At 39.5% G+C, this 72,089-nt stretch overlaps 2 protein-coding genes across 2 annotated transcripts in view; both read right to left on the bottom strand.

Moving 5' to 3' along the window:
• Positions 1–17,401: 17,401 nt before the first annotated feature.
• SHCBP1 (SHC binding and spindle associated 1) lies at positions 17,402–61,582 on the bottom strand. Its single transcript, XM_082366811.1, has 13 exons — positions 58,928–61,582; positions 55,365–55,532; positions 55,074–55,189; positions 53,444–53,652; positions 48,982–49,074; positions 45,107–45,340; positions 44,847–45,015; positions 44,414–44,534; positions 39,641–39,772; positions 38,846–38,964; positions 24,089–24,175; positions 23,580–23,721; positions 17,402–21,975 (listed from the first exon to the last, which is right to left on the bottom strand). Exons 1-13 carry the CDS (start codon positions 59,217–59,219, stop codon positions 21,650–21,652), a joined length of 2,208 nt encoding a protein of 735 aa, XP_082222937.1. The 5' UTR covers positions 59,220–61,582; the 3' UTR covers positions 17,402–21,649.
• Positions 61,583–71,805: 10,223 nt separating this feature from the next.
• LOC309617715 (uncharacterized protein) overlaps positions 71,806–72,089 on the bottom strand; it is a gene marked incomplete at its 5' end in the record, with an annotated part of 26,756 nt that continues 26,472 nt past the window's right edge. The window contains one exon of the mRNA XM_082370232.1: positions 71,806–72,089. This exon is cut by the window's right edge and continues 6,739 nt beyond it.

Raw genomic sequence — 72,089 nt, 5'->3', positions numbered from 1 at the left:
TAGCTTATCTTTAACATGATAATAACAATGTTTGAAAAACTGTCAGAAAAAAAGTCCAGGTTGTGTTTTATTACCTGAGCTTGCATCACCAGTCTACCTCTTGGCCAGAAAAGAACAGGAAACCAACAATGGCCATCCAAGGCAGCATCCAATGTGAGAGGGAGGGATACTTCCCCTTAGCAAAATCAGGGCATTTTACCATGTGATCTTAACACACACGTGGAGACAACCATGCTGATTCTGGGGAAGGGTACCGCCCAGGAGCTCACGCGTGACCACTCATTCAAGAAAGCAGTCTCAGCAGGTGGTGACACAGAGCACAGACTGTTTCCTTCCCATCTCCTTCTCAAATCCACGCAGAGACGATGGGGAGATCAGATGTCGAGAAAACACTTAGAGGATGGGTTTGGAGCCATTCTCAAGGTTCAGTGCAATGTTCAAGCAACTCATTAGTGATGGCCAAGTAAACAAGCAAACAGCCAACCTTGAACTCAAAAACACTCTTGGAGAATTTTAAAATACATCCCTTGGGAATGAGGGATTTCAAAAAATCTCTGGAGTCAGAACCCTGCCAGACCCGTGGCACCATAGCCACGGCCCACAGTAATAAAGAATGACCACCACCTCGAGATGGGCTGCCTAATGGGGCCCGGGAGACTGGCTTTCCAGTCAAGGAGACCAAGACAGGGAGACTTAGTGAGTTAATGTTTTCAAAAGCTTTCTGAGCACTTTGATGGGAGCAGATGTACCACTACAAAGCAGCCTTTCATCTTCCCAAATAGTCTCTCTCTTCCTACTCGCTCCACCCTGCTAGTCCTAACCAACCCCACCAAGACCACTGCCTCCAGGAGGAGACGACCTATGAGCCTCCCAAGGTCTCGGGTCCTTTCTTCCTTTGCCTAATGTACCTTGGCTAATTTTGCCCAAACGACATCCTCGGCAGCACATGCCGCCCTCCTCTCATGCTCTGTGCCATCTGAGGAAGCAGAGAAGCATTTTCCTTCTGCTGGAAAATGAATGCAAATAGATTCTAATCGACAGGAAGAGCTCAATTAGAGCCAAGTTCAGCACTCTTCAAAGGTGTTGTTATTTTCCCCCTGGCTTACCCCAAACAGCCCTTGTGAAGTGGGTCTCTGACCTTGGGAGGGGCTTGGCAACAAGAACTCTTCTAGGGAACTCCGTAGCTAGACCAGCAAACTCCCCACCCATCTTGGATGTCTTCTGCAAGCCAGAAAAGGGCTCCTTGTTACTAAAGATGGTTGAATTTAGAGCCACATTGATACCGACCAGGGTTCTTGGTCTTCCCAATCAATAGAAATTGCTTAGAGGCCAGATAAGAAATTCAGGCAAGGCTTTATTGAGGCCCCTGCTGCAGCAGCGGGGAGCCAAAACAAATAACAGGTTTCTTTGCTTGCTCCTCGACGGGATGCGAGCTGGTTCCTTATATGGGGTGAGGGTAGGAGCGTGTCCAGGGGTCAGGCCCAAGGGGTGGCTTAGGTGTTTTGCCCACCCCTTTGCTGGTGCGGTGTGCAGGGGGCATGCGCAGTACCCTGCTTTTGCTCCTGACACCCAGTTTTTGCTCCCGGCTCTTCAGAAGTGGCAGTTGGATTGGATTTTTTTGTTTTGGGTTTTTTTTTTTTGGTATTTTTGTATCTTGTCCAAAATTTGCCCCAACTGTGCATGCATGCAGTTACTTTTAGTCCTTTATACTTTCTTTGTATTTTTTTGCTCGAGGAGACATTTGTCCAGGTGCAAGAACTGCAGCTAAGGGTCCCAGATCCCAGCCTCTCCCAACATTTCCTCTCTTGCCAACCCACAGCAACACCATCAGGGCTAGAGTAGAAGAGGGCTCGGGCTCAGTGAAGACCTGTGTGTGGCTACTGGTCCCAAGGGCCCTCGGCCATAACATCCCCCCAGGGAATAATGACCACATGCAGAAAGTTAGCTGCTCTGTCAGGCTGTAAGGAAGGGACTCTTGCCCAAGTGACCTCAGGAAATGAGGGTTTAGAGTCTGATAGCTGGGGACGTGAGGCACGGCCAAATGCCAGGCACTATTTTCTGAGTTCAGATCTTGGGACCTCATCAGCTGTGTAATCTTGGGGAAATTTTCTTAACAATCCTGCAGGTAGGTACCATTGTTACCTCTGGTTTGTAAGGAAACAATCCTCACATTATCGCAAAGGCTTAGTGAGAAAAGAGAGGAAAATGCTTAGCACAGTACCAGGCACATAGTAAGTGTTCAGTAAATGCTGGCCAGTGATTTCATGCTTTCTGCTGCTGTTAGTGACACTGATGTGCTGGAACGTGTTGACAGGAATTCTGAAAAAGAGCTAGTGGAAACGCTGCATACATCCTTCTCTGGGAGTTTTACAAGCACTTTTCTGTGGGACCTCTCAGAGTCATTAACATCTGAAAGGCATGTTTAAATTTACTTACCTACTTTTGCTACAAAGAATACCTGTAAACAGCAAGATAGCGGAATATTATGAAGATCAAACTGAGAAATGCTGAACTAGCACATTCTCAGTTCCTCCTCCTCTCCCCCCATATAAAATACTACCTCCCACATTCCCCCAGGCACAAGGGACCTCACACAGCAGGTGGCAGGAGGGGTGAGCCCAGCTCACAATTTGGACACTGACCTCCTCTGTGGCTCACTTCTCCCTCCGTCTAGGTGGGATCATTCCAGGCTGGAGGCCATTGTTCATTTATCTTCTATTTTGATTTTCGACTTAGTCAATTTAGGGCTTCAGTTTTGTTTTTGTTTTTGTGTTTTAATATCTAACCACATTTCTCCTCTCTCGTTTTTTAATAAAAAACAAAAACTTGGAGATTGGACTGGGACAGTTGGGCTGTTCATTCCATCAATTTCATCCTTGCAACCTTTTTAAGAAATAAATTGGGTCAGTCTGTTCACTCTCCTAATATCTGCAGCCCCAATTGAGAGCTTTCCTTATTATTACAAAATCTAAATTAGGATGCAAGAGGGAGGGGATATGGGGGTGTATATATATATACATATAGATGATTCACTTTGTTATACAGCAGAAACTAACACAAAAATGTAAAGCAGTTATACTCCAGTAAAGATGTTTTTTAAAAAATCTAAATTAGGAAAGTGCTTCTCCCCAAGAAGGAATTTTTTAATATATGGGAGCAAGACAGAGTCACCCCAATACAAGGCCCTAACTGGCAGAGGTAAGCTCCAGGCCCCCTCTGGACTATCTCTTGTACTGTTTCTTGGGCAAAAAGAAGCCTTAGAGCTGCCAGCTGGACTCAGCAACTTCCAGTTCATTGTCCCATTTCTGTCCTTCTAAACCTCCATGCCAGGTGCAAAGCCCTGCTCCACCTCACCAGGGATTGCAGGGTTTTCCGATGGTTTCAAAAACAGACCCCTAGAAACTTTTCCTAAAGGTGAAAAGCAGCAAAGCAGCATTTTCAGCCCCCTATGCCTTGGTCTTCGGAGCTTTCACCCTTAGCAGAAAACTCAGACTTAGGCCCGCCCACATGTGACTTTCCTAAGAATAAGCTGGTGACATGACTTGGAACAGAGAATGGTGTGGTAAAGAGGAGTCCCAATTGCATAAATCGTAGCAATATTTTTGGGGGATCTGTCTCCTAAGGCAAAGGAAACAAAAGCAAAAATGAACAAATGGGACCTAATTAAACTTAAAAGCTTTTACACAGCAAAGGAAACCATTAACAAGACAAAAAGACAACCTACTGAGTGGTAGAAAATATCTGCAAATGATGTGACTGATAAGGGATTAATATCTAAAATACATAAACAGCTCAAAAACAAACAACCCGATTAAAAAATAGGCAGAATTACAAGCAGCTCATGCAGCTCAATAACAAAAAAACAAACAACCCAATCCAAAAATGGGCAGAAGACCTAAATAGACATTTCACCAAAGAAGATATACAGATTGCCAACAAACACATGAAAGAATGCTCAACATCATTAATCATTAGAGAAATGCAAATCAAAACTACAATGAGATATCATCTCACACCGGTCAGAATGGCCATCATCAAAAAATCTAGAAACAATAAATGCTGGAGAGGGTGTGGAGAAAAGGGAACACTCTGGCACTGTTGGTGGGAATGTAAATTGATACAGCCACTATGGAGAACAGTATGGAGGTTCCTTAAAAAACTAAAAATAGAACTACCATACGACCCAGCAATCCCACTACTGGGCATATACCCTGAGAAAACCATAATTCAAAAAGAGTCATGTACCACAATGTTCATTGCAGCTCTATTTACAATAGCCAGGACATGGAAGCAATCTAAGTGTCCATCACTGGATGAATGGATAAAGAAGATGTGGCACATATATACAATGGAATGTTACTCAGCCATAAAAAGAAACGAAATGGAGTTATTTGTAGTGAGGTAGATGGACCTAGAGTCTGTCATACAGAGTGAAGTAAGTCAGAAAGAGAAAAACAAATACAGTATGCTAACACATATATATGGAATCTAAGGGGGAAAAAAAAAAGGCCATGAAGAACCTAGTGGCAAGACGGGAATAAAGACACAGACCTACTAGAGAATGGACTTGAGGATATGGGGAGGGGGAAGGGTAAGATGTGGCATGGACATATATACACTACCAAACGTAAAATAGATAGCTAGTGGGAAGCAACCGCATAGCACAGGGAGATCAGCTCTGTGCTTTGTGACACCTAGAGGGGTGGGATAGGGAGGGTGGGAGGGAGGGAGACGCAAGAGGGAAGAGATATGGGAACATATGTATATGTAGAACTGATTCACTTTGTTATAAAGCAGAAACCAACACACCATTGTAAAGCAATTATACTCCAATAAAGATGTTAAAAAAAAAAAAATAGGCAGAAGACCTGAATAGACATTTTACCAAAGAAGACATACAGATGGCAATGGGCACATGAAAAGATGCTCAACATCACTAATCATCAGAGAAATGCAAATCAAAATCACAATGAGATGTCACCTCACACCTATCAGACTGACCATCATCAAAAAGACCACAAATAACAAATGTTGGCAAGGATGTGGAGAAAAGGGAACCCTCTTACACTGGTGGTAAGCCACTGTGGAAAATAGTATGGTGCAGCCACTGTGCAGCCACTGTGGAAAATAGTATGGAGCTTCCTCAAAAAACTAAAAATAGAACTACCATATGATCCAGCAATCTCACTCCAGGTTATATATCTGAGGAAAACGAAAACATTAATTCAAAAAGATATATGTACCCCAATGTCCATAGCAGCACTATTTACAATACCCAAGGTATTGGGACAATATGTCCCAATATGTAAGTGTCCATCAACAAATGAATGGATAAAGAAGATGTGGTATATATATATATGCAATGGAATACTACTCAGCCATAAAAAAGAATGAAACCTTGCCATTTGCAACAACATGGATGGACTTGGAGGATATTATGCTAAGTGAAATAAGTCAGACAGAGAAAGACAAATACTGTATGATATCACTTATATGTGGAATCTATAAAAGAAAACAAATTAGTGAATATAACAAAAAGAAACAGACTCACAGATATGGAGAACAAATTAGTGGTTACCACTGGGGAGAGGGAAGGGGGAGGGGCAATTTAGGGGTAAGTAATTAGGAGGTTCAAACTATTATGTTTAAATAAAGCTATAAGAATATATTGTACAACACAGAGAATATAGCCAATACTTTATAATAATTATAAATGGAGCATAACCTTTAGGAATTGTGAATCACTATGTTGTACACCTGAAACTTATATAATGTTGTAAATCAACTATACCATAATTTTTTAAAAAAGGAAAAAAATAGAAAAAAAAAAAAAAGAGGAGTCCCAATTGGCTTGTCCACTTGGCCCCTAGGTGGGGTATGGGGTCATTGCTCTAGCTCCTTCTCATACCCCAAGTTGCCTTCATACAGTCAGGTCTGGCACAATAAAGCCAATAAAAGGGTTAAAAGTTCAGTCTCTGTAGTCAGCTCGCTCTGGGCTTGACTTTCACTTGTGTGACCCATGGCAGGCAGCCTAACATCCCCGAGATTCACTGGCCCAGACTCACAGATGAAGAAACTAACAATTGTCCCACTAGCCAACATGGTAGTTCTTCCCTCAGCTCCTAGAACATAATTAATGCCAGCCAACATTTATTGAGGACTGAATACCATCATCATTAGTAACTAACTTACGGGCACTTAACTGCCCAAAAGAAAAGAGGGAGAAAGAAAAAGTTTAGAATCAATCAAGAGGTTAACTGTAACGTAGAAAAGGAGAGAGCCCTGGCACAGATGTTGCCTCATCTTATTCTAGTGAATGTGTAAAAGAAGCAGGACAGGAACCATTATTCCCGTTTCACAGGTGGGAGAAACTGGGAAATGTGAAAAGATTTGCCCAAGGTCACATGGCCAGGAAGCAGAAAATCCAGGTCTGAGATCCAGATCTTCTGCTCCCAAATCCTCCATTCCTCCCACCAGGCTAAATTGTTTCCGACTACAAACCATGAGTTCTATTCTTCATAACCTTCCCAGAGGGCCAACTTTGTAACTCAGCAGCTCGGAAGGTGAGTTCGCTAATTAAGAGTCACCTCGGGAAAAGCCAAAGGGACCCTGCACAGGTGCTCCTCATCCTGGCCCCCAAACGCCCTTGCTCTTCAGTGTGGGCAATGAGGCAAGATTTGCCCCAAATCCTCCTGACACCTTTTCTATCTGCCCTACTACATTTAAAACCACCATCCCTGCCCAGGGGATGGGAGCTCTGCAGCAAGCTCATGGGCCCATTTCGTAAGAAAACTGGTGACTTTGAGAATAAGTTAAATGGTAATGAAAACAGTCAAGCTTCAAAATAAAAAATCACCAACGTAGTAACTTAAGATATAACAGGACCTGCGTGACTTTTGAAATTAAAAGTGAAACATTTCTTATAAAGTGATTATTGACTTGATATCTTAGACTCTTCAGCTCAAATGCTATAGTTTATGCCCTCACTATGATATAGTCTCCAGCTTGGGGCCTTTTTGACTCACCCCGAGACCACAGTGAAGCTTCCTAATTAAAGCCCTACCTCTCCCCTCCAAGTCCTTGTGTCCATGATAAGTCTCAGAGTACTTTCAGCGTCAGTGTCCTGGGTTCATCATCTTTTGCCTGGTGTTCAAAGCCCTCAACAGCCCACCCCAAATTAACTGTTGGCTTTCTGTCTTACTACTTCCCTGCACAGCCTAGCACTGCAGCCAGAAAACTCTCCCAGGAAGGGCCCTTGCTTAAGTGGCAGAGGAAGGGTTTCCAAAACCCCTGTAACATTCTTCTCCTTCCCCCCAAAATATCTGTGATCAAGTAAGTTTGGGAAATTTTGCCTACTCTATCCCCTTCCCTTAGTTCCACCGTTTGGGAATTCACAGTGCACACTGGCATACTAATCCTGCAGTAAAGGGTTGCACAGAACCCGTTTAAACACCCTCCAAACTTACTTCACCACAAGCTCTTTTTGCAGACAACACCTGCAGAACTGCTATTTCTTGAAACACCCTTTGAGAAATATTTTCGTAGTGGTTAAGAGAAATCCCCTTACCATTTCTGGGTCGAATGCTTAAAGTGCCCAATACTCACACCAGGCAGGATTCCTGTGAGGATTATAATGCTTAACACACTGCAGGCACATAGGCAGTGCTCAATAAATTGTACTATTAAAAAAATTTTTTTCGGAGTTGGTTCAAGATGGCATAGTAGAAGGACGTTCATTCACTCCCTCTTGCGAGAGCACCACAATCACAACTAACTGCTGAACAATCATCAACAGGAAGGCACTGGAACTCACCAAAAAAGATACCCCACATCCAGAGACAAAGGAGAAGCCTCAACGAGACAGTAGGAGGGGTACAATCACAGTAAAATCAAATCCCATAACCACTGGGTGGGTGACTCACACACTGGAGAACAATTATACCACAGAAGTCCACCCACTGGAGTGAAGGTTCTGAGCCCCACCTCAGGCTTCCCAACCTGGGGATCCAGCAATGGGAGGAGGAATCCCCAGAGAATCAGACTTTGAAGGCTCAAGGGATTTCATTGCAGGACTTCAACAGGACTGGGAGAAACAGAGACTCCACTCTTGGAGGGCACACACAAAGTTGTATGTGCATCAGAACCCAGGGGGAAGGAGCAGTGACCCCAGAGGAGACTGAACCAGACCTACCTGCTAGTGTTGGAGGGTCTTCTGCAGAGGCGGGGGGCAGCTGTGGTTCACTGCGGGGACAAGGACACTGGCAGCAGAAGTTCTAGGAAGTATTCCTTGGCTTGAGCCCTCCTGGAGTCTGCCATTAGCCCCACCAAGGAGACTGTGGGCTCTGTGCTGGGTCACCTCAGGATAAATAACCAACAGGGAGGGAACTCAGCCCCACCCATCAGCAGACAAGCGGATTAAAGTTTTACTGAGCCCTGCTCACCACCAGTCCCTCCTATCAGGAAGCTTGCACAAGTCTCTTAGATAGCCTCATCCACCAGAGGGCAGACAGCAGAAGTAAGAACTACAGTCCTGCAGCCTGGGGAACAAGAACCACATTCACAGATAGACAAAATCAAAAGGCAGAGGACTATGTACCAGATGAAGGAACAAAATAAAACCCCAGAAAAACAACTAAATGAAGTGGAGATAGGCAACCTTACAGAGAAAGAATTCAGAATAATGAGAGTAAAGATGACCCAGGACCTCGGAAAAAGAATGGAGGCAAATATTGAGAAGATGCAAGAAATGTTTAACAAAGACCTAGAAGAATTAAAGAAAAAACACCTAGAAAAATTAAAGAACAAACAAACAGAGATGAACAATAAAATAATGCAAATGAAAAATACACTAGAAGGAATCAATAGCAGAATAACAGGCAGAACAACGGATAAGTGACCTGGAAGACAGAATGGTAGAATTCATGCTGCAGAAGAGAATAAAGAAAAAAGAATGAAAAGAAATGAAGGCAGCCTAAGAGACCTCTGGGACAACATTAAACACAGCAACATTCGCATTACAGGGGTCGTACAAGGAGAAGAGAGAGAGAAAGGAACCGAGAAAATATTTGAAGAGATTATAGTCGAAAACTTCCCTAACGTGGGAAAGGAAATAGCCACCCAAGTCCAGGAAGCACAGAGAGTCCCAGGCAGGATAAACCCAAGGAGAAACACGCCGAGACACATAGTAATCAAATTGACAAAAAGTAAAGACAAAGAAAAATTATTAAAAGCAACAAGGGAAAAATGACAAATAATATACAAGGGAACTCCCATAAGGTTAACAGCTGATTTCTCAGCAGAAACTCTACAAGCCAGAAGGGAGTGGCACAATATATTAAAGGGAAGAACCTACAACCAAGATTACTCTACCCAGCAGGGGTCTCATTCACATTTGATGGGGAAATCAAAAGCTTTAAAGACAAACAAAAGCTAACAGAATTCAGCACCACCAAACCAGCTCTACAAGAAATGCTAAAGGAACTCCTCTAAGTGGGAAACACAATAGAAGAAAAAGACCTACAAAAACAAACCCAAAACAATTTAGAAAATGGTAATAGGAACATACATATCGATAATTACCTTAAATGTGAATGGATTAAATGCTGCAACCAAAAAGACACAGGCTTGCTGAATGGATACAAAAACAAGACCCATATATATGCTGTCTACAAGAGACCCACTTCAGACCTAGGGACACATATAGACTGAAAGTGAGGGGATCGAAAAAGATATTCCACGCAAATGGAAATCAAAAGAAAGCTGGAGTAGCAATACTCATTTCAGATAAAATAGACTTTAAAATAAAGAATGTTACAAGAGACAAGGAAAGACATGACATAATGATCAAGGTATCAATCCAAGAAGAAGATGTAACAATTATAAAGATATATGCACCCAACATAGGAGCACCTCAATACATAAGACACCTGTTAACAGCTATAAAAGAGGAAATCGACAGTAACACAATAGTAGTGGGGGACTTTAACACCTCACTTACACCAATGGACAGATCAACCAGGCAGAAAATTAATAAGGAAACACAAGCTTTAAATGACACAACAGACCAGATAGATTTAATTGCTATATATAGGACATTGCATCTGAAAACAGCAGATTACACTTTCTTCTCAATTGCACATGGAACATTCTCCAGGAAAGATCACATCTTGGGTCATAAATCAAGCCTCAGTAAATTTAAGAAAATTGAAATCATATCAGGCATCTTTTCCAACCACAACACTATGAGATAAGAAATCAATTACAGGGAAAAAAGCCGTAAAAAACAGAAGCCCATGGAGGCTAAACAATACGTTACTAAATAACCAAGAGATCGCTGAAGAAATCAAAGAGGAAATCAAAAAATACCTAGAGACAAATGACAATGAAAACACGACGATCCAAAACCTATGGGATGCAGCAAAAGCAGTTCTAAGACGGAAGTTTATAGCTATACAATCCTACCTCAAGAAACAAGAAATATCTCAAATAAACAATTTAACCTTGCACCTAAAGGAGCTAGAGAAAGAAGAACAAACAAAACCCAAAGTTAGTAGAAGGAAAGAAATCATAAAGATCAGAGCAGAAATAAATGAAATAGAAACAAAGAAAACAATAGCAAAGATCAATAAAACTAAAAGCTGATTCTTTGAGAAGATGAGTCTTCTCATCTTAGCCAGACTCATCAAGAAAAAGAGGGAGAGGACTCAAATCAATAAAATTAGAAATGAAAAAGAAGTTACAACGGACACCGCAGAAATACAAAGCATCATAAGAGACTACTACAAGCAACTCTATGCCAATAAAATGGACAACATGGAAGAAATGGACAAATTCTTAGAAACTTCTAAGACTGAACCAGGAAGAAATAGAAGATATGAACAGACCAATCACAAATAATGAAATTGAAATTGTGGTTAAAAAACTCCCAACAAACAAAAGTCCAGAACCAGATGGCTTCACAGGTGAATTCTGTCAAACATTTAGAGAAGAATTAACACCTATCCTTCTCAAACTCTTCCAAAAAATTGCAGAGGAAGGAACACTCCCAAACTCATTCTACGAGGCCACCATCACCCTGATACCAAAACCAGACAAAGATACTACAAAAATAGAAAATTACAGGCCAATATCACTGAGGAATATAGATGCAAAAATACTCAACAAAATGCTAGCAAACAGAATCCAGTAACACATTAAAAGGATCATACACCACAATCAAGTGGGATTTATCCCAGGGATGCAAGGATTCTTCAATATACGTAAATCAATCAATGTGAAACACTGTATTAACAAACTGAAGAATGAAAACCATACGATCATCTCAATAGATACAGAAAAAGCTTTCAACAAAATTCAACACACATTTATGATAAAACCCCTCAGAAAGTGGGCATAGAGGGAACATACCTCAACATAATAGAGGCCACATATGACAAACCCACAGCAAACATCATTCTCAATGATGAAAAACTGAAAGCATTTTGTCTAAAATCAAGGATGTCCACTCTCACCACTATTATACAACATAGTTTTGGAAGTCCTAGCCAAGGCAATCAGAGAAGAAAAAGAAATAAAAGGAATAGAAATTGGAAAAGAAGAAGTAAAACTGTCACTATTTGCAGATGACGTGATACTATAGATAGATAATCCTAAAGATGCCACCAGAAAAGCACTAATGCTAATCAATGAATGTGGTAAAGTTGCAGGATACAAAGTTAATGCACAGAAATCACTTACATCCCTATACACTAACAACAAAAGATCAGAAAGAGAAATTAAGGAAACAATCCCATTCACCATTGCAACAAAAAGAATAAAATACCTAGGAATAAACGTACCTAAGGTGGTAAAAGACCTGTACTCAGAAAACTATAAGACACTGAGGAAATAAAACAAAGATGACACAAACAGATGGAGAGATATATCATATTCTTGGATTGGAAGAATCAATATTGTGAAAATGACTATACTACCCAAAGCAATCTACAGATTCAATGCAATCCCTATCAAATTACCAATGGCATTTTTTACAGAGCTAGAATAAATCTTAAAATTTTGTATGGAGACACAAAAGACCCTGGATAGCCAAAGCAATCTTGAGGGAAAAAAACGGAGCTGCAGGAATCAGACTCCCTGACTTCAGATTATACTACAGAGTTACAGTAATCAAGACAATATGGTACTGGTACAAAAACAGTAATATAGATCAATGGAACAGGATAGAAAGCCCAGAGATAAACCCACGCACCTATGGTCAACTAATCTATGACAAAGGAGGCAAGGATATACAATGGAGAAAGGACAGTCTCTTCAATAAGTGGTGCTGGGAAAACTAGACAACTACATGTAAAAGAATGAAATTAGAACACTTCCTAACACCATACACAAAAATAAACTCAAAATGGATTAAAGACCTAAATGGAGGAGAGGACACTATGAAACTCTTAGAGGAAAACATAAGAAGAACACTCTTTTTTTTTTTAAAATAAATTTATTTATTTTATTTATTTTTAGTTTGGGTTGTGTTCAGTCTTCGTTGCTGTGTGCGGACTTTCTCTAGTTGCGGAGACCGGGGGCTACTCTTCATTGTGGTGTGCAGTCTTCTCATTTCGGTGGCTTTTCTTGTTGCAGAGCATGGGTACTAGGTGCACAGGCTTCAGTAGTTGTTGCACGTGGGTTCAGTAGTTGTGGCTCGCGGGCTCTAGAGCGCAGGCTCAGTAGTTGTGGTGCACGGGCTTCATTGCTCCGCGGCATGTGGGATCTTCCCAGACCCAAACCCGTGTCCCCTGCATTGGCAGGCAGATTCTTAACCACTGTACCACCAGGGAATCCCCTAGGAAGAACACTCTTTGACATAAATCACAGCAAGATCTTTTTTGACCCACCTCCTAGAGTAATGGAAATAAAAACAAAAATAAACAAATGGGACCTAATGAAACTTAAAAGCTTTTACACAGCAAAGAAAACTATAAACAAGATGAAAAGACAACCCTCAGAATGGGAGAAGATATTTGCAAATGAATCAAAGGACAAAGGATTAATCTCCAAAATATATAAACAGCTCATGCAGCTCAATATTAAAAAAACAAACAACCCAATTGAAAAATGGGCAGGAGACCTAAACAGACATTTCTCCAAAGAAGACATACAGATGGCCAAGAGGCACATGAAAAGCTGCTCAACATCAATAATTATTAGAGAAATGCAAATCAAAACGACAATGAGATATCACCTCACACCAGTTAGAATGGGCATCATCAGAAAATCTACAGACAACAAATGCTAGAGAGGGTATGGAGAAAAGGGAACCCTCTTGCACTGTTGGTGGGAATGTCAATTGATACAGCCACTATGGAGAACAGTGTGGAGGTTCCTTAAAAAACTAAAAATAGGGGCTTCCCTGGTGGCACAGTGGTTGAGAGTCTGCCTGCCAATGCAGGGGACACGGGTTCGAGCCCTGGTCTGGCCCTGGTACACAATTGTATGGGTAGTTGGTGGCAGAAGTCAAGAAAAAGGAATTTTCACACGATTCTAGACATTTAGAGTTCTGGGCTTTCTTGCATACATGACCACCAGGCAGTAATGTAACAGATGTTTTCTTTTAAATTATCTATGCCAGAACTGATTTAGACCAGTTATTTCAGAATCTTGAGAGGGTGGGGGTGCCTATGCATAAGGTGTTTGGGTTTTTTTTTAATTAATTATTTATTTTTATTATTTTTGGCTGTGTTGGGTCTTCGTTGCTGTACATGGGCTTTCTGTATTTGCGGCAAGCGGGGGCTACTCTCCGATGCAGTGAGAGGTCTTCTCATTGCGGTGGCTTCTCTTGTTGTGGAGCACAGGCTCTAGGCGCGTGGGCTTCAGTGGTTGTGGCACGGGGGCTCAGTAGTTGTGGCTCACGGGCTCTAGAGCGCAGGCTCATTAGTTGTGGCACACAGGCTTAGATGCATTGTGGCATGTGGGATCTTCCTGGACCAGGGATCGAACCCGTGTCCCCTGCATTGGTAGGCAGATTCTTAACCACTGCGCCACCAGGGAAGTCCCCCGTAAGGTTTTTTGTTTTTTTTTTTAAGTGCACCAAGTGACTCTAATGTGCAGCTAAGTGCTGAGAATCATCCTCTAGTACTCTAGCCTTGTTATCTTACAGAACCGGCATGGAAAAAGAAACATAAAAGGGCTGAAATGATGACCCTACATGCTTGGTCTCTAGAAATGGCTGGGCAATACCGGAAGACTCAGACTCACATGCATTCACAACCAACACCATGAGTGCTGAACTTGAAATAATTCCACCTCCATGTCCTGTGGAAATTACCCTTAGACTCTCTAGAAGCAAAAGTGCTGGATAAACATGAGATATTCATACATTTCCATGATCTCTAAAATAGTATCTTCTGAGAGCCTCCTATACTCCTGCCATTTTCTACATCCTTAACATCTTCAAAAATTGGATGCGGAAAAGACCCAATCTCTTTCCTCAAGCACCTAGATGCCCTAACACATGTTACAGAAAAATACCTGTAGACCAACATTTCTGTCTTGGGAAAAATGACTTGGCTTTACTACTGTCAATATTTGCTTTAATATTCTCAGATCTTTCCATGTGACATTATGCAGTTGATTTCATAGTGTAAGCACTTATCTAACATTACTAGTACATATCAGCCTCCCCTCCAGAAAAGCGTTTAGGTGGTAGTGTTCTGCAGAGCACATTTGCTCTCTCCCCTCATCCCAGCATAATGCCATCAGCAAATTAGGTATTACATTCCACAGAGCCAGAACCCTCCCTTAACAACTGCTGAATAGTCAATTACAGCCTAGACAAATGCGTTTTTCACTGATTAAAAAGAGAATTATAGCCATTGATTCTGCTTTTCAAATTAAGGGACAACATCTACGTAATACGGAATTACAGAGACTTGGCTTAACAAAATGGTTATTTAAAAGAACAGAAAATTGGGTTTAGAGGAAAACTCTGTGATCAAGACAATGTGACTTTCCAAAACCAAGGAGTATGAAATCTGTTAGCCTTTCTAAACCCATAAAATGGAAAGCCTCCAGGGAACTGTAAACTCTAACCTAATCGATAACTATGTTGAAAAGCCAAAATGTTAATTTCCTCCAGCACTAGAGAGGATTTGTCTCACTAGCAAATTTTAGATATAAACATCAAGTCAAAAATAATTCTCCAATGTCTCTGAGCATTTTACCAATGACAACAGATTTGAAATGCATTTTAGAAGCAATGAAAGGGAATTAAATAGATTTCTAGTGCTATAAAGCTTAATGTTACTTTAGAAAGTGTTAAACTGTCTGCTCATCTTCCTTACAGCTCATTTGGTACCTTGTAAGCACTGAAGAAAAGCTAAGTGCAGGAGCATTTTATTAATGTACCAAAAGCCACATTAATGTTAATATGCCTAACACCTTCAGAAAGTTTTTTGAGCAATCTAAAATAAAACAGTATGTGAATTCCTAAAAGTCTTGATGGAAAATATCACCAGCTATCACCTAGGAGAGTTGCCTCTAGCTCAAGGACCAACTATAAATTAGGGATACTTGATTTTTCAAGAACATTCACAGGTAACTGCAATGCATTGTGCTTCACATGAAAATAATGTAAAGATGCTAATTAGTTTTTAATTGCTTGCTAAATTGGTCCAATGTTATTCAAAATGGCCTTTAAAGAGCTATACACCAAGATTATTTCAGTGAGAAAGTTGTCAGCCCACCTGGCCTGAAGGCAGTAAAAGCTGAACTCCAAAACCATGCATGCATGCATGGTAAGCTCACACAGGCTTCTTAATAAGACAGGATTTTATTTACCAATCAGCCTTGACCTCACCCACACAAATAAGTCTGAATGCAGAAAACTCCTAATTTTGGATGTGAGAAAACCAAATTAGGGTTGGCTCAGATTCTAGAATGTGAATGTGTTCAACCGAAAAAGTTAATGGCCTGTGACACCACCCCACCCACACTCCCCTTTATTTAAATGTGCCAAAAATGTTTTTATGGTCAAATACCAACCAGTCTAGTAAAGATTTCAACAGAAATAAGCTAGAGAAACTCAGAAATTTGACCTGGTTACCAACTGGTTCTAACATAGAGTCCTCCATTTCCTTTGGAAATGGTTCCAACCTGGAGGATTCAAGAAGAATTTCACTTCTAGTCAAGATTGAGTAACAAGTTTCAGATTTACCCTCCTGCCTTAAATAACTAGAAAACTGGACAAAACTTATGAGACAATGGTTTTCCAGACATCAGATAACAGATAACACAGGACTGTGATACCTGATAAGGGAAACAAAATTATAGCAGCTTACTTCTTGGAGGCAGTTTCCAGGCCTCCGTACAGGGAGGGGGAACAGAGCACAGTTGATTCACTAAGGTAAGGAAACAGAAATTAGAGTTTAGAGGCCAAGGCACCTAGAATTTGCAAGGCAGAGTACTAGAGAAGGGAGATGCACAGAAAGAGAGCTTCAGAAACCTGCAGTGGGTCTCCTTGAGTACTGGTTGAGTACCAACCTGCATATGTGTGAGAAGAAACTACACAAGGCTGGGGAAAGGGTCACCAGAAAAGAATGAGCAGGAAAAACTTCACTCCTACCAGCCAGAGTGAAAAGATCTCATAATACATGGGGCACCAGATAGATTTCTAGAAAGGGGAAGGGAGGTGTATTCAACTGATTCCAAGTAACTGCATTCCAGGAAAAAAAAAAAAAAAAAGCCAACACTTTAAAGGACTAAAACAAATTACAGCAATAACATAAAATTCATGATGACTAGCATCCAATCAGAAATAAGCAGCCAGCAAAGAAACAGGAAAATATGACCCACAACCAAGAGAAAAATCAATCAATAGAAACAGACACAGAAGCAACAGAGATGATAAAGCTATCAAATAAGGATACTACAATAGGTATTATAAATATGTCCTATATGATCAAGGAAGTAGAAGTAAATACAATCATGTTGATAAGAGAAGGGAAAGATGTTATAAAGAGTCCCCCCAAAAAACCATCTTGGGATTTAAAAAATGTAATATCTGAAATGAACAATTCATTGGGTGAGATTAACAGCAGTTTAAACTGTGTGGAAGAAAATTTTAGTAAACTTGAAGACATAGCAATAGAAACTATCCAAAGTGAAACACATAAAAAAACCCTGAAAAATGAATAATGCATCAGTGACCTTAGGGACAAAAAAACCCCAGAGTAACATGCATGTAATTAGAGTTAAGGAAAGAGAGATGAGAGAGAGTAGAACAGAAAAATCATCTGAAAAAATAAACTCACACAATGAAGAAGTACAATGAACTCCATGCAGAATAAACAAAGAAATCCACACAAATATACAGGATAATGAAATTGCTGATAACCAGAGATAAAATCTTAAAAACAGTCTGCTTGCCAGAAACTATGTAAGCAAAATGACAGTGGAACAACATCTTTAAATACTGAGATACACCGTCAATTTAGAATTCTCTAAGCAGCAAAAAGTCATCTTTCAAAATTGAAGACACAATAAAGGCATTTTCAGACTAACAAAATATAGAAGAATTCATTGTCAGCAGACCTATACCAAAAGAAATGATAAAGGAAGTTATTCAGGTGGAATATGATACCAAATAGAAATTTGGATCTATACAATGAAGAATGAAGAGTACCAGAAATGGTCCATACGTTAATAAATATAAAAGATCCATTTTAAAATCCTTCTGAAGGCTAATAGTTTAAGGCAAAAATGACACAAAATATTGAGGGGCTTATAACATATGTAAGAGTAACATGTTTGACAACAATAGCACAAAGGATAGAAGGGAAAATGGACCTTACATATAAAGTGATAAAATATTTGAAGGTAGTTTGTATCTATTGTAAACTCTAGAGCAGGGGTCAGCAAATTCAGGCCATAGGCCAAATCCATCTTGCTACTTATTTTTGTACAGCTCAGAAGCTAGAAATGTTTTTTACATTTTGGAACAGGGTGGGTAGAAGGAAATATGAGACCATGTATGTCATAGAAAGCATAAAATATTTACTCTCTTGATTCTTTACAGAAAAAGTTGCCAAGCCCTGACCTGGAGCAGGAGCCAATCTTGGCACAGTTGACATTTTTGCCCAAAATGTCATTCCATGATGTGAGGGTAGTCCTGTGCATTGTAAGATGTTTAGTGGCAACCCTGGTCTCTACCTAATAAATACCATTAGCACCTCACTCACAGTTGTGACAACCAAAAATGTCTCCAGACTTTGGCAAATGTCCTTTTGGGATGGGGGTAGGGGGCCAAACTTGCTTCTGGTTGAGAACTACTGCCTTGAAGCAAAACTATAAAATATATAATATATATTCTATATATATATGTATATATAATAAGCCAAGGGTAGAGGTAAAATGGATCCATTTAAAAAAAATTAAAACCCTCAATCCAAAAGAAGGTAGGAAAAGAGAAAACAAGATTTTCAGATAAGACATAAAAAGCACAAACCATAAAAAAAAAAATTGATAAATTGGACTTGATCAAAATTTACACTTCTGCTGCTTAAATGGTACTGTTAAGAAATTAAAACCCAAGCCACAGGAAGAAAGGAAATATTTGCAAAACATATATTTGATTAAAAACTCGCACCCAGAATTAAAAAAAAAATACACACAAACCTTACAACTCAATACAACAACCTGATTTGGGGGGACTAAAATAGGCTAAAGATTTGAATAGACACTTCACCAAAGATATAGAAATGGCAAATAAGCACATGAAAAGATGCTAAACATCATTAATCATACGGGAAATGCAAATTAAAAACACAGTGAGCTATCACTGCACATCCATTAGAATACTTAAAATTTAAAAGAATGACAATATCAAGTGTCAGCAAGGATATAGAGCAACTAGAATTCTCATACACTGCTGGTAGGAAAGCAAAATGGGATAGCCGCTTTGGAAAACAATTTGGAACTTTCTAATAAAGTAAAATGTGCACTTACTATACAGCTCAGCAATCCCACTCACAGGTATTTACCACCAGAGAAATAAAAACAATATGTTCAGACAAAAACCTTTACCCAAATATTCTTAGCAACTTTATTCATAATAATCAAATACTACAAACAACCCATGTGGCCCATCAACAGGTGAATGAATACACAACACTCAATATCCACACAATGGAAAACTACTCAGCAATAAAAACAAACAAACTACTGACACAGGAAACAACATAGATGTATTTTAAGAGCATTATACTAAGCTTAAGAAGATGGACACAAAAGACTATATAATGAGTCATCATTCTTTTTATATGTAATTCTAGAAAAGGCAAAACTATGGTGACTGAAAGCAGATCAGAGGTTGCCAGGGTCCAAGGTTGGGGAGGGGGGGATTGACTGCAAAGAAAAATGAGACCTTTTAAAGATGACAGAAATTTTCAATATTGTGTTTATGGTAGTAGTTACACAACTATATATATTTGTCAAGACTCAGAATTGTAGACTTAAAATTGATGATTTTTTATTATATCAAAAAAGCTGATAAATGCTAACAAAAAAAAAAAAAAAAGCAGCTCAATAGCCAAGAAGGTTTTGAAAAATAAGAATGGAATGGAAGTGAGGTTACATTTTCCTCAAGTCACTAGGAGGAAGAACAACTTGCTACAATGCAGGATGGCTAGAAAACATTTTTTCTAGTCAAATGTGATTGAGTGCTAGTGAGCTGGATCCTAGTAACAGAATATACATTTAGCTGGAGATTATCAGACAGGAGTTTTTAAGCCAGAGGGTCAACTGTAGGCAAACACGGGAATTCAGCATGATTCCAATTACGTGGGGAAAAAATGAACTAATCAATAGACAATATCAAGAGAACTTGATAACCATTTAGAGAAAAAGAGTTCTACACCATATCACACATAAAACCAAATTACAGATGGATTAGAAATGTGAATTTAAACAAGCCTACTTGTACTAGAAGATAATATAAAATATTTTTATAATCTTGTAATAGACAAGCCCTATGTAAATAAGTCACAAGACCCAGAAGAGCAGATTTGACTACACGTTAATATTTAAAACTCAAGTAAATACTTTTTCCATGTCAGTGTTTTCACCTCAACTGTCAAATCCACATCCCTCCAGGGCTCTCTCTATACTCCCTGGACTAAGTCATCTGAGATGCTCAACTCTCCCCAATAAGCAAAAGTACTCTACGTGACTTAAATAAGAATACACTAGGCCTATTCACTAATAGTTTATAATTTGAATAAAAATTAATGTAAGATTAGATTTAAACTAAGATAGAAATGAAATCTGAAAAACCATCATCCTATAATAAGGAACAACAAGTAACTTACCTAGTTACTTGTCACTCTCTTGACACTCCAGCAAGTTACAAGAAAATATACAAAGTCTAAACTCTAAGATAGAAAGGAAATTTAATTGGAAAACCAATTTGATTTTTTTAAGTTGAATAGATGGTTTTTAAATAAGTATTTGGCTCAAGTTGATGCAGAATTAATTAGCATTACTTTTGCAACAGGATTTCAAGAGTAAAAGAAAAATATCTTTCAATGGTCAAACAAAAAAATCTAACATAAATCCTTCCATATTTAGTAGCATCTGAAAAATAAAATTATAATTTATTCAAATTTAAGGAAAGACTTCACTGAGGAAAAATTTTAATACTCTCTCTGAAGCACTAAAAAGATACCAAAATATTGTATGTATTTCAAAGGATCACACATGCTACACAGGCACTATGGCCCCTAAAGCAATTGGAAAAATATACCAAGATTCAGTTTATTACTTCATCATTATAATTTTAATCAGTAGGAATTTTAATGTCACATACACTTTTTAAAAATATAAATACTTTTAAAAGCTGTATTTTACAATATGATATCAAGAACACAGAGCTGATACAGGTTGTATAGGTAATAATTTTGACTATGTAAGAAATTTGATCAGAATACTGTTGGTGAAAGAAAAGCACCTTCTTTTTAATCATTCATATTCAGCAACAGTGAAAATGCTCTATATATATGCATTGGCTCTGAATAACACGTTTCATTTCTGTTTCAAACCTGATATGCTATTACTGTTTTGATGATTACATAGTTCAACATAAAAAGGCATTCCCACTAAGATTCTCAATAATAAGCCTGATAAGGGAGATAACCTCCCAATCATAAAAGCTTTTAAGACAAGTATTATGCAAATAAAGCATGGATATCAGACTCACTATAATTGGGATTAAAAAGACAACTATAAGAATACTGCACATTGATGCCTATTGCGTTTTTGTGCGCTCATCTTGCATTCCCTGCCTTCGTTCCTCCTCTTTGAAGTGCTAAAGTGTATTTATACTAGAAAGTTATTAATAGACTTAATACGAGAACTATGTGTTTGAAAAAGCAAGACTTTCTAGATAAGAAATCTCCAAATATTTTCTATTTTATGTTTTTATGACCTTCTTTATAAAGAGAGTGTTTTATGTGCAACACCTGCAGACAGAAATAAATCTACGTTTCACTCAAACCCAATCGAATATATCAGATACAAAATATAGACATGAAGCAAAGTAATGATAGCAGCAGTGATTCTTGGGGGCAGCATGTGCAAAATCCAATATTTGCTATTTACATCACAGTGGTCAGAAGAGAAATGTGCCAAAACTCCCTTTCCCATTCCACTTGAACTGGTTCCCCACAATTGAAACAAACATCTCCTGTGACATTAAGTTGTCATCGGCAAGTGTGATCCCCAGTTCACTCAACCTTTTCTTCTTCAACTGGCCTTTTTGTGTGGAGGCAGCAACTAGTTCATTTACAATTTCACAATTGCCTTCGACTTGCTCAGAAAGGTCAGCTCTCGCATAAAGCTCCATTTTACCAGTTGCACATTCAATCAGCTCTTCTAGATCCACTCTTTCAGCTACATCTGCCTCTCCACTTGTCTGAACTTTAAGTGCTTTATTTTCTGAAGAAACAAACAAATTATAACAAATAGAGTTAAATATACAAACTAACCCAACTAAAACATGTATTTCTACAGTCTATCAGAGCTTTCAAGTTTTTTCTGTTAAGGATTCCAGCTGTCATCTGACTGGACTTCACAAACTCTCTGCCATAAGTATCTCAACAAGCAGGTGTCTTAGTCTTCAAGGTCTCCTGACTCTAATACAAGATTACCAATTTTGAATTTTCTTTTTTTATCCTAGATCTCATTTACTCAACAGACCTCTCCTGGATATTTACTAAGCACTGTATTAGAAGCTAGATGCAAAGATAAATAAAACTGCTCTTTTCCCTAAAGGAACTCCCAATCTAGCAGCTTTATAAGTGACTGCCTGTGATGGCAGAATTCTAGATGGCCCCATGATGCAGGGTCATCTGCCACTTGGTGTTATTTTCATAACTGTTAAATGGCAAAAGGACCTTGCAGATGTAATTAAGGTTACTAATCAGTTGATAACTCAGGTATACGTAACCTAATCATATGAACCCTTTAATAGCAATGTTTTCCCTGGCTGGATGAAGAAGAGAAAAGCATAAAGAGATTCAAAGCATGAAAAAGATTTGAAGCATGAGAAAAAGTTTAAAGGATGATGAGTTTAAAGGATGATGAGTAGACCTAGAGTTTTCTTTGAGGGAGGTCTTCTGTTGCTGAAATGGAGGGGGTTATGGAGCAAGGACCCAAGAGTGGTCCCTACGAGCTGAGAGCAATCCTCAGCCAACAGCCAGCAAAAAAAGTAGAGACCTCTGTCTTATGACCTCAAGGAAATTGATTCTGCCAACAACATAAAGGAACTTGGAAGCAGATTCTCGCCCCAGAGCTTTCAGATAAGGGCCCCACCCAGCTGATACCTCTTTCACCCTGTGAGACCCTAAGCAGATAACCCAGCCAAGCTCACCTTAACTTCTGACCTACAGAACTGTGAGGAGAAAAAGAACTACCAGATAGCTGGAATGGATCCTGAAGGATGACAAGGACTACTCATCATCCTTTAAACTTTCTTCACCTATGCCAATGCACAATCCTTCTCCATGACTGAGATTTCATAGTAATCTGGGTCATGGCTTGAAATTCATGAACTTCCCACTGTGTTACATCAGCTTTGCTGCCAAGAAAGACAGCTGACAGGGAGGTATTTAATTTTACAAATAAAAACTAGAGGTGAACTCCATGATCCCCTCCAGTCAAATGCAGCCTTCAACCTGGCACATTCATTTTTCTGCCTCCATCCTTAACAAATGCCAGCAGGAGCCACCATTGCTATCATATGCCCATCCTTATTCTATAAATTTATAGAAAGCCAAGCATGGTAAGAAGGTTACTGCAGGACCACAGAAACCACACATCAAGGCTTTGACCAGTTGACTAGTTGACCTTGAAAGTTTCTTTCACTCCAAGATTCCATAATGTTATAGCTTTATCAAGCTTCTCTATCTCCATGCCTAAGCATATGCTAGTTATCTTTTTTAAAGAGGAGAAGAAGATTAAGACCTTTAATCAGAGTTTAATGCTGAAATACAATAAATTAGGTCTGGATTTTATTTTGAAAATTACTAAATATACCATACCTTCAGTTTCATCTTGGGCATTTTCTTGCAGGTCAGAGAAAATTGTAGGTTTCACCAAGACAACACCATAACCTTCATTATTATGTATGACATTACTCACCATGGATATTTTGGGAATGTCATAATGTTCATCTAAGAAGTCCTGTGACATTGAAAACAAATATTTTAAGGAACTGTCACATTCAACACTGCCTGCTTTAAAAATCTCACTTTTTTCAGGCTATTCTAAAAATAAAATAGAAAGTTATGCTTATTAGTACGTGGTAGCACAATCTGAGCTCTGAGTGACACAGCATTCCTTTGTCATTTCTGCAGATCTATAGATAACAAAGTATTCTCACAAGAGACTTCCAACCACCAACTATTGATATTATTAAAATTTACATACCGTTTATGCTTTTCAAAACCAGAAAACAACAGGAACAACATGGGAATTTAATAAAACATAATTATTTCTTAGGTAAAACCATTCTAACCTTTGGAAAGAGGGTGTCTCAGCAGGTGCTCACCTTAATGAGGATCCCTTCCTTGCAGTGATGGATCCCATTGTCACTCAGGGTGCACTTACTCCCAGGATATATTTCTATACCTGCACCCTACAAGTTACATTTTAAGGTAATGACAATCAGTTTAAAATAGGCAAGACTATAAAAGAAGGTTTGTCACTTCTTAGACTTTAATGCAGTGCAAATATAAAGTATTTTATAGAAAGTTTTATTAGGTATTTCTAATCAACATTTCCATTTGCTTCATTTCCAGCAAGTTGTCTATCATTTATTACTTTCAAATACCACACACACACACACACACACACACACACACACACACACACACACAAAACAACGGCTAAGAGTTTCAACACTTGATTACTATTTCACTCTCTTTCATCTGGGACAAATCAGTTTTCTGATTCTGCCAAAAAACAGTTAACAATTATGTTGAAAGAAACACTTATTAAAAATGACCATTCTCTCAGAAATACTCAGTTAGTTGGAGAACAGTGTTCAAATCTAGTAAAATATTGTTAAGTTGTAGATAGAAATAAGGCCCTATATTTTTAAAAGCAGACCAGTTTAAAAATATCCCAACCTAACTTGAAAATCGCTTCCAGGAATTAAAATAATTAATGGTCCCCACTACTACACACATGTTAAGTTAGTAACCAATTCAAGTGTCCTGTTTATACCTACAGAGTAACTAGAACAATTCATGCATGGCCCAATGCTCTCACATTGTCCCTTGGTACCACATGGTACCAACAAAAAAAGTAACAATAATAGGAATGATTTCCTGATGCTATGCTAGGCACTTTAGTAAGTAAAAATGGTTCGGCTCAAACCTCTATGATTATTTAAAAATTCATTTTTGGAATAATTTCATACACAATATCCTAGATGAAGAAGAGTTGCTATTAACCATTTATGACACATCTATTGCATGTATATTGAGTTGTTTTCCTAGGAATGGGAGTGTCCCATGAGAAAACATTTATTATTACTTTCCCCTTTAGGGATTACTAAAACATATATGTAGTGGGATGGTCACTACACACAAACCTAACTCTCTGTAGAGAGGTCAAAAGATCTGGGAAATAGGCCTTCAGCTAAGATTTTCAGTTTATAGCTATATACAAAATAAGATTTAGGGGCAATAACGTTAAAAATACATACACAATGAAATAGTTAAAATTAAATATCAAATTATCAGGAATCATGTAAAACTTAAAGAGAAGAATAACTTAAGCCACAGCCACTTAGTAAATGGGACAATCATGTTCAAAATATGCTATGAAGCTGAACAGATATTCAGTAACTAAAAAGAAACTGAAGAGGCTGCCACTTCTAAGATGATAGTACAAGTAAAAACCATGGACATCATATATAAAACAAACATAAGATGGTTGAAAAGGCAGACCAGCTAGACACCTCAACACCTGAGGAATGACACCAACACATTGGTGCATTTCCTGGGTATTCTTTTTGCCTTATATTCCCAGACATGAAGCTAAAGAAGCTGGCAATCCATAAGTGCCGAACAGACCAGAAATGCCTCCCTAAAAGCCTGCTCTCTTTAGCCAAAGGACCAGGCAAGCCTAGAAGGACAGAAAACTTTGAAACAATAACAGCTCTATTCTATCCAAACACGATAGGAAAAAAACTGGCCAACCCTCACCCATGCTGGCAAGTGCCAAGGGGAGCCTAGACTTCCACCCTCTTGAGGCTATGACTAGGCACCCCAACACCCACACTGGGATTTTCAGTTAAGGCCAAGGATTTTCATCCCCACCAGCTAGTAACAAGGCCCTCCCATTTGTGGAGACTACATATGGGACCTGCACTTGTATCCCCAACTAATAATAACAAGGTGCCACACCCCTTTCCTACTGGAGTGGTGTCAGAGCAGGCCCAGTGGAGGGTCTAAGACTTTCACCACTGCCAGTGGTAACAAGACCACTGAGATGTGCCAGAGCATCAGTGGAGACATGTAAGAAGCTGGAATTCTCACCCCCACCCAGCAGTAAGAAGGATCTTCCCTACTCAACTTGGATGTCAATGGAAGCCAAATGGGGAACTTGGACTTCTACCTCCACCTGGCAGTAACAAGGGTAAGAGAAACCCAGCTAAAACAGAAGATGCAGATTCTCATAGTATAATATAAAATGTCCAGGTTTCAGTGGAGAATCACTTCTCATACCAAGTGCCAAGAAGATGTCAAACTTAATAAGATAATCAGTAAAAACCAAAACCAAGATGTCAGAGATGATGGAATTACCTAACAAGGATTTTAAAGCAGCCAATTGCTTTAATGAGCAATTATGAATATACTTAAATGAAAAATATCAATAGCAGGCTGAACAACAAAATAGAAAGTCTCATCAAAGAGATAAAAGATAAAAGAACCAAATGGAAATTTCAGAACTGAGAAATACCGTAACTGAAATAAAAAGCTCAGTGGATGGGCACAACAGCAGAAAGGTGAGAACAGAGGAAAGAATCGGTGAAACGGAAGACAGAACAATAGAAATTATCTAGTCTGAACAACAGAGAGAAAACAGTCTGAAAAAGAAAAGTGAACAGAACCTCAGGGACCTATGGGACAATAACAAAAGATCCAAAATTTGTGTCATCAGAATCCTAGAAGAAGAGAGGAAGGGTGAAGCTAAAAAAAATTCAAAGAAGAAATAGCTAAAAATTCCCAAATTTGGCAAGAGACATTAAGCCTACAGACTCAAGAAGCTGAGAAAACCCCAAATGGGATAAGCTCAAAGAAATCCATTTCAAGATACATCATAATTAAACATAACATTGTCTAATGTGGTCTAATGTGTCTATAAGTTTGAAAAGGAAATACTGAAGATAATTATATTACAGACAGGGGATGGTAAAGAGACGTTAAGGGAGGTCAAGTTTCTAAACTTCACTCAAACTGGTGAAATAACATCAGTAAACTGTGGTAAGTTATGTACATATAATGCAATACCTAGAGCAACCACTTAAAAAACCATACAAAGAGATATACTCAAAAACAAATGGAATTCTAAAAAATGTTCAGGTAACCCACAGGATGGCAAAAATATTAAAATGAAAAACAGAATAGAAAACAAAAAATAAAATGGCAGAATAAAGACTTAACATCAATAATTACACTAAATGTAAGTGGTCTAAATACACCAATTAAATGACAAAGACTGGCAAAGTGGATTAAAAAATAAGATCCAACTATATGCTGTCTACAATTCACTTCAAACAGAACAATAAAGACAGGATGAAAATTAAAGTATGGAAAAAGATATACCATGCAGGGACTTTCCTGCTGGTCCAGTGGGTAAGACTTCACCTTCCAATGCAGGGGGTGCGGGTTCGATCCCTGGTCGGGGAGCTAAGATCCCACATGCCTCACGGCCAAAAAACCAAAACATAAAATAGAAGCAATATTGTAAAAAATTCAATAAAGACTTAAAAAACGATCCACATCAAAAATATCTTGAAAAAAAAAAGATATACCATGCAAATTTTAATCAAAGGAAAGCAGGTGTGGCTCTATTAATATCAGATAAAGTAGAATTCAAAGCAAAAAAAATTACCAAAGATAGACAGTAACATTATATAATGATAAATAGGTTGGTTCACCAAAAAAAAAAAAAAAAAAAGCAATCCTAAATGGGTATGCACCAAATAACAGAACTACAAAATATGTGTAGCAAAAACTAATAGGACTGAAAGGAGAAAGACAAATCCTCAATTATAGTAAGAGACTTTAACAATCCATCTCTCAAAAATTGAAACAACTAGACAGAAAATCAGAAAGAATACAGAAGAACTCAAAAACATTATCAACCAACCCGATCTAGTTGACATTTATACTCAATAACAGCAAAATACACATTTCCTTTCAAAGGCCTATGGAACATATACCAAGACAGACCATATCCTGGGCCATCAAAACAAACCTCAACAAAATTTTAAAAATTGAAGTCATGCAGTGTGTTTTCTGACCACAATGGAATCAAACTAGAAATCAACAACAAAGATAACAGTAAAACTCCAAATACTTGGAAACAAAATAGCACACTTCTAAATACTGCATGGGTCAAAAATGAAAATACAACCTATCAAAATTTGCTAAATCAGTGCCAAGAGGGAAATTTATAGCATTAAAAGCATACATCCGAAAAGAGAAAAGTCTCAAATCAACAATCTAAGCTCTCACCCAAAGAACCTAGAAAAAGAGCAAAATAAACCCAGTGTAAACAGAAGGAAGGAAATAACAAAGACAAGAGCAAAAATAAATAAAATTGAAAACAGAATAGTGAAAATCAATGAAACAGTTGGCACTTTGAAAAAAAGTCAATGAAATTGACAAACCTCCAGCAAGATTCACAAAGAAAAAAGGAAAAAAAGAGAGACTACACAAACTATTAATATCAAGAATGAAACAGAGGATATTACCGCAGGCCCTGCAAACATCTAAAGAATCAGGGAACACCACAAACAACTCTATACATTTGACAACTTAGAAGAAGAAATGGTCCACCTGAATCCCCAGGCTGGTGTGAGGCCTAATAGGATGGGGGGCAGGGTGTGCAAGCAACACCCCTGCATGCAACATGGTGCATGTAGCAGGTGTGCCAGCAGCCTGCTGCCATCGCTGTCAAATAGGAAAGCCCTTCACCACCGACTGGGTCCTGGTCACATGGGCTGTATACCCTATGAGTGCATCCATTAATTCACTCAGCATGAAATAAGTCATTGAATAGCCCTATAATTATTAAGGAAATTTAATCCATAATTTTTAAACTCCCAAAAAAGAAATCTCCAGGCCCAGATGATTTCACTGGAGAAATCTACCAAACGCTTAAAGAAGAATTAACACCAATTCTGTACAATCACTTCCAGAAAACAGAAGAGGGAATACTTCCAAATTCATTTCATGAAGCTAGCATTACTCTGATAACAAAACCAGACAAAGACAATACAAATAAGGAAAACTTCAGACCAATATCTCTCATGGATATAGACATATAAATTCTTAAGAAAATATTAGCAAATACAATTCAGCAATATATAAAGAATTATATACTATGACCAAGTGAGGCTTATTCCAGGGATGCAAGGATGGTTCAAAATTTGAAAATCAATCACTTGTAATCCACCAAAAATTGATGCAGGAAAAAAGCATTTGACAAAAGCCAAAACAAATTTATTATAAAAATTCTCAGAAAACAGAAATAAAGGAGAACTTCCTTAATTTGATAAAGAATATTTACAAAAAACCTACAGTTAACCTTATACTGGTGGCAAATATGGTGAAGTAGGAAGACCCTGAGAACCTCCTCCAACAGGCACACCAAAATTAAACTATTTACCAGAGTGACTATCAATGAGAACAACCTGATGACTAGCAGAAAATATTTCCCACAATTATAGTTATAAAGAAGGAACTGCAGCAGAGACCCAGTACAGTCAAGACCTACACCCCCAGGGAAGGCAACCCAAAAACAGGAATTAGGCAAAATGAGGTGACAGAGGAACATGTTCCAATAGAAGGAACAAGATAAAAACCCCACAAGAACTAAGTGAAGTGGAAATAGACAATCCACCTGATAAAGAGTTCAAGGTAATGCTCAAAAGATGATCAAAGAACTCTGGAGAAACCTGGAAGAACATAAAGAGAAGTGTAACAAAGACTTAGAAAATATAAAGAAGAACCAAACAGAGACGAAATACAATAACTGAAATGAAAAATACACGAGAAGAAATCAATAGTAGATTAAATGATACAGAGGAACAATCAGCTAGATGGAAGACAGAGAGGTAGAAATCACTGAAGCTGAACACAGAAAAAGAATAAAAAGAAATAAGGACAGTTTAAGTGGCCTGTGGGACAACATTCACATTATAAAAATCCCAGAAGGAGAACACAGAGAGAAAGGGGTAGAGAACATACTTGAAGACATAAAAGCTGAAAACTTCCCTAACCTGGGAAACAGAAATCCAGGTCCAGGAAGCAGAGAGAGTCCCAAATAGGATCAAACCAAAGAGGGACCATATCAAGACACATTATAATTAAAATGGCAAAAATTAAAGATAAAGAGAATATTAAAAACAGCAAGGGAAAAGCATCAAGTTATGTACAAGGGAACTCCCATAAGGCTATCAGCTGACTTTTCAGCAGAAACTCTGAAAGCCAAAGGGTACAATATATTAAAGGGATAAAAGGGAAAAACCTAAACTCAAGAATACTCCACCCGTGCAAAATAATCTGAAAAAATATACAGATATAAAACTGAATCATTTTGCTGTACAGCTGAAACTAAAAAGATATCATATATCAACTATACTTCAATAATCAAAAAAGAAGAAATCCTGATATCAGACACCAGCTAATGAAAGGCCAGCATACTTCATGGTCCACCCAAAAGAAGAGAAAGCCAACAGGGATGGCCAGGGACAGATCAAGACACTCCTGGACTGGAACGTGGTGGGAAGGAAGACACCCTGTAGGGACAGTGAGGCTAGAGAGGGTCAAGGAGAAAGCTGGAGCCCAAAGGATGCTTCCCACCATCCTGGCTACATCATTCCCTTCTTCCTGAGATACAACTCACATACCATGCAATTCACCCACTTAAGTTTAATGTACCATTCAATGGTTTTTAGTATATTCACAGAGTTGTGCAACCATTACCACACTCAATGTTAAAACATTTTCATCACCTTAGAAAGAGACCCTGTATCCTTCAGTTATTCCCCCAATCCCCTCTTCCCCACCTTACTCCCAGCCCTAGGCAATCACTACTCTACTTTCTATCCATATAGATGTGGCTGTCCTGGACATTTCACATAAAATGACTTACACAATATGTTGAAAAAAAAAAAAAGAATACTTTATCTGGCAAGGCTTTCATTCAGATTTGATGGAGAGATCAAAAGTTTTATAGACAGCAAAAGCTAAAAGCATTCAGCACCACCAAGCCAGCTTTGCAAGAAATGTCAAAGGGAATTCTCTAAGCAAAAAAGAAAAGGCCACAACTAGAAACATGAAAATTATGAAAGGAAAAAGCTCACCAATAAAGGCAATTAATTATACAGTAAAGGTAGTAAATCAACCATGTACAAAGCTAGTAGGAAGATTAAAAGAAAAAAGTAGTAAAATCATCTATATCTGCAATAAGTAGTTAAGGGATATACAAAACAAAAATGTAAAATTTGATGTCAAAAAAACAGTAACTGTAGGGGGAGGAGAGTAAAACTGCAAGGTTGTTAAAATGTGTTTGAAATTCGGAGATCAGCAACTTAAAATAATCACATAAAGATTGCTATATGTAAATCTCATGGTAACCACAAATCAAAAATCTATAATAGATACACACACAAAAAAGAGAAAGGAATCCAAACATAACGCTAAAGACAGTCATCAAATCACAAGGGAAGAGAACAAAAGACAAGAAAGGAACAATAAAGAACTGCAAAAACAACCCCCAAACAACTAACAAAATGACAATAAGTACATATCTATCAATAACTACTTTAAATGTAAATGGACTAAACATTCCAATTAAAAGACATAGAGTGGTTGAATGGATACAAAAACAAGACCCGTATATATACTGCCTATAAGAAACTCAGTTCAGATCTAAAGACACACAGACTGAAAGTGAGGGAATGAAAAAAGGTACTCCATGCAAATGTAAATGAAAAGAAAGCTGGGATAGCAATACTTATATCAGACAAAATAGACTTTAAAACAAAAACTGTAAGAAGAGACAACAAAGGACATTATATAAAGATAAAGGGATAGATCCAACAAGGAGATATTTCAATTGAAAATATGTATGCACTGACACATTTGGAGAATATAAAGTAAGAAATTGACAGTAACACAATAATAGTAGGGTACTTAACACTCCATCAATGGATACATCATCCAGACAGAAAATCAATAAGGAAACACTGGTCAGATGGACGTAATAGATACATAGAGAACATTCCATCCAAAAGCAGCAGAAAACACATTCTTTTCAACTGCACATGGACAATTCTACAGGCCACAAAACAAATCTCAAAAATTTAAAGACTGAAATCCTATCAAGCATCTTTTCTGATCACAATGGTATGAGACTAGAAATCAACTACAAGAAAAAAAATGCAAAAAACACAAACATATAGAGGCTAAACAATATGCTACTAAACAAACAATGAATCACTGGAGAAATCAAAGAAATAAAAAAATACCTGGAGACAGATGAAAATAGAAACACATTGATCCAAAATCTATGGGATGCAGCAAAAACAATTCCAAGAGGTAAGTTTATAGTCATACAAACCTACCTCAGAAAACAAGAAAAAATCTCAAATAAACAATAACGTTAAACCTAAAGGAACTAGAAAAAGAACAAACAAAATTCAAAGTTAGGACAAGGAAATAAATAATAAAGATCAGAGCACAAACAAATGAAATAGAGACTAAAAAGCAATAGAAAAGATCAGTGAAATTAAGAGCTAGTTCGTTGAAAAGATAAACAAAATTGACGAACCTTTAGCCAGACTCACAAAGAAAAATGCCCAAATAAAATCAGAAATGAAAGAGGACAAGTTACAACGGACACCACAGAAATACAAAGGACCACATAAGACTACAAGGAACAATTATATGGCAATAAGATAGACTTACCTATCTTATAGACCTACCTATCCTCTAACCTAGAAGAAATGGATAAATCCCTAGAAATGTACAATCTCCCAAGAACAAAACAGGAATAAATAGAAAATATGAATAGATCAATCACCAGTAATGAAATTGAATCAGTAATAAAAGAGCTCCCAACAAACGAAAGTCCAGGACCATACAGCTTCACAGGTGAATTCTACCAAACATTTAAAGAACAGTTAACACCTATCCTTCCTAAACTATCCCAAAAAATTGAAGAGGCACACTCAGAAGCTCAAATTCTATGAGACCAGCATCACCTTGATATCAGAATCAGAAAAAGATACCACAAAAAAACAAACAAAAAAATTACAGGCCAATATTCTTGACAGTCATAGATGCAAAAATCCTCAACAAAATATTAGCAAACAGAATCCAATGATACATTAAAAGGATCATACACCATGATTAAGTGGGATTAATCTCAGGGATACAAGGATGGTTCAATATCCACAAATTAATCAACGTGATACAACACATTTACAAATGAAAGAATAAAAAATCATTTGATCATCTCAGTTGATGTAGAGAAAACTTTGGACAAAATTCAATATCCATTTATGACAAAAACTCTCAACAAAGTGTCCATTGGTGGAATATATCTTAATATAATGAATGACATAAATGGCAAGCCCACAGCTAACACCATACTCAGTGGTGAAAAGCTGAAAGCGTTTTCTCTAAGATCAGGAAAACATGACAAGGATGCCCACTCTTGCCATTTTTATTCATTGTAGTATTGAAAGTCTTAGCCCCAGCAATCAGACAAGAAATAAAAGAAATCCAAATTGGAAAAGAAGTAAAACCATCACTGTTTTCAGATGACATGATACTATCCATAGAAAATCCTAAAGATGCCACCGAAAAACTACTAGAACTCATCAATGAATTTGGTAAAATTGCAGGATACAAAATTAACATACAGAAATCTGTTACATTTCCATACAATAATAACTATCAGAAAGAGAAATTAAGAAAACTATCCCATTTACAATCACATCAAAAAGAATACCTAGGAATAAATCTAACTAAGGAGGTAAAAGACCTATATTTATGGGACTTCCCTGGCGGTCCAGTGGTCAAGACTCCGTGCTTCCACTGCAGGGGGCATGGATTCAATCCCTGGTCAGGGAACTAAGATCCTGCATGATGCATGGTGCAGCCAAAAAAAAAAAAAAAAAAGACCTATACTTAGAAAACTTAAAAAACTGATAAAAGAAATTGAAGATGACACAAACAGATGGAAAGATATACTGTGCTCATGGATTGGAAAAATACTGTTAAAATGATCATACTACTCAAGGCACTCTACAGATTCAAAGCAATTCCTATCAAAATACCAATGGCGTTTTCCACAGAACTAGAATAATTCTAAAATTTGTATGGAAAAACAAAGGACCCCAAATAGCCAAAACAATCTTGAGAAAGAACAACAAAACAAGAGGTATCATGCTCCCTGACCTCAAACTATACTACAAAGCTACAGTAATCAAAACAGTATGGTACTGGCACAACAGACACATAGATCAATGGTACAAACAGAGAGACCATAAATGAACCCCACCATCTTGACAATTAATCTACAATAAAAAGAGGCAAGAATATACAATGGAGAAAAGACAGCCTCTTTAACAGATGGTGTTGGGAAAACTGGACAGCTACACACAAAAGAATCAAACTACACTACTTCTGGAAGAAAACAATGCCAGTGCCCTCTTTTACATTGGTCTGAGCAATATTTTTTAGATATGTCTCCTTAGGCAAGGGAAACAGAAGCAAAAATAAAGAAATGGGACTACATCAAACTAAAAAGCTTTTGCATAGCAAAGGAAATTATCAAGAAAACAAAAAGGCTGCCTACTGAATGGGAGAAGATATTTGCTAACAGTATATCAGATAAGGGGTTAATATCCAAAATATACAAAGAACTCATACAGCTCAACATAAAAACAAAACAAAACAACCGGATTTAAAAATGGATCCTAATAGACATTTTACCAAAGAAGACATAGAGATGGTCAACATGCACATGAAAAGGTGCCCTGATAACTAATCATCAGGGAAATGCAAATCAAAATCACAATGAGATATCACCTCACACCTGTTAGAATGGCTATTATCAAAAAGACAATAAGCAGTAAGTGTTGCAAGGATGTGGAGAAAAGGAAATCGTAGTACACTGTCGGTAGGAATGTAAATTGGTGCAGCCTCTATGGAAAACAGTAAGGAGAGTCCTCTATAAATTAAAAACAGACCTACCATACAATCCAGTAATTCCACACCTGGGTATTTATATGAGAATACGAAAACACTGATTCAAAAAAATATACATACCTCAAAAAGGTGTATGTTCGTTGCAGCATTATTTACAATAGCCAAGATATGGAAGCAACCTAAGTGCCTAACAACAGATGAATGGATAAAGAAGATGTAGTGTCACACACACACGCACACACACAAATGGAATATTACTCAGCCATAAAAAAGAATGAAATCTTGCCATTTGCGATGACTAAGATGGACCTAGACAGTATTATGCGAAGTGAAATAAGTTAGACAGAGAAAGACAAATAGTGTGTGATTTCACTTATATGTGGAATCTAAAAAACAAAACAAACAAACAAAACAGAAACAAAGTCATATATGCAGAGAACAAACAGGTGGTTGCCAGAGGGAAGAGCGGATGGGGAATTAAAAAAAAGGTAATGATGTGAGGTAATGAATGCTTGACTGTGATGATCATTTCATAATGTATATTTATATGAAACCATCACATTGGACATCTTAAATATATAAAATTTCTGTCAATTACACCTCAATAAAGCTGAAAAAGGATTTTTTTTAATTCTTAAAAAAGCACTAAGCCCATGCGCCACAACTACTGAGCCTGCGCGTCTGGAGCCTGTGCTCCGCAACAAGAGAGGCCGCGATAGTGAGAGGCCCGTGCACCGCGATGAAGAGTGGCCCCCGCTCGCCGCAACTAGAGAAAGCCCTCGCACAGAAACGAAGACCCAAAACAGCCATAAATAAATAAATAATAATTAATTTAAACAAAACAAAACAAAACAAAAACATTTGGGCTTCCCTGGTGGCGCAGTGGTTGAGAATCTGCCTGCCAATGCAGGGGACATGGGTTTGAGCCCTGGTCTGGGAAGATCCCACATGCCGCGGAGCAACTGGGCCCGTGAGCCACAATTACTGAGCCTGCGCGTCTGGAGCCCGTGCTCGGCAACAAGAGAGACCGCGATAGCGAGAGGCCCACGCACCGCGATGAAGAGTGGCCCCCACTTGCCACAACTAGAGAAAGCCCTCGCACAGAAACGAAGACCCAACACAGCCATAAATAAATAAATAAATAAAAATTAAAAAAAAAAAAAAAAAAGCAAAAAACACCTTATACTTAACAGTCCAATACTGAATACAGTCCCCCAATATCAAGACCAAGGTAAGGATATCTACTCTCACCACTCTTATTCAACGTAATGCTGGAAGTTCTTGTCAGTGCCATAAGGCAAGAAAAGGAAACCAAAGGCAGACTGGAAAGGAAGAAATAAATTGTCTCTATCTGTAGATGACATGACTATCTACATAGAAAAATCCCATGAAATCTATGAAAACACTCCTAGAACTAATAAGAAGGTTCAGCAAGGTCACAGGATATAAACAAACATACAAAAATCAATTGTATCTCAATATACTAGCAATAAGCACAATAAATTAAAAATACAATATCACTTACAATGAAATGTTTAGGTACAAATCTATAAAAACACATACAAGACTTGTGTTGTAACTACACAATGCTGATGAAAGAAATCAAAGATCTAAATAAATGGAGAGACATATCATGTTCACAGATGGGAAGACTCAACGTAAAAAAAGATGTCCATTCTCCCCAAATTGATATATAGGTTTATTGAAAGTCCTATTAAAATCTTAGCAAGACTTTTTGTAGATACAAACAAGATATTTCTAGAATTTATATTGAAAGGCAAGGGAACTATAATAGCTGAAATAATTTTAAAAAAAAAAGACAAGTGAGAGTGGGAGGAATTATTCTACCAGAAAACCCAGAAATTGGCCCACAAAAACATACTCAAATTATTTTTGATAAAAATACAAAACCAATTTATTTAAGGATACACTTTTCAAGAAATGGTGCAGTCACCACTGGACATCCATAAGCAAATAAATGAACTTTGACCTAAAACTCACCTTATACCAAAATTAACTCAGAAATGGTTCATGACCTTAAATGTAAAATGAAAACTGTAAAATTGAAAAAAAAAAAAGGAGAAAATTTTTGCACCCTAGGGCTAGACAAAGAGTTCTTACACATAAAAGTAAAAATTGATAAATTGGGCTTCATCAAATTTTAAAACTTTGCTCTGTAAAAGCCCATGTGAAAATGATGAAAAAACAAGCTACAAGCTAGCATAAGATATCTGTAAATGACACACCCAATTGGGGATTCATATCTAGAATTTATAAAGAACTCTTAAAACTCTACAGTAAAAAAGAACAAACAATCCAATTAGAAAATGGACAGGGCTTCCCTGGTGGCACAGTGGTTGAGAATCTGCCTGACAATGCAGGGGACACGGGTTCGAGCCCTGGTCTGGGAAGATCCCACATGCCACGGAGCAACTAGGCCCGTGAGCCACAATTACCGAGCCTGCGCGTCTGGAGCCTGTGCTCCGCAACAAGAGAGGCCGTGATAGTGAGAGGCCCGCACACTGCGATGAAGAGTGGTCCCCACTTGCCGCAACGAGAGAAAGCCCTCGCACAGAAACGAAGACCTAATACAGCCAATAAATAAATAAATTAAATAAATAAATTAAAAAAAAAGAGTGTCCATCTCCATAAAAAAGAAAAAAAAGGACAAAAGTCATAATACACATTTCACTAAAGATAAGGATGGCAAATAAACATATGAAAAATGTTCAACATCATTAACCACTAGGGAAATGCAAATTAAAACCACACACCTATCAGAATGGCTAAAATTAAAAAGTAGTGAAAATACCAAGTGCTGCTTAGGATATGGAGAAACTGGATCACTCAAACATTGCTAGTGGGAACGTAAACTGGTGCAACTACTCTGGAAAAGTTTGGCAGTTTCTTAAAGAAAGTAAGCATGCAACTAACCACATGCTCTGCAACTGCACTCCTAGGCATTTACCCCAGAGAAATGAAAATGATGTTTGCACAAAAACCTGTACACCAATGTTTATAGCAGCTTTATTTACAAAAGCCAAAAACTGGAAACAACCCAGATGTCCTTCAACAAGTGAACAGTTAAACTGTGGAACAACCATACACGGAATACTACTTAGCAATAAAAAAGAACAACCTATTGGTACGTGCAAAAACCTGGGTGAAGCTCCAGAGAACTGTGCTGAGTGAAAAAAAGCCAATTCCAAAAGGTTGTATGTTGTATGATTCTATTTATATAGCATTCTTGAAATGATGAAATAACAGAAATGGAGAAAGGATTAGCGTTTGCCTGTGATTAATGAGAAGGTCAAAAGGAGAGGCACCTAGATATGGCTTTAAAGGGCAACATGGAGGATCCTTGTAGTGACAGAAATATTCAACTTGACTGAATCAATCTTATCCTGGTTGTGATACTGTACTATAGTTTTGGAAGATGCTACAATTAGAGGAAACTGGTAAAGGATACACATACAGACTACCTCTGTATTACTTCTTACAACAGAATGTGAATCTACAATCTCAAAATTAAAATTTAATTTAAAAAAATCAACCCAGCCGCAGTTGCTACATCATTTACAAAGTTACAACTTAAAGGGTCTAACCTCTTTTAAAGGTATGACAGAGAAACTGTGAGATTTATTATTTTCTTTCTAATCTCTGTTTTGAAAATGCTAAATAAGAAGAACCTTATACAACTGAGTCTGGTTGACTTAGTACATGTAAGTATCTGAACTTCTTTGAAGAAAGAGAACAGGAGTATGCATTTACATCTTGTCCCAGGACATTTTATTTACTTATTTAGAACTTAAACCTAAACTACTTCCCATAAGAGATTATCATACCTTGGCACCATATAAATCTGAGTTCTTCATTAAAAATTCTGCTGATGTTCGTACTGTGACTCCTGTAGTTTCACACTGCAATACACAGTTTTCCAATGTAGTCTTGCCACGGTGAATAACTATGATGAAAACATGCAATCAAATACTTTAAGAAGTAATGTGTCTTTTCCAATATTAGAAATGGCCTAGAGCTGATATTAGATACAGTCTAAATATTTCTCATTTAAACTGTTACTGGAATTATGAATTCATAATTTATAAAACAATGACTATTTTGAGTTATTTTCTATTGATAAAATCTAAAAGCAGCATTCTTAAAAAAGAATGACTTGCCCTCAGAAATGCAAAATCAAGTTAAAAAGCACTTCTCATTACAAAAAAAAATATCAGAAAGTAACTTTCATGACTATCTTAGAAGAGAGAAGAAAAGGAGGCCCAATTCAAAATAAGGGATACAAATCCCAGGAAATAAATACTATCACAATGTGAAGATAGTTGGTTTGAGTCCAGGGCTAAATCAAATACAAAGAACACAGACCACAATACTGGAATGTTTTAAAAGAAAAAACATGATCACACAGAAACAAATGTTAAACTAACAAATTTTCAAGAATACATTGAACTATTTTTCACTTTAGAGTAAGCTTCCTCAGTTGTCAAGCTATGTACACAAATAATTAATCAGCCTTGCATATTACTCAAGAGTGGTATTTTATTAAATTCTATCTTCCAGGGAAAGTACCATTTCCCTACAAAGTCTGGAACAAATAATAAATGAAATATTCAGATATTTACTTAAGATTCCTTCCACGGCACCATGCTGAACAAATTTTATGCTTGAGATTTTAATATCCGCACCCGTACAATCCACAAAAGTGTCTCCTTTGCCTCTCTTTTCTATCACAATATCATCTGTTAGACCATATCCTAAGGAAGAGAGCAAGAACATTTAAGATAGGTGAGGGGAAATGTCTAAACACAAAATTTCTATGATCGATTCCTCTATTTCAAATGACTCCAAATGATATCTGAGACCAGTTAACCCAGTTACATTTAAATAAAATCTAATTATCTCTCCACATATCTTGCTTAATTTTTACCAAGGTATACAATTTTTAATAATAACAACTCCTCAATTTGCCTGCATATCAGGAAGACTACCCCCTATCAACCATCTCATACCAGTTTCAGCACTAAAGTCACTTACAAAACTGCTATTAAAAAAAATAGTAACAGAATGGCCATCATCAAAAAATCTACAAACAATAAATGCTGGAGAGGGTGTGGAGAAAAGAGAACCCTCTTGCACTGCTGGTGGGAATGTAAATTGATACAGCCACTATGGAGAACAGTATGGAAGTTCCTTAAAAAACTAAAAATAGAACTACCATATGACCCAGCAATCCCACTACTGGGCATATACCCTGAGAAAGCCATAGTTCAAAAAGAGTCATGTACCGCAATGTTCATTGCAGCACTATTTACAATAGCCAGGGCATGGAAGCAACCTAAGTGTCCATCGACAGATGAATGGATATAGAAGATGTGGCACATATATACAGTGGAATATTACTCAGCCATAAAAAGAAACGAAATTGAGTTATTTGTAGTGAGGTGGATGGACCTAGAGTCTGTCATACAGAGTGAAGTAAGTCAGAAAGAGAAAAACAAATACTGTATGCTAACACATATATATGGAATCGAAAAAAAAAAAAAAAAAGCTTCTGAAGAACCCAGGGGCAGGACAGGAATAAAGACACAGACATGGAGAATGGACTTGAGGACATAGGGAGGGGGAAGGCTAAGCTGGGACCAAGTGAGAGAGCGGCATGGACATATATACACTACCAAATGTAAAATCGATAGCTAGTGGGAAGCAGCTGCATAGCACAGGGAGATCAGCTCTGTGCTTTGTGACCACCTAGAGGGGTGGGTTAGGGATGGTGGGAGGGAGATGCAAGAGGGAGGAGATATGGGGATATATGTATACATATAGCTGATTCACTTTGTTATAAAGCAGAAACTAGCACACCATTGTAGAGCGATTATACTCCAATAAAGATGTTAAAAAATAATAATAAATAAATAAGTTTAAAAAAATAGTAATCATCTTAAGTACTCACAGCTGGGTCAGAGGGCTTTAAAGCGTTTAGCCCTACAAGCTTTTTATTTCCCAACTCTAAAATTCTATTATTCTATCGTAATTAGGTTTGAAAAAGCCTAGGCATTTCTCAAGATTTTCTAAATTTTATATTCTCTTAAACAGATTGACTTAAAATCTGACAAACTGACTTAGAACAATTTCAGCTATTGGAAAAATAGGTCTACCTTGTTAACCAATAAAAAACATTGTTCTCTACAAATCTTAATCAAACTAATAATACAGGCCAGACCTCTGAATGGGCTTATGAAAAACTGCAGTATCAGAAAACTAGAAAACTTTGCCTGACTTTTATCATAAAACAGAATCACATAGACAAAGCTTTAAGAAATAACTCTCACTGTCTAAAGTTGAGTCTTTGCTTGAGTAAATGAAAGCAGTGACAACATTAAACAGGCAAAGTCACTAAAGTTTTCTACACTTGAAGAGCACAGACAAGCCTTTGGGGACTCTAGAGAATGCAAGAGGACTCCACACACGGGAATGCTACCAGTGGTGGATTCTGGATGATTAGATTGTGAGTAAATTTCTCTCCCGATTCTTTTTTTTTTTTTAATTTATTTATTTATATATTTATTTTTGGCTGCATTGGGTCTTCGTTGCTGCGCATGGGCTTTCTCTAGTTGCGGCGAGCGGGGTCGACTCTTCGTTGTGGTGCACGGGCTTCTCACTGCAGTGGCCTCTCTTGTTGCAAAGCACGGGCTCTAGGTGCGTGGGCTTCAGTAGTTGCGGCACACGGGCTCAGTAGTTGTGGCTCGCAGGCCCTAGAGCGCAGGTTCAGTAGTTGTGGTGCATGGGCTTAGTTGCTCCATGACATGTGGGATCTTCCCAGACCAGGGATCGAACCCATTTCCCCTGCATTGGCAAGTGGATTCTTTTTTTTTTTTTTTTTTTTTAATTATTTATTTATTTATTTATGGCTGTGTTGGGTCTTCGTTTCTGTGCGAGGGCTTTCTCTAGTTGTGGCAAGCGGGGGCCACTCTTCATCGCGGTGCGCGGGCCTCTCACTATCGCGGCCTCTCTTGTTGCGGAGCACAGGCTCCAGACGCGCAGGCTCAATAATTATGGCTCACGGGCCCAGCCGCTCTGCGGCATGTGGGATCTTCCCAGACCAGGGCTCGAACCCGTGTCCCCTGCATTGGCAGGCGGATTCTCAACCACTGCGCCACCATGGAAGCCCAGCAAGTGGATTCTTAACCACTGCACCACCAGGGAAGTCCTTCCCTGATTCTTTTTATGTGTCTACCTGTACTTTGCACATTTTTATAATAGCTATGGCTTTCTATCATGTGAAAAATTAAAAATATAAAAAGAATGGCCATATTACATTATATAAACAAGTTATTATATAAACAAGTTACGTAATCTTAGCAGTTTAAAACACAAAGCCCTCGCCTAATTGAATGGATTTTCTAAACAAGAAAGAAAAATCAGGGCTTCCCTGGTGGTGCAGTGGTTGAGAATCTGCCTGCTAATGCAGGGGACACGGGTTCAAGCCCTGGTCTGGGAAGATTCCACATGCCACGGAGCAACTAGGTCCGTGAGCCACAACTACTGAGCCTGCGCGTCTGGAGCCTGTGCTCCGCAACAAGAGAGGCCACGATAGTGAGAGGCCCGCGCACGGCGATGAAGAGTGGCCCCCGCTTGCCGCAACTAGAGAAAGCCCTCACAGAAACGAAGACCCAACACAGCCAAAAATAAATAAATAAATAAATAAATAAATATAAATTAAAAAAAGACAGAAAGAAAAATCCTATTATAAGTACTGTTAATACCCTGCAAATAGCAGGTACTCAATATATATCTCTTGTTGTAAGTGTCAGCTATAGATCAGATAAGCTATCAGATAAGCTTTAATCTTACTCGTGAACAAGTACTCCATATATTCACACTAGAGATATCACCTGATTCCCCAAATTCTCAGAAATGCCCTCTGTTCATAAATTTACAGTCATTCTTACACTTAACTATCAGAATTCTATATGGTTATTTATGACATGTTGGCAATTACATTATAATTTCCTCACCAATCTAGGAAGAATGCTTATCCACCATACAACCTGTAATAGCAATGCTGTTTGCACTATGCCAAAAAAATAGTGTTTTTATTGCAGTGCTTTATCCTGCAGACGTGTTATTTATAAACACACATCTATTATATATCAAATTTTGGAGAGGAAAAAGAACAAAAATTACACACATAAAACAAAAAAGGGGATGAGGTGGTGTACTAGTGAACAGCAGGAAATTAAATTCCCAGCCTTGCTTCCATTAAGAACTCTTGACAAGATAAAATTAAAGAACATAGCTTAAGCAGTTTGTGAACAGCTGCACCAGTCCCAAAATGATATATGATTTTTTGCATGACAAGCTTTATTGCTAACTTGAAGCTCTTTTGGTAAATAGTTGAACAGGTGCATCTAAATTTGACACACTATGGAAATACAAAGGACCAAGGTGAACTACTGTAAAGTAACCTAAATTTAGGAATCATTCTAAATGTACAATAAGATTTTAACTCCTAAAAAGTTATTTTTAGGACTTCCCTGGTGGTGCAGTGGTTAAGAATCCGCCTGCCAATGCAGGGGACATGGGTTTGATCCCTGGTCCGGGAAGATCCCACGTGCCACGGAGCAATTAAGCCCGGGCACCACAACTACTGAGGCTGCGCTCTGGAGCTCGCAAGCCACAACTACTGAAGCCCATGCGCCTAGAGTCCGTGCTGCACAACAAGAGAAGCCACCGCAATGAGAAGCCCGCGCACCACAACAAAGAGTAGCCCCCGCTCACCGCAACTAGAGAAAGCCCGCGCACAGCAACGAAGACCCAACGCAAGCAAAAATTAAATAAATAAAGTTATTTTTAAAAGATTCTTTCAACATTAATGTTCTCAAAAGTACACTTTAGAATTTGCGAGATTCAACAAGCTTTTAAAGAATTAAGGTAAAGATTTTGCATCTAATTTCAAGTTGGACCTATACCTTTCACAAAAGTAAGCTAACTTTAAAAAAAAAAAAAAAAAAGCACCAATATGTCCACAACATATATGAAATAAGAGGAAGCAACAAATTAAAAAATATTGCTTGGAATGTTTTTTTAATTCTAATAATGAATTTCCTTTTCACCAACCACCTATAATCTGGAATTATACTTCTTCCTAATGGTCTTTTTTTCTCTATGTTTTTGTCTTCCCAACATTTATAATGCCACAAAGAATCACACCTCACGTTGCTCAAACACTGAGTCAATAACCTGTACACTCCAAAAACCCTTAATGTTTCAAGGAAACTCATTTGAAATCAAATGGGTTTAAATCAAATTCTCAGAGCTTCAACAAGATCAGTGACTTACTGTTATCTTAAGCGTATCATGCACGAGAGTTTGGTTGTATGACCTTCCATACTCACCTTCTAACTCAATGGAGTCAGCAATGGAGAATGTACCATGTACCACGTAATGGCCAGGACAAACAACAACAGTGTCGCCCTCATAGCAGGTATTTATAGCAGACAACGGATCACTATGGAACTAGAAAACAAAACAACATATTGCAAATATATACCCCTCAAATGCAACCTGAGTATTACTCCAGGTGCCTTCATGTTTCATTTTGAAAAGGGAGCCAAAACTGCGTATGTAGGTATCTCCTTTGCTACTGCACTGAGCTCAGTGCATGGTTGATAAGTGACTAATACTGCAGAAAGGCAGTGCTCTCACTGCTTTCCATTTCACAGAAAACCAGCTCTGGGAAACTCCTAAAAACTTTTTGTAGAATTCAGGAAAGCCTGGGGTGAATCTGAAGAAAAAAAAGCCACCTGGAGCAAGAAACTCTCCTTTTACCTGAATTTCTATTTCTTCCTTACAAGGCTCTGGACAAAGCTTATCCCTGAGCAGGGACTGCAGCAGACCAGTCGTCATGGTGGAGGAGACCACATGGGTGACCTTCTGGCCATTTGGACGGATGCCTTTTGCTTGTATATTAGAATTCTTCTGATAACCAAACACATATCTTAAAGAAACCAAACAGACCTGTCAGTTCTCAGTAAGATAGCTGGTTAGAAAAGATGCCAACTAGTTGAGAAGAACAAAGATACACATACCTCAACAAAGGATTCTCAATGAGTTTTAGCTTTTGTTTCAACTGTTCAATCTCTGAATACAATTTTAACCCTTCCACCATGGAGATGTTTTCCTGCTCAGAATCAGAGTTACAATTTGACAAACTGCTTCTCAGATTTAAAAATTTCCTGTAACTCTCCTCACATTGAGTCAGCAGATTTTGATAGTCAACAATAAGTCCTGAAGGAACTCGGTCTTCAAGAATGTCATAATGCCTGAAAGTTTAAAAGCAAATTGAAACCCACTGCCTTTCAGACACATTTTCCCATCATCAAGACACCCATTTAGTCCTCAAAGACCCCATAAGAAAAGTGTTTCATAGTATGTAACTCAGGAACATGTTAAGTCTTACTGAGTAGGTGAAAGCTATTGAAAGCTTTAAGGACCACTTCATTAAGGTCACTAACTTTTCTCTTTTGAGGAGTTGCTATTTTTTTTTTCCCTTAGATCCAAACATTTGTGTTTTTGAAACACTGAGAGTTCATGTTGTACAATTTGTAATCGTTACTTAACAAGAAATTATTTTCTCATATATTAGATTCAAAATCTTAATAAATGGGTGGCAGAGGGCAACCTGGAGGTAGGGGTGGTGAGGATAGTATCCCAAGTAGTTTCATAACAATGTTTAAGATTACCACATTTATAGGATCAAAAATTTTAAATGATTCAAATCATCTAGTCCTTCCCTATACTTATTTATTTATTTTTAATTTAGTTTAGTTTTTTTTTTTTTTTTTTAATTTATTTGTCTGCATCAGGTCTTAGTTGAGGCACATGGGATCTTCGTTGCGGTATGTGGGACCTTTCATTGCGGTGCATGGGCCCTTCGTTGTGGTGCGCAGGCTTCTCTCTAGTTGTGGCGCAGGGACTCTAGAGTGCACGGGCTCAGCAGTTGCAGCACATGGGCTCTCTAGTTGTGGTGCATGGGCTCCAGAGCACACGGGCTCAGCAGTTGTGGCACGCGGGCTCTCTAGCTGTGGCGCATGGGCGTGGTAGTTGCGGCACTGGCCTAGTTGCCCCACGGCATGTGGGATCTTAGTTCCCCGACCAGGGATTGAACCCACGTCCCCTGCATTGAAAGGCAGATTCTTAACCACTGGACTACCAGAGAAGTCCCCCTTCCTTGCATTTAAAGCACTATGGAGGGGACTTCCCTGGTGGTCCAGTGGTTAAGACTCCGCACTCCCAATGCAGGGGGCCCGGGTTTGATCCCTGGTCAGGGAACTAGACCCCACATGCCGCAACTAAGAGTTCGCATGCTGCAACTAAAGAACCCACATGCCACAACTAAGACCCAGTGCAGCCAAATAAATAAATAAAATATTAAATAAATAAATAAAGCACTATGGAGCAGAATTTGCTGAATATTCCCTCAAGAAGATTATTAGAGTATTTCAAAAACATAAGCCTTTGCGATTCTGAGAAAAAAATAAAGGTGTTATTACTAAACTAGAGAGTGATTAAAACCAAATAACCTTGTATTGGACAACTTTGTTGGCACTTAAAGTTTATTATTAATTTATAAACCTTCTCAAATATATAGACAGAACAAAAAGTACTTCTAGATACAATAATTTATGAATGTACAATCAAGTTAATGGATATGAAATTAATGGATTTGAAAGTAAACTGCAATATTATTGTCATTACCTGTCGTTTTAAAATAATTGCTTTATTTCTCAGTTAAAAGCACACTGACTTAGGCCAGAGCTTCTTAACCTTGGCTGCTTATTAGAATCACTGGGGAACTTTTAAAAATACAGATGATCAGGTCCCCATCCAGACCAATTAAATTAGTCTCTAAAAGTAGAGGGGTATTTTTTTAAAGTTCCCTGGGGATTCTAATGTGCAGCCAAGGTTGAGTACGATTGTCTTAGATAATGTCTTCTTAACTTCGTCACGCTCTAAGTAAGGTACAGGGACAAAAAAACAGAACCATATCCTAAACAAATTTACATCAAGTTACAGTGAACATTTAAATAGTATTTAAGATGAATAGAAAATATTTTTTCCACTTTTCAAGTAAATGAATTAGGTGAAGCTTGAAAAGCAAGGATTTTGTCTGCTTTGGTTAATCCATACTCATTTAAAGATATTCTAGAAATCCACTTTGCAAACAAGAAATTGGGGACCCAACCACTGACTGCTTGATCAGATCTATTAAGTTACAAAGATTAAGACTCAAATTTTAAAATTAGTTTCTTAGCATTTCCAATATCCATGCCAATCAGCTTATTTCTTCTCATTATAGTGATACTTCATAGTCTGAAAGTAATGAACCAACATCTGTGTCTCAGACCCATAAGCTCTGAAGCAGAGTGTTTTGAATTAGAAAGGAAAAATATTTACTTCACAGTACAAAATCAAGACAATATGGTTTGATTCCCTTTAACTCTTGCCTGTGAATAGCTCTACTCCTGTCTTAGCCTACGGACCTTTTAAAGAGTCTGCCTATATTTGATAACATTCCAGTTTCCCAATCAAGTACCATAGTTTCTTCGCCATAACTGAAAACAATTCCTCCCCTATGCTTTCCCATCTGCCAGTGATGTATAAGATATGTATGTAAATCATTTCTTGTTGTTAGAACATGTAAGACTGTCAAATCGGAATACAGTTATTTTCCAAGTAAAGATCAAATTTGCCAGATACATGATATTCATCCACCATTACACTTCCCTTCAATCAAAACCAACCATTGCTCTTTAAAAGCAAGTATATCAAAACTAGAAAATATGCAAGCTTATTGAAATTCTGGCATTTTATTGAATACACTATGAGAAAACAGGAAATGCATAATGGAAAAATTGGAAAAGCTAAATAGAAATCACAGCCAATTTATGAAAAGCTGAAATCAGACATACATAATTCTAAACCAGGTAGAACCAACCTTAACCAGACTTCTCACGTATTTTTTACTTATGATTTACTGTTTAAATGAAGAGAAACTTACTAAATCAAATTGGTTACACAGAAATGTAAAGAGTTACTGCCTTATCTTATGTAACCAAATCATCTTTCACACAGGGACAAAATTACCTTCTACAATTTTTTTTTTCTTTGTTTTGGCCTGCAAGGTCTAATTTTATTCTTATTGCGGCACTGCGTATTAAAGTACCATGCACAAGTACCAAAAAGTTACCTGGTCTTATAGCACCATCTAGTGGAAGCCACATTTAACAAAGTCAGTGCAGGACAACTATTTGGGTTGCATGGTTAATTTGGGGTATTTTTATAATGGAAGGGTTTTTCCCTACCAAAATGTGATAAATCAGTAGAATGTATTTAGGTATTTTGGAAATTTTTATTCACCATCAATATTAACTATTTAGTATTTTCATCTATTTATCAAATAAGATTTAAGGAAAAGAACTTGACAAAACATCCTGAGGTAAGTCTGTTTAGCCTACTATGTTTTACTGTAAGAACTTAAGAGTAAAGCCATGTCTTTAAAAGTACTCTAAAAAAAAAAAAGTCTTCCATAATTCAATTAATTTCACTGTTCTTTAATTGTTTTTATTGAGTTTAGTAACGGGTTGTTTCTTTTTAACACATTAGCTCAATTAAGTTTTATTCAAATTTACAAGAGTGAGCTGTTAACTTGCATGTTCTTGAATTCTCTGCTTTTAGATTCTAAAAACACTACAAGTAGGTTTATAAACACTAAAAGTAGGTTTCTCTGCACCTGTACAATTTTTATTTAATAACTTGTCAGTGGGTTATATTATTTGTATATCAGTCTGTTTCTATCTGTAGGCCCCTGGAGTATATATACAGTATATACAAAACACAGGTGAAATTTAATCACAAATAGCTATTTTTTCCAACATGTACAAGGCCACTAATAAATACTTACAATCTCAATCGAGGTTCAACACATCTAACAAAATAATCATACTCATCCTCTTCTTCTTCATCCCAACTCCTCCAAATGTTCTGATAGAAAAACCTGAAAAGGAAATTAGTATCACTCAAATTCAATCACTGGCTTAAAATGTTAGGGTTTTGGAGGAATAAGAGTAAATCAAAACAAGTCTATCAAGTATGATAGAGAAGATTGAATATTTGCTAGATTTGATAGTCATGAGTCACACATGAACTTCTTTGGATTGGCTAAAGAAGTTTTCTACAACATTGATTCTATTAGGACCTTCTTTTTATCAGAAGAACTATTTATTGACCATCTGTAACTTGGTGGAAATTAGTGCCATTTGTTAAGATAGAAAAGACTGGGAGAGAAACAAGTTTAGGGTTGAAAATAAAGAGTTCTGTTTTCACCATGTTCAGGTTGAGATGCCTATTTGAACTCCAAATGGATGATGTCAAGAGTGCAGATAAATATACGAGACCAGAGCTCAAGGAAAAGGTCAGGGCTAGAGACATAAATCTGGAAGCTGTCAGCATATTGATGGCATTAGAGCAATAGATGAGATCATCCAGGGACATAAAATAAAGCAGTAGTTCTCAACCCTGGCTGCCCATTAGAGTCCCCTGGGAAGCTTTTAAAAATTGATTTTCAATCCTATTCCAGACCAATAAACCAGAATCTCTTGGGTGGGGGATGGGGGAGGGAGGGTGCAGGATCCATATTTTTTTAAAGCTCCCCAAAGTGATTTGACAAATTTTTCATCATGGAAAATTTCAAACATATACAAGAGCAAACATGAATACCATGTATCCATCACCAGCTTCAACAATTATCAACTCACAGGTAATCTTATTTCACCTCTACTCCACCCACTTACTTCTCTGCTCTCCTACCCCCACCATCCTGACACTGGATCATTTTAAAGCAAATTTCTGACATATCATATCACTCATAAATTTTGAGTATGTGCCTCTAAAATAAATCTTTATACAAAAAAAGTTTTAATTCCTTAATAACCAAGTACCCAGTCAGTGTTCAGTTTTCCCTAATTATCTCTTTTGTTGTTGCTGTTGTTGTTTTACAGTTGGCTTGCTCATCAGGGTCCAAACAAGGGTCAGCCATTGAATTTAATTAAATCGCTTTTACTCTATAGATTATCCATCCCTCTTTTTCACCTTGCAATTTATTTAATAGCTTCCCACACTCTGAATTTTACTGATTGCATCCCCATGGGGTCATTTAACATGTCCTTCTGTTTCCTTTATTTCTAGTAAACTGATAGTAAGGACGAGAGACTTGATCGTCTTTAGGAAAGACTTTTTGGCAAGAATACTTCAAGGGAGGTATAAGGTAGCTTCATCACGAAGCACATGATACCTGGTCATCTCTTTTGATGATGAGCTTACGAATGATCAATGGATTCAGATATCGTCAGCCTGATTTATCTGCCACAAAGTTCCCCATCAGTTTTTCACCAATGGCTGTAGCAGCCATTGAGGATCATTGCCTGAAACCTCTATTTTATTATGGGTTGCAAAATACCGATATTCTCATCTTATTCTTTCTTCATGTAGTAGTTGGAATACTCCTATAAAGAAAATTTCCAGGAGATTCTAATGTGCTTTCAAAGCTGATTAGAGAGACAGAAGTGTAGATAGCCTAGGCCTGAGCCCTGGGTAACTTCAACATTCTAAAGTTTGAGCATGAGAGGAAGAGCTGGCCAAGATTACTAAGAAAGCAAGCCCGTGACACACTATCATAAAGCGGTGTCCCAGAAACTGGGAAGACAGTAGAGTATGTTAAGAAGATGGGAATGATCAAATAATTAGAATGTGACCAAGAGGTCAAGGTAAGATGAGATCAAAGGAGTGACGACTGGATATGAGAATATGGGTGACCTTAAGCACAATTTCAATGGTACTGTAGGAGTAGAAGCATTAGTGGAATGCCAGGAAGTACAGACGATATAACTTGTCAAAAAGTTGAAAAGGAAGGAGCAGTGAAAATGAAGCCATCTCTTAATTTTTATAGATGAGACTGTCATTCTCTTCACCCTCTAGAGTCCATCTCTTAAAAACAAAATAAAACAAACCTGAGCATGCCTTTACTCAACCAAAGAACTCTGCTGGCTCCTTGGTGTCCTCAGAACAAAGTCCAAATTCCTGAGCCTGGTGATAATACGCGGACTCACAGCCCACCTCTAGAGCACCTCTCTTGCCTCAGAGACCCTGTGTGCAAACTACCAACTTCACAAGCTCTTTCAAACCTGCTGCGACATGCTGGTCAGGCTGCCTTCCACCTTTTCCACCTGGTAAGCTTATATTTACACTTCATGACCCAGCTCAAATATCCTCACCAGTTCAGTACTGGGCATTCATATTTCATTCACATCTGCACCTCCTCCAGTGTTTATTCTCTCAAGACAGAAACTTGGGAGTCAGCCTTGACTTCTCCCATATCCACTCTACCACCAAGTCTTAGCCATCCTACTTTCTCAATAAGCCTAATCTGTACTCTCCATATCTCCACCCTAGTCCACTCTGTCTCTTAACTGATCTCTCTACCCCTTCCCCCTCCATTTACTTTCTACACAGCAGCCAGAACGAACCCTTTAAAACACAAAGCTGATCATATTCATCCTTGATTGAAAACCCTTCAGCGGTTTCCCACTGCTCTTACAGACAAAAATGATTCATTGGCTGACAAATCCCTGCATCTTCTGACCCCTGACAACCTCTAAGCTGGTTTCCTAAGTCTCTCCCATTACTGTCTATGTTCTAACCACGTTGGCCCTCCGGCTCCTTACACTCACTGAGTTCCTGAACCTGTTCCCTCCCCTAAACTGCCACAACCACTTTCACCTAGCCAACCCTTCAGACCCAAGTTCAAATACCATTTCCTCAGGAAATGACCTATTACAGCAACCTGACCTGGTCTTAGAACACTCTGTAATCCCTCACAGCTCTCACTGCAGTTTCCAATCGTACACATATCTTTACGTGATTATTTCATCAAGGTTCACCTCCCACCTTTAGACTGACGTCTCCCTGGTGATGGTGATTGTGTCTGTTTTGTGCACCAGTCAAATCTCACCCTCAACTCAGGACCTGGCACTGAAATACTTACTGAATAAAATGAACAAATGAAAACCCTCATAATTTGACCTTTTCTGGACACTGACCAGAATCTGAGCCCTCACCTCAAAATAAAGAATAATTCAGCCAGACTCGCCTTCAAATAATACTATTACTAATTCCAGATACTTGTCTTTCTATCAGCGTCTATACCCATAAGAGATTAGCTCCCTGATTCCTAATTTCCTAAGCTCGTCAATTATCCCTTTACCTTCATATGCCTCAACTGACAGATTTTTTAAGTGAGAGAAACATAAGAGAGTTATTTTGGTTCTAGACATAAGCCAGTTCTTTAGATTTATATTGTTTGGCCTAATATTGAATACCTACAGTCCTTGCACTGTATGCGAGTCCAATGTCCTTGCATACAATTAGAAATTTTCTATGAAATGTCAGAAGCAGGGCCCAAGACGCTCTACTTCTTTGTAGAGTATCAAATTAAGCTCAGCAAAACCAGGCTAACTCACTAAAGGTATAGAAACTGGAAAGTACTTTTTGAACTACAAAACACCAAGCAACATTATTAACATGACCTTTATACTATCCAGTCTTCCAGTTCATGGAGGAATATAAGTCCATTTTTAAATAGCCAAAAATAAGCCTTCCTTAGTAAATATACTTATAAAAAGAACATTCAAAAGAACTATCTGTATCAGGAACTATCCGACAAAAAAGTTATCTGAAAAACTAAAAAATGCATACCTATTAATGCAGGTATGGGCTTTCCTTCTCACTTAAGGGACAAGGCATGCACCTGTGCAAGTGGAAACCGACTAAGCCAAAAAAGGTTGAAAGGCATGCACATACCCGCTAAGGATCCTGGAAGTGGCCTGACAAAACACCTTCTTTGGCCAGACATATCCTTGAAAACACTGTACGTCAGTCTTATCGGTGCACAAGTGATGGTATACCACCTTATTTACCTTCTTTCCTTTCCTCTTATACTCAAGTGCATCAACTATAGCCTTAGCATCCAGAACTTTTAAGACAGTTTCTAAATATATACAAACAAAATTTTAAAATCCCCTATCTTTTGTTAACATTTGGGGACACTGAGAGAAGGCTATACAGGAATCCCTAGTACTACTTTTGTCAACTTTTCTGTTAGTCTGAAATTACCTCAAAATGAAAATTTTAAACATTGAAAACATTTTTCTAATTTTAAAAAGTTTCCCCTGTCTTTGAATATTTTAAAATATTGCAGTGACCAAGTTTACAGTTTGAGTTTTAAATGTAGGTATAATACAGACCAGAATTACTGCATTTCATCCAAAGTTTTTGGCCACAAGATTACTTTTATCAACCTCTTTTCCTACCTGATATGCTCAATGGCAAGTGCTGTCTGGTCAAACACTCCAGAATCATCAAATACCACCCACAGCTCCTGCAGGGGCAACTGGTGTTCCTTCAGATCGAGGAGCTCTTTCATACACTCCAAAGTAAAAGTGCTGACTTGAGATTCACAGAGGTACGGGTCAGCAAGCCTCACCACTGCCTTCAAGGCTGCAAAGTCCATATCCGTGACCTGAAATTTAAAATAACGTGACTTAACATATGCAAATCAAAATTAAGATACATCTAAAACACTACTTACAGCCTGATTTTTTTCAAGCGCGGAATGGGAGTGGGGAGCCTTCTTGCATAACATAAAGGATAAACAAGACGGGCCTGGCTTGTACCCACATGGAGCTGACATTGTAATTGAGAGGACAAATAAACAAACAAGATGGCAACAAGTATGTGACAGAGAGTAAGTAGCAGGGGTGGTGGTCTGGTTTTACTGGGAGGGTAGGGGAAGTCACTTCTGAACTGCGATGAAAAGGATGAAAAGGAAGCAGCCGTGTGAAGAGCAGGAAAGATGCAAAAGGCCCTGGGGCAGAGACAAGCTTGGCAGCTGGAAAAGCAGAGAAGCAGTGTTTCTTGCTGGAACCACAGGAAGGAAATGAGGTACTGGCAGCAGGAGGTGAGGTGAGAGAGAGGCAAGAAGATCAGGACAGGAAGGGCATTGGAAGGAGCTTGGCTCTTACATGTTATCTAGCACAATGAGAAGCCATAAAGCCAACACAGGCCTTTGGTAAATGCAATGCATTAGAGGTTTTTAAGCAGAGGAATGGCACATTTCTCTTTTAAAACAATGACTTTGACTGCTTTTAGAGAATTGAGGTGTGTTGGGGGAAGGGAGCTACTATCATAATCAAATTAATAGGCCTGAAGTGCAACCAAAGACATTAGCATAACCCAAAATTTAAAAATCCACGAGGAACAGCTGCTTGCAAACCATTGCCTCATATATAGTCACTGCAGCATGTGATGTCATTTTCTGAAGGGGCTGCAGCCACAACTTGTATTCATTCACACTCCCTGGTTTACCATTTTAGTTTAACGGGGTTTTGTGGTCTGGTTAACAAACACTGAGAAAACTTCACAGCTGTAATTAGAGTGCAAATTTAATGTAAAAGGCCCAGTCCGTTGAAAAATAAGATTGTTTTTACTTTCTGCAATGGAACATCAAGAGGTTAACCACATACCTACAAATTTGTTAGGCAAAAAATAGGCTAGTTTTAAAATGCCTGCTTGGTTTGAGCTACTTTAATGGGCTACAACTTAAGAAGGTAAAAAATCAATTCAAACCCCACTGACTTTATAATTAGGCCTCTTTGTTTTTTAAACGGTCTCAAATACCTCCCTCACTTCATAGGTTTCTAATCCATTTCCCCTTTTTAAAGGACACTGGAACTTAAACCACCTCAATTCCCTGGTAGCCCCTCCTCAGTTGCCTTTAAAATTTGTGGAACACTTCATACACCGTGGCAGTTAGATGTGAAAAACATGCTATTTTCAATCAGCTCATAAACCTTAATTAAAAATAAGCACTGTGGCTACAACAGTCTGAGGGAAAGTGTTTTTAGCTAGAGATAAATGTCTTAACAACAGAATTAAATTTACCTCGACCAGCACCTTGAACACATTAGTGTGCCAGACCGCTCGCCATCCAGATGGTTCCAGGACCTTCTCTAAGAACTCAGCTGTGAATTCTTTTACCTCAGAGGCCTTACAGTCAGCTACAAACAAATCAAAGGCAATAAGAATTGGGGCTGCATAAAGGAGAGAGAAGTTAATAAATCCACTTAAATCTACTTCCTCAGAACCAACAAACGGCAGTCTGAGGAACTGAGACCATCTATTGAATACATATAAATTAAAAGACAAAAGAAGCAAAAAAAAGGACCTACTCACCTAAAATGTAATCTTGATACGCTCTGAATCGCTCATAGAACAAAAGGTGACTTGTCTGGAACATTTCTGGGAAATTAGTTTTTCCTTCTGGCACAAAACTTTGTAAACTAGTACCTGGTTTATCATAATTGCTACAATCACTGTATGAATCTTCATCTTCAAACAAACCTAAGAGAACAAAAATAGGCAGGCTCAACTATCCCAGACACTTCCAGTGCTTATAAACTGCTTCTATTATCATATACTTGCTTAGAAATTCCAAACAAATAAAAACAAGGATTTGGCTATAATGCTTTACTTACCTCTATCATTGTCAGAAAAAAACAGTTTTCTAAATTTAAAAATATCTCAAAATCCAAGTTCTACTTCAAAACAATAAGGACTTAAAATCCTTCATGGGTTAGTTTTTTTTTTTTTAAAGCACTCCTGACATTTATTTATTTATTTATTTTATTTTTTTGGCTGTGTTGGGTCTTCGTTTCTATGCAAGGGCTTTCTCTAGTTGTGGCAAGCGGGGGCCACTCTTCATCGCGGTGCGCGGGCCTCTCACTGTCGTGGCCTCTCTTGTTGCGGAGCACAGGCTCCAGACACGCAGGCTCAGTAACTGTGGCTCATGGGCCCAGTTGCTCCGCGGCATGTGGGATCTTCCCAGACCAGGGCTCGAACCCGTGTGCCCTGCATTGGCAGGCGGATTCTCAACCACTGCGCCACCAGGGAAGCCCACGGGTTAGGTTTTTGTTGCTCTTCTGTGAGGAAGAGGGTTGTTTTTAATTAAGTGGGAATCACCCAAGTTCTCCTTCAGAGGACACAGCTATGATTATTACTAGAGCTAGCAAGTTATAATGGTCACATAGCTTACAGTCATTTTTTTCCAAAACAATTCCATAAAGCTGCATTAAATACTGAGCTGATTTCCTATACTCCATCTCAAACAAATTGAAACCTCCCTCTAATTTCTACAATATCAGCTTGTCAATGCCCCTCAATAAACAGGGATGAGAGATTCTTAATAATGCATAAGGTTTACTTCACCAAAGCTTCTAGGTTCCTCCTGACTAATTTCAATGCCTGTGTCTAAGGAAAGGATTAGAAAATGCTAATCGCATTAGGTTTGGGCTGTATGTAATTATGTTTCACAAGGCGTGATTGGGCCAGTGACATATCTAATTCTGTGCAATACGATGTTTTTAATAGACAAAACGACTACTAAATAAATGCTGAGGGTAGCATTTAGACTGGCAAAGTTCTTTCCTGTGGTTTCAGGAAGGGTATCTGAGACAATTACTAGCAGCAGTCTTTCTCTTCCCTCACCTCTTATATTTCTCCTTCCTTTTCTCCCTCCTTCCACTTCCCTGCCCCTGTTCAGGCCACCAGAATTATGTGACCCCACAGACTGTAATAGGGAAGAACAAATCTGACTCCATATTGGATCTGTTTCTTATACTTTACCCTTTGTATCCTATTGCTTTTGATACAAGAATGTTGCCTATAGCCTGAAATACACAGGATAGCCCCTTCTCAAAGCTCTGACCTTTAAAGGTATAACACTTTTCCACTCATATAGAAATAAAAAGTTGCTAAACAGAGAATAACATTTGTCTTGCTGGAGGTTTACAGGAACATCCTGACCTGACCTACCTGGATAGTTGCAAGAACAAAGGATTCTGACACCAAGAAGTTTGCAACAACCAGCCACAACCTCTCCCCTTTTAGTATAAAGGAAGCCTGGATTCTAACTTTGGCAAGATGGTTCTTTGGGACTCTATTCCACCATCTTCTCAGTCAGCTGGCTTTCCAAATAAAGTCTCTATTCCTTGCCCCAACAGCTCGTCTCTCAATTTATTGGCCTGTCATGCAGCGAGCAGTACAAGTTTGGACACGGCAACAAGATGACCAAGGTGTACTGAAGGGCTTCCTGCTTACAGATTATCAATGCACCTGAGCCTCAGAGAACACAATACCTCACCTGCTGTGTAACAATCTCTCTGTACCCAAAGGAAGATGAAAACAGTATGCCAACTTCAATTAAATTAAGAGAATAAACTATATGTTAATCACTTACAACAGTACCCACCACATAACATAGATATAAATGTTTGTTAAAGAAACAATACCGTCGTCTCACACATATTAGGTGACTATTATCCAAAAAACAACAAGAAAAACTATCAAGAAAACAAGTGTTGGCGAGGATATGGGGAAACAGGAACCCTTGTGCACTGTTGGTAGGCATGTAAAACAGTACAGCCACTGCGGAAAACAGTCTGGTGATTCCTCAAAAATTTTTACATAGAATTACCATATGACCCAGCAATTTCCAAGAGAATTGAAAGCAGGGTCTCCAAGAGATATTTGTACACTCATGTTCATAGCAGCATTATTCACAATAGCTAAAATTATTTAGCTTTAAAAAGGAAGGAAATTACGACAAGTGCTGGATGAACATTATACTGAGTGAAATAAGCCAGTCACAGAAAGACAAACACTGTGCAATTCCACTGATATGAGGTACTTAGAGGAGTCAAAATTATATCATAAAGACAAAGTATAATGGTGGTTGCCAGGAGCTGGGGGGAGGGGTGACTGGGGGTTTATTATTCAACAGGTATAGAGTTTCAGTGTACGAGATGAAAAGAATCATGGTAACAGAGGGTGGTGATGGCCTCACAACAATGTGAATGTGTTTAATACCACTGAACCGTACACTTGAAAATGGTTAAGATGGTAAATTTTGTTATGTGTGTCTTACAATTAAAAAGAATACCTTACTTCAGCACAATTCTTTAGATCCAATTTGGAAGTATTTCTTTTCACACATTATTTCACTTCACCTTCACCACTCCGTAACACCACTACCTGTTTTCCAGATGGGCAAACTGAAGCCAAGCGACTGTTGCCAGTTCACAAGAGTGGTTGGTAGAGGAGTTAAGTCACACCTATGTTCTCTCACTTCTCCAGGACTCTTTCCACTACACAATACAACTGAAAATGTTAAAGTAAAACCACCTTAAAATATCAGGGGGAAAAAACGGAGTCTCCATGAAGAGGTAGAAAGGACTGAGAATTAGACCTGGGTTCTACTTTTAGACTCTGTCCCAAATTGGCTCCCCTACCTTCGGGCATGTCACCTGCCCTCAACGCTCAGTGCTGGCCTAGATGCAGCCAACTAGGCCAAGCGTTCAGGTTTCTTCTCTTTCGGGAAAGGGAAGTGTGCTACGTGATCTCCTTTGAGATGCACATTTTAAAAATGCGCCCACTCTGGACTCACAAACGCGTGCACGAAGCCCGGGGGCCCCATCCAGACAGCAAAAGTAGGAATTCCCGGCCCGGCCCAGTTCCCTCCAGTCTCCAGCAAGCTGAGGCCAGATTGGGCGGGGGGAGTTGCCCTGGGTACCTCCCGACTTCGACGTCGGGGCATCGCCCAGCCACCGCCGCCACCCAGGCCAGCAAGGTCCGGAAGGCCTGCGCCTGAGGCGGCCTCGGAGAGTCCCGACGCCCCCCGCGCTGCCGACACGGCCTGTCGCAGGCGGCGGCTCCTCCGGCCCGTCACAACGGGTGCTCACCTTTCCCGAAGGGCGCCAGCTCCTCTTCCACAGCCCAGCCGGTGCGCTCGTGGTCCCGCGCCATCGCCTCCGACCCCAACCCACCACCGGCCAGCAACCCGTCAGCCCTTTCAAATTTCCGCGGGCGGCCGCCCAGCCCTGTAACGCGATGAAGCAGCCGCTTCTGATTGGATAGTGGGCCGAGGCTCTTCGACCAATTAAAGGAAAGTTTGCGTGCCCCCCCCCCCCCGTTTCCGCACGAGCCCCGCCCCTTCAGCCTCCACCCACCCCGGTGGTAGTGCTTGGGCGCCATCTACTGGCCGGAAGGACTGCTCTTCTCGTCCAAGCTCTTGCTCTTTTTGTTTACTGGGACGAACTTGGGCAAAGTTGAATTAGGACATAATTTGGGATGAGTTCCGAAAAACTAACAAGCCATACCTGGAAGTGAGGTAGAGCGGAAAAGACACTGGCTTGAGAGTCAAAAAACATAGTATTTAGACTTGTTTCTTCCATTACCACTGGTATTACCTTGGGCAAGTCACTTCACCTCTCAGAAGAGCATCTTCAGTTCTAATAGTATATTGGCCTAGATGGCTCCAAACTTTTCACCACCAAAAATCAGTTGCTCTCTCGCTTTTTCTCTCTCTCCCCCTCTTTCATTCACTACCTACACACAGAGGATATTTTCAAAGAATGTCAAATAATATTTAGAATGTAAAAGTATGTTTTACCCACATTTATTAGTCAACAACTATAACCTCCAGTGATATAGCTAACATTTGTTGAGTACTGTGTGCAAGACGCCCCTGCATATTTTATCTGCAGTATCTTATTCAATCTTCAAAAACCATCCTATGAGACAGGAAATATTATTATTATTCCCATTTTACAGATGACGACATGGAGTCACCAAGAAATTAAGAAATGCCCAATTTAACCCAGCAGTGCCAGTATTAAAAACCAGCCAAATTCCTGAATCCACGCTTTAATGACTCTGCCAGGCCATGACTAGTCAGACCTGAGATGGCCGGCAACAGCAGAGGTTACCAGAACAGCAGGAAGATGAGTCGCACAGAAGGACAAGAGCCTGGTCATGACAGTGTTATCACAGGGAAGACATTTCCACTTACTGCCTTAAAGGAAAACCTTGGGCTGAAGTCTCTCAGATCCCTCACAGCTGAGATGAAATTGAGGACAAATCACTTATTAAACTGGATACATTTCCAGACCTATGCTTGCATGGATTATATGGGAAGTTTTTAGAGTTTTCCCCGAAGTGGAGACCTTTTAGGAGCACACATTTCTTGGGAGTTTGCTCTTCCTGCCCCCTCCCCCTTATCCTAAGGAAAGGGTTTTTTAATTCTTCCTTTCCAATCCCTCCATCTGCAGCCCATCGCAGCCTTCCACCTGCCTTAGGCGGGGTGGCACCCATTATTCCCAGTCTTTTTTATATCTTCACTCTCTTTCTCACCACTAGGTCCTTATACTCTGTCTACACAGGGGCTCGAAACTTACTGCCCTCCCCTAAAAACTTCCCAAAGCCCAACTGCAATCTTGAGATACTGCCTCCACACTTTCTTTCTGGAGAGCGCCAAATTGCTCTGGGGTAGTGCCTTTCCTCTCCTGCTTTCTCAACGGCCAGTAGTTTCCTCCAGAGGCCTGGCCTCCCTCTCTCCCATCACCCTCTGCCCGCTGCAGCACTGACAGCCCAGCATCCCCTTCCGTAGTCCTTCCTCCCCTGGCCCCCGGGCCTTCACTCTTCTGGTTCTCCTTCCTGCCTTCATTCCTCTTCCTCTTTCTCAGATCCCCTAAACCTAGGGGACTCCTGAGGGCATTATCCTGAGTCCGCCTTCCTCAGGAGGTAACAGAAGTGAGTGAAGAAGGCCAAGTGTGGACAGTGGCACTCACTGTGAGCACACAGGAAAGCAGATGTGCTAATTCACTTGACAAATAATAAATACAGAGAGTATAGACTGTGTGCCAGACATTGTTCTAGGCTCAAGGGAAGCAGGGGCAAACAAGCAGACAAGGTCCTGCCCGCACGGAATTCACAGCCCAGTGGAGATGCACAATGAACAAGTAAAAAATCAATTAACAAGCAAGATTCAATTATGAAAAATAATAAAATAAAATAAAATTCAGTGATGTGCTAGAGAATGATGAGTGGGGAAGACAGATTCAGACTTTTATGTGAAAATGCCTGATTTTAAGCTGTTAGCAACTTTTTTTTTTTTAATGTAAACACTATGCAACCTAGAAAAAACCTTATTTCCTAGGCCAAATTTGGCCCACAGCCCACTAGATTGGAACCTCTGTTCTAAGCCCCAGCCGCTCAAAGTACAGTCCAGGGACCAGGAGCTTGTTAGAAATGCAGAGTCCCTCCCCTACCCCCAGATCTGCTGGACTGGAATCTGCATTTCAACAAGATCCCCAGTCCTCAAGTAACATAATTCATGTTTGATACAAAGGTCTTCAGACCTGAGTTCTCTCCTGCAGCTATTTCAGTTTCATCTCCTGCTGGAAAACTTGACTTGGAACTCTCATTCATGATTCACGTTCATTAATGCTGCAAAGCCAAGTGCAGCCCATCCCCCAGCTCATAAGGCTCTCATCTCATCCCACCCTCCCTGCCACAGCCCCTGTGTCCACCACCATCTCCCATGCAGGCTGTCGAGATGGCACCTGGGAAATCACCACACCTGAGAGGACTCACCCACTCTCTCACCCGCTTCCAGAATTAATTGCTCCCCTCTCACTACTCCTAGCACAGGGGTCTCAACGCAGTGCCCGGAATGGCCAGGCGGGTGACAGAAGGAGAGAAGTGGGCAGTGGTGACAGTCCCATGAGAAGTGATGGGTATGGACCTCATGTTGCCATGTTGGTTTTCCAATTGAAGCCAGAAGTCTAGATTTTTATAAGAAATTTCCCATATTAAAAGATTGGCAAGGAGGGCTTCCCTGGTGGCGCAGTGGTTGAGAGTCTGCCTGCCAATGCAGGGGACTCGGGTTCGAGCCCTGGTCTGGGAAGATCCCACATGCCGCGGAGCAACTAGGCCCGTGAGCCACAACTACTGAGCCTGCGTGTCTGGAGCCTGTGCTCCGCAACAAGAGAGGCCGCGATAGTGAGAGGCCCGCGCACCGCGATGAAGAGTGGCCCCCGCTTGCCACAACTAGAGAAAGCCCTCGCACAGAAACGAAGACCCAACACAGCCAAAAATAAATAAATAAATAAATAAATAAATAAAGATTGGCAACTGGGTCTTCTCTGGTGGCGCAGTGGTTAAGAATCCGCTTGCCAATGTAGGGGACACAGGTTCGAGCCCTGGTCCAGGGGCATCTCACATGCCACGGAGCAACTAAGCCCGTGCGCCACAACTAATGAGCCTGCACTCTAAAGCCCGAGCCACAACTACTGAGCCCACGTGCCACAACTACTGAAGCCCGCACACCTAGAGCTCGTGCTCCATAACAAGAGAAGCCACGGCAATGAGAAGCCCACATGCAGCAACGAAGACCTAGTGCAGCCAAAAATAAATAAATTAATTTTTTTTTAAAGTTAATTAAGAAAAAAAAAGATTGGCAACCAATTTTTAACAACTTAAACACTGTGCCAGCCAAATAAAACATATCTGTAGACCACGAGTTTGCAACTTCTGAGGCCTAGTCTACTTGTGACATTGCGTCAGAGGCTGTGGTTCTTTGAAGACAAGTACCATGTCATATTCGTCTTTGTACTGCTGGTAACTACTACTAAACTTCACTTAGTAAAGGGACAAACTAAATTAATACTGCTCCTTTTATTTATAGTGTAATATTATGATGCCATGAGCCAAAGGCTCAGGTTTAGGGTCAAATGGCCAGATCTGGGCCATTTCTGCTGCTGCTGCCCAGAGACCCCCTACCCAGAACCACAGATTCAACATTACTACCATTACCTAAGTCAGGGTCAGGAATGCTGCCTGTATTGGGGGTCCTCTGCCCTCAAACCAGCCCACCAGCTCCCCAAGGACAGAAGCACTCTCTAAAGTGTGCAGCTCAGGACTTTGACCGCTGGGGGACAGAAGCCCAGCATGGCCCCCATTGCCCCACTTTAGAATGTGTTCCCACATCCATATGAATGGGTTTCTGAGCACAGACAAGGACAAAGACAGACAGTGCAAATTCTGAACATCAGAGAAGGGTGGGGAGAGCCCCCAGATCCTGGGAGGGGTCCCACTGGGGGAGGCCTGTCCCTCCATCTGCAGTTGTGGGGAGCTCCACGTGGGCCCAGGGTGGGCAGGTAGCCCACGATGTCTACTCCACTGCAGGGAGAGAAGAGATGCTAGGTCTCTGCTTCTCTGGTCTGAGAGTCTGGGGCTCCCATTGACAAAAACAAAGAATAAAAGCTAGGCCCGAATTTTGGCTTGTATTTTCCACTAGAGGGCAGCTTAAACTTTCACAATAAATCTTTAGCACTTGGTAAAGCATTGAGAAGTCCTTCCAGCCAGTTTCCTCTAGAGCCTCTGGGCCTTGTTGTGAGGCTCTAGGGATTAGAAGGGAACAAATAAACCTAACTCTTACCTCTGGGAGATCATGGTCCAGCAGGGGAGAGGCATATTAAACAAGAGAATACCCAGTGAGTGTAGTCAGACTTGGGATAAATGCCACCAATTAGAGGGAATCCTAGGCAGGGCCCTCTTTGCAGGGATATTGGGTTAAAACCTTCAGGATAAGACAGAACTGAAACATTGGCTCTTCCTTCAGCTCAAGCCTGCTGGCCTTTGGGCTGAAACTATACCATCAGCTCTCCTGGTTCTCAGGCCTCTGGAATTGGACTGTGGAACTACCATGAGCTCTCCGAGGTCTCCAGCTTGCTGACTCACGCTGCAGATCTTAGGACCTGTGTGTGTATATATATATATACACATATACATACATACATATATATATGTATGTGTATATATGTATATACATAGATACATACATATATATGTGTGTATATATATATATATATATATATATATATTTCAGTTAATAGAGAACTCTATTACAAGTGGCTATACCATTTTCCATTACTACCAGCAATAAATGAGGGTTCCAGTTGTTTCACACCCTCACCAACATGTGTTTTTTGTTTTTTGCTTTTTAATTTGGCCACTTTAGTAGGTATATAGTGTTATCTCATTATGCCTTAAATTTGCATTTCCTTGATAAGATCATGTCATCTGCAAATAGAAGTTGTTTTACTTCTTCTTTATCATTCTGAATGTCTTTTATTTCTTTTTCTTGCCTAATTGCCCTGGCTAGAAGAACCTCCAGTACAATGTTGAATAGAAATGGCACGAGCTAACATCTATGTCTTGTTCCTGATCTTAGGGAGAAAGCATCCATTCTTCTACCATTAAGTATAATCTTACCTGTGGATTTTTCCTGACTTTATCAGGCTGAGGAAGTTGCCTTCTATTCCTGTTTTACTGAGTGTTTATCATGAAGGGGTGTTGAACTTTATCAGATGCTTTTCCTGTGTCTCTTGAGATGATCATGTGGCCTTTGTCCTTTATTCTATTGAAGTGGTGTATTACATTAATGATTTTTAAATATTAAACCAATCTTGTATCCCTAGGATAAATCTCACTCGGCCATGGTGTTATCCATGTTACGTATTGCTGGATTCAATTTGCTAGTATTTTGTTGAGGATCTTTGTATCCATATTTATAAGACATTTTCTGTAGTTTTCTTTTCTTGTGATGCTTTTGTCTGGTTTTGATATCAAAGTAATACTGACTTTATAGTCTCCTGCATTTTTCCTATATAAGATTTATCACAATTTACACTCCTCTGTATTCCTTTCTCCCTTTTAAACAGTAGCTCCATGAGGGCGAGAAACATGTTTGCTTTCTTATCACTAACTCCTAGTGCCTTGCTCAGTATCTGGCACATAATCAGCGCACAATAAATGTTTGTAGCATTCATCAATAAGTAAATCAGGACATGAGTATTGTGAAATAAAATTCATATCTTATAGCGAGACAAGAAAAAATTTACACATAAAAATTTTTCCCTGCCCTTTGGCCTCCTCACTCCCTCCTACTGCACATTGTGTTATCTGCATTATGCATTGACCAAACCTCCCCCCTTGGCAGAAATACCTGCTCAACCATAAAGAGCAACATTCTCCTAGAATCAACAAGACAACTCCTTAAAAGATAACATTCCAGGACTTGCCTGGTGGCACAGTGGTTAAGAATCTGCCTGCCAATTCAGGGGATATGGGTTCGATCCCTGGTCCGGGAAGATCCCACATGCCAAGGAGCAACTAAGCCCGTGAGCCACAACTACTGAGCCCACGTGCCACAACTACTGAAGCCTGTGCACCTAGAGCCTGTGCTCCGCAACAAGAGAAGCCACCATAGTGAGAAGCCCGAGCACCGCAACAAAGACTAGCCCCCGCTCACCACAACTAAAGAAAGCCGGCGCGCAGCAAGAAGACCCAGTGCAGCCAAAAAAAAAAAAAAAACCACCAAAAACACTAATTCAAAAAGATACATGCACTACAATGTTCATAGCAGCATTATTTACAATTGCCAAGATATGAAAGCAACTTAAGTGTTCATCAGCAGATGAATGGATAAATAAAATGTGGTGTGTGTGTATATATATATATATATATATATATATATATATGCAATGGAATACTACTCAGCCATAAAAATAGAATGAAATTTTGCCATTTGCAGCAACATGGATGGACTGGGAGGATATTATGCTAAGTGAAATAAGTCAGACAAAGAAAGACAAATACTGTATATCACTTATATGTATAATCTAAAAAAATACAACAAACTAGTGAATATAACAAAAAAGAAGCAGATTCACAGATATAGAGGACAAACTAGTGGTTATCAGTGGGGAGAGGGAAGGGGGAGGGGCAATATAGGGATAGGGAATTAAGAGATATAAACTATTACATATAAAATAAGCTACAAGGATATACTGTACAAAGCAGAGAATACAGCCAATATTTTATAATAACTATAATTGGACTGTAACCCTTAAAAATTGTGAATCACTATATAGTACTTATGTTGTACACCTGTAGCTTATATAATATTGTACATAAACTTTATTTCAATAAAAAAATTCAAGGAACTTCTACTTTAGTGAAATCTCTAGGGGTCCAATAGTGTAGGGCATATCAAGATATTCCGTCTAAGGTGAAGGATAAGTTGTTGCATCTGGCTCCTCCCCACAACCAAGAAGGAGGCACAATGCATAGTGGACCTCTTTGGATTTTGGAGGCAACATATCACTCATTTGAGTGTGTTACCTGGGCCCATTTACCAAGTGACCAGAAAAGCTGTTAGTTTTTATATGGAGCCCAGAACAGGAGATGACTATGCAATAGGTAAGGCTGTTTATGCAGGCTGCTGTGCCACTTGGGCCTCAGGATCCAGCAGATCCAATGGTGCTTGACGTGTCAGCGACTGATAGAGATGCTGTTTGGAGCCCTTCACGGCCCCTATAAGTGAATCGGAGCACAGGCCCTCAGGATGTTTGAGCAGGGCCCTGCCGTTCTCTGCAGATAACTGCTCTCCTATTGAGAAACAACTCTTGGCCTACTTCTAGGCCTTAGTAGCGACTGAATGCTTATCCATGGGCCCCCAAGTTACTATGCAACCTGAGCTGCCCGTCATGAATTGACTTTTATCTGACCTACCAAGCTACAAATTTGGGTGTACACAGCAGCACTACATCATCAAGAGGAAATAGGATATACCAGACTGGCCCTGCACAGGCCCTGAAAGCACAAATAATTTACATGAAGAAGTGGCCCAAATACCCATGGTCCCCACTTCTGCTAAGCTGCCTTCTCTCTCCCAGCCTGTACCTATGGCTTCATGAGGAGCTCCCTACTATCAATGGAAGAGAAGACATGAGGCTGGTTTACACATGGCTCTGCCTGATATGCAGGCACCACACAACAGCCCCTCTCTCAGACATCCCTGAAGGACAGTGGTAAAGGGAAACCCTCTCAGCAGGCAGGACTTCAACCACCTTGTGGTTCACTTTGTGATTGTACACAGACTCACGGGCTATGGCCAACAGTTTGGCTGGATAGTCAGGGGCTTGGAAGAAATGTGATTGGAAAATTGGTGCCAAGGAAATTTGGGGAAGAGGTCTATGAGTAGACCACTCTGAATGGGCAAAACATGTGAAGATATTTGTGTCTCATGTGAATGTTCGCCAAAGGGTGATCTCAGCAGAGGAGGATTTTTATAATCAAGCGAATAGGGTGACCCATTCTGTGATACCAGTCAGCCTTTTCTTCCAGCCACTCATGTGAACACCCAATGCACTCATGAACAAAGCGGCTGTGGTGGCAGGGGTGGGGGTTACCCATGGGCTCAGCAACATAGGCTTCTGCTCACCAAGGCTGACCTGGCTACAGCCACTGCTTGGTGTCCAATCTGTCAGCAGCAGAGACTAACACTGAGCCCCTGATATGGCACCATTTCCCACAGCGATCAGCCAGCTACCTAGTGGCAGGTTGATTACACTGGCCCGCTTATGTCATGAAAGGGGCAGCATTTCGTTCTTACAGGAATAGACACTTATCCTGGATACAGATTTGCCTTCCCAGCATGCAATGCTTCTGCCAAAACCACTATCCATGGACTTACAGAATGCCTTATCCACCATCACGGTAGTCCACATGGCATTGCTTCTAATCGAGGAATTCATTCCACATCAAAAGAAATGCAGCAATAGGCCCATGCTCATGGAATTCTTACCATGTTCCGCATGATCTGGAAGCAGCTGGTTTGACAGAAAATGGCCTTATGAAGACTCAACTACAGCACAAGATAGGTGCTAGCACAATACATTGCAGGGCTGGGGCAAAGTTTCCAGAAGGCTGTGTATGCTCTGAGTCAGCATCTGATATATGGTCCTATTTCTCCCATAGCCAGCATTCATGGGTCCAGGAATGAAAGAGTAGACATGACAGTGGCACCACTCACTATTACACCTAGCAACCCCTTAGCAAAACTTCTGCTGCTTCCTGTTCCCATGATGTTATTCTCTGCTGGCCTAGAGGTCTTAGTTCCGAAGGGAGGAGTATTTCCACCAGGAGACACAACAATGATTCCATTGAACTGGAAGTTAAGGCTGCCACCTACGCACTTCTGGCTCCTCATTCTTCTGAATCAACAGGCAAAGAAGGAGTTACGGTGCTGGCTGGGGTGATTGATCCTGATCACCATGGAGATTACTTTATTAGATCCATTAGATCCATTATTACTCCATGGAAGTAAGAAAGAGTATATCTCTATCTGTATCTATCTATCTATCTATCTATCTATCTATCTATCTATCTCTCTGAATCACTTTCCTGAACACCGAAAGTTAATATTGTAAATCAACTATATTTCAATTTAAAAAAAAAGAGTATGTCTGGAATATAGGAGATCCCTTGGGTGTCTCTTAGTTTTTACCATGCCCTGTGATTAGGGTCAATGGAAAACTACAACTCAATCTAGGCAGGACTACTACTGACCCAGATCCTTCAGGAATGAACGTTTGGGTCACCCCACCAGGTAAAGAAGTACAACCAGCTGAAGTGTTTGTTTAGGGCAAAAGGAATATGGCATGAAGAGTGAAAAAAGGTAATTATAAATAACAGCAATGACCATGTGACCAGTTACAGAAACAAGGACTGTAATTATCATGAGTACTTCCTCCTTATTTTGTTATAAATACACGTGTGTGTGCATATATAGAGATAGATATATAGATATAGAAATGGTTTTCTTTCCTCTTCTACTCCCTAGCATGTAACATAAGATATATTGACTTTACATCATAGTATTTAAGTATTGTTATTTTCACATCATAGTATTTAAGTTATGGGATAGCAAGAAGAGTAAACATCACTCAATGACTTTACCTCCTCTTCTGGGGAAGGGGTTAGTGTGTTATCAGTTGTACACAAGATAATTGTATCATGTTAGATGAAATTATGACCTTGTTATTACCTTTATTTGGAGATTAAGTATGGTTTCAGAAGTTGTGTATGGGTGCCTAATTGAAAAATGGTGGAGTTGTGATATGGTTAATTTTATGTGTCAGTTTTATATGCTCAGATATCTGGTTAAACATTATTTCAGGATGTGTCTGTAAGGATGTTTCCAGAATTAACATTTGAATCACAAGAGTAAAGAGGATTGCCTTCCCCAAAGTGGGTACCATCATCCAACCCACTGAGGGCCTGAATAGAACAAAAAGGAGTAGGAAAGGAAGATTTGGAGGAAGGAAGGTGGAGGAAGGGAAGAGAATGTGGCAGTACCTTCTGTCTGAGGGCTGGGCTGGAATACTGATCTTCTCCCACCCTCGGCACTCCTGATTCTCAGAATCTATACTATCAGCTCTCTGGTTCTCAGATATATGGCATTATTTCACCTTCCTTTAGCTCAGCCCCAAGAAATCCCACTGCACTGGCCCAAGCCTAACATATACAGAGCAGCACCATGTGTCATATGCAATCTGATGATCCCAAAGCAGGGCAGACTCTCATGAAGCATCTGATTTGGAGACAGAAGTATTTTTAATTGAATGTCTTTTCATTATTTCAGGTACTTGTAACTGAGGGGCATTGATAGTAAAATAAAGCAGTTAAAATATTAATTTAATGGCCCCAACTGAAGTGACTCACATACCCCAGGTTTCTGTGTCCTGTCCTGTCCTCCTGAGCTCAGAGTCACCTCCTCTCTGACACTGACCCCATCTCTTCCACTAAGTATTTATGAGCCATTCTCCTTGTCTTTGCAAATCTTACCCATCCTTTAAGGTACAGGGCAAGCCCATATCCTCCAGGGAGCCTCCCTTGCCTGCTCTCCTCTGAACTTTTTGTAGTCATTAAAATTAGATCTTACTTGATGAGTTAAGAAAATAGCACATATATTACTATATCGCAATCTTTAAACAATTTGATAACTGCATTTCATTATAATTGGCTTCATTTGTAATCCTATATATTTTACCTGTGCTCATAAAAATATTATTCTGTAAAGGAGTCTGGAAGCTCCACCCAGTGGGACCATGGCACAGAAGAGGTTAAGAATCTCTGCTTACACTCTCCTACTTTTGACTCTCCTATCAGCTGAACTGGGGGGACCTGGAGTGGCTGGAGGAGCGGCCATCAGGTGGTTGCCGCACCCCTCTGCCTACCCACTGGAAAGCATTTACAAGTAGGGCCTGTGGTTAATCAGACCAGCAAAAAGCCCTCTTATAGCATATGGGAGACTCCAGCTGCTCACCAGACAGCATTACTGGGAGTAAGAGTTGTCAGATGAAAAGAAAGCTTGGGGCCCAGCCAGCTTGGGCCCCCAGCCAGGCCCAAAGCAATGATACTAGGGCCACCAGGACCATTGCTGCTATATGTTGGACTGCAAGGTGGACTGAGAGAGGCTGCTATAGACTGAATCTGAATGTTCCCCCAAAATTCACATGCTGAAACTTAACAACCAATGTGATGATGTTAGGAGGTGGGGCCTTTGAGAGGTGAATAGGTCATGAGAATAGAAACCTCATGTTCTAGGATTAGTGCCCTTTTTAAAAAGACACCAGAGAGCATTCTCACTCCTCCTGCCAGGTGGGGCCACAGCCAGAAGACAGCCATCCATGAACCGGGAGGTGGGTCCTCACCAGACACTGAATCTGCCAGTGCCCTGATCTTGGACTTCCAGCCTGCAGACTGTGAGTGATACATTTCTGTTGTCTATAAGCCGCCCAGTCTGTGGCATTCTGGGATATCAGCCCAAACAGTCTAAGACAGAGGCAGAGCTTTCTTCAATCCTCCACTGCATTCAAAACATACCTGGATTCAAATCCCATGTCTGCCACTTCCTAGTCATGTGGCCTTGGGCAGGTGTTAACCAGTCTGTGCCCTGTTTCCTCACCTGTATTATCACCTGTAGGGATAACAAGAGTACCTGTATCATGGGACGGTCAGGAGGGAGAAGTGAATTAACATACCAGGTCCTTTAGAAAAGAGCCTGGCATGTAGTAAGCAGTGTGCACGTGCCAATTTTCTTGTTGCTCCTCCTCACTTAACCCCCCACTCATTGAGTGACATGAAGCACATTGCACCTACCTCATGGGGGCCTGACACAGAGTGAGCATTCAATAATGGCCCGCTGTTGTCATTTTGACCATGATTTTCAGCTCCAGGCACAGGACTGATTTTAGAAGAATTAGTCAAGCCCTAATTTGAAAGAAGATTCCAGTCACAGGGCCTTTGGCTCAACAACCTAGTGCAGGTATCCTGGAGTAGCCATTGCCAAAAATGATGACTCTGGGTTCAGGGAACATAGTTGGACCTGTGACACAACCAAGCTGGAGAAAGATGGAGATGAGTCTGACCAGACTGATCTGCTGACCACTCTACATTTCCTGACTATCCCTGCCTTACCCATCCTTCCAGGCCCAGCACCACCCCCTCCAAGAAGCCCACTCTAGCTACTCCAGCCTCTGGGATCCCTCCCTGCCATGAAGTTCTCAGCCCTGGCAGTGCACCCCTCGGCACTATGCCTCCTGCTGCCCCCTGAATTAGTCCCCAAGCACCTCAAGGGAAGAACAACAGCTCCCCTGTCCCCTTGGCTCATTGACACCTTCTGGCACAGGATTAAAGCCATCACTCAGGATGAATTGATTAGTTCATCAATTGCTGGACTGGAGGTCAAGAACTGTTAGGAGAACTTAAGCAGTGATAAAAAACTTCAGGGATGTTGGAATCATATAGCATCTACTCCTGTGTCCAGCTTATTGACTCATCATTCTGAACTAGATCTACATGTATGAACATGGATACATTCTAGAAACACTGTTGAATAAAAATAACAAAACTTCAAAGGATATGCTAAACCTACTAGATTAGTCATTAGTGCTATCTACCAATTATTTCCAGCTCTTCCAAGCACAAGATTCCCACCCCTGGGAGCTAGGTGAGGCCATGTGATTTGCTCTGGCCAATGAAATGTGAGAAGTGACATGACTCACTTCTGGGTGGAAGCTATGAAACAGAGCACAAGTCATCATTTTTTCCTTCCTCTCTTGGCCTCTGTCAGCCTGGGTCCCTCAGGGACTCCAATAAATAGAACCCCATTGTAGACACTTGTCAAATATATGCTGGAGTGACAAATAAATG

The sequence above is a fragment of the Balaenoptera borealis genome (genome assembly GCF_965194805.1).
Source record: "Balaenoptera borealis genome assembly, chromosome: 19".
In the NCBI taxonomy this organism is placed as follows: domain Eukaryota; kingdom Metazoa; phylum Chordata; class Mammalia; order Artiodactyla; family Balaenopteridae; genus Balaenoptera; species Balaenoptera borealis.
Note: the sequence above shows the minus strand (reverse complement) of the source record. Positions and strands in the feature narration are given on the sequence as shown.

What these genes read in the sequence shown, in the direction of transcription:
- SHCBP1 (XM_082366811.1), bottom strand. Translation starts at nt 59,219, where the DNA reads ATGGCGCCCAAGCACTACCACCGGGGTGGGTGGAGGCTGAAGGGGCGG. An exon ending in TGTTCAAGGTGCTGGTCGAG is followed by an intron (nt 53,653 to 55,073) that starts GTAAATTTAATT and finishes TTTAAATTTCAG; the next exon opens with GTCACGGATATGGACTTTGC. An exon ending in TGCCGTGGAAGGAATCTTAA is followed by an intron (nt 38,965 to 39,640) that starts GTAAATATCTGA and finishes TTTTCATCATAG; the next exon opens with TTATTCACCGTGGCAAGACT.